At 37.1% G+C, this 72,089-nt stretch overlaps 3 protein-coding genes across 3 annotated transcripts in view; 1 reads left to right on the top strand and 2 right to left on the bottom strand.

The window, feature by feature from the left end:
- Window positions 1-3,881, bottom strand: part of LOC131158776 (uncharacterized) — a 5,761-nt gene extending 1,880 nt beyond the window's left edge. The window contains exon 1 of the mRNA XM_058113628.1: window positions 3,496-3,881. Within this exon, the coding sequence (XP_057969611.1) occupies window positions 3,496-3,619 (124 nt within the window). The 5' untranslated portion in view covers window positions 3,620-3,881. The remainder of the gene's footprint in view (window positions 1-3,495) is intronic.
- A 23,251-nt stretch (window positions 3,882-27,132) lies between these two features.
- LOC131158280 (uncharacterized) lies at window positions 27,133-53,332 on the bottom strand. The gene is made up of 7 exons (XM_058113029.1): window positions 53,095-53,332; window positions 31,047-31,440; window positions 30,309-30,416; window positions 28,403-28,564; window positions 28,147-28,318; window positions 27,611-27,684; window positions 27,133-27,480 (listed from the first exon to the last, which is right to left on the bottom strand). The coding sequence occupies exons 2-7, from the start codon at window positions 31,431-31,433 to the stop codon at window positions 27,400-27,402; spliced, it is 984 nt and encodes a 327-aa protein (XP_057969012.1). The 5' UTR covers window positions 31,434-31,440; window positions 53,095-53,332; the 3' UTR covers window positions 27,133-27,399.
- On the top strand, window positions 40,724-41,782 carry LOC131158650 (uncharacterized). Its single transcript, XM_058113518.1, has one exon. The coding sequence runs from the start codon at window positions 40,724-40,726 to the stop codon at window positions 41,780-41,782; it is 1,059 nt and encodes a 352-aa protein (XP_057969501.1).
- Window positions 53,333-72,089: the final 18,757 nt, after the last annotated feature.

Here is a 72,089-nt window from a genome sequence, read left to right as displayed (position 1 = left end):
TAATTTCTACAAGTTAATGAAAATATAGTGCCAAGTACATGATCACACACAACCATCTAGTTCGTGTAGAGATGCATATGTAAATGTAGTCTCTCTCACTTATAGATATTATTCTCTAACAAGGGAATAAGTTTCCTTCATAATTATTTTAGCACCTTCATAATAATTAGTGCTTTCTGTGTTTCATCATAAAATATTTGGTGGCTTTTATTCATAACTTCCACATGACAAAAGAAAGTGTAAAGACCCTTCAAATTTTTGATTAAGTGATGCGAGGATTCCTTTCATACTCTTCCATGGAAATTTTTATGTCAATGTCGCTTGTATATACATATAGTTGTATCCATTCTTTATCCTACTGGCTTACCAGCATCATTATACCATTATCAATGAACCCTCACATTGTTCAGTAACACACTCCAACAATTGATTGAAAAGAAACAGAAACCAACTATGGTTACCAGCCTAACAGAGGATGAAGAACAAGGGCAACACCTTTTTTATGTACCCTTCAGTAAATAAATATGCCAGCATACACACTCAGTTTCACCAAGCTTTCCAGCTTAATAAAAGCTCTAACTGATAGAGAAAGAGTGTATCTTCAGACAATGTTGGACACTGATCACTTTCCTTGAAAGACACGAGCATAAGTACATTGTTGATGACAATAATTAATGGACTAGAACAACCAACATCATTCAGCTCATGTTATGCAAATTCCTCAACAAGAAGCCGTAGTTCAGAAGTCAACTTTTGAAAGGTAACCATGCCTCAGAGGTATAGATGACACCAAAACCGGAACATACATCATTCTTTCAAGTAATTATTTTCTTTTTTTTTCTAAGAAAAAAAAAAAAAAGATATATCACACAGCCTTTTCATATAAAATTTCACAACTAGGCTGATGCACAATGCACCCATATTTAGTAAGAATCTACTACAGTAAAAGAACATCCAGTGCAGACCAACAAGGATAAAAAAAAAATGATCACAAGAAAAGAAGCTTGCAAGTTGCGCATGTACTTGCATATCTGCATCTTATTTCATGAAGATCCAAATTTTGATCATAAAGGGTCAAAAATTAAAACCAGAATAAATAAAAAGACCAATCCATGGCCCCTTTCAGCAAACAACGTGGTTTGCTCCATTTGTAGAAGGAGAAACTAAAAAAACAAAATCATCTTTAATCATTATTTAAGAATGTGTAATAAAAGACTTATGACATTTAAAATATATATATATATATAATATAATATAATATAATATAATAGCAGAAACCTTTTGTGAGTGTTTAGTGTGTTGACCAGTTTCAATTTTCAGGTGTTTATGTGCAGCTGTAATCAGGTCTCAATATTTAATGCTTAAATAATGAAATTTTATTTCTTGTTCTCCTCTTTATCTCTCTCTCTCTCTCTCACTTACTCTCTCTCTCTCTCCTCTCCAATTTTCATGTTGTTCAGCACATTGTCCGATGCAGCCCTTCAAGTTCAAGGAATCACAGAAGTTCCCCTTCTATTTGTCCTCACAATAACAACTTCACTCCTCACTAGTACAATATTTGGCCTATGCTGCAATGCCCAAACCATCTGAACTATCCATCCCTTATCTTATCTTATACAAGAGATACACTTAACTTATCATGAATATGTTCATTCCTTAATCAACTTTTTAACATTATACCACTCATCCACCTTAACATACTCATTTTGGCAACTTTTACTTTTTGAATATGTTGTTTTTAGTTACCCAACATTCTAATCCATATAGCATAACTGATCTTATAGTCATTCTATAAAATTTTTCTTTTAATTTTAAGGGGATTCTATGATCACATAGCACGCCCAAAGCACTTCTCAATTTCACACAACCTACTTTAAAGGACAATGTATTAAAAAAGAATATGACAAGGAATTGTACGACAGAGACTTACTTTATAGGTTATTCAGGTCATAATATACAAATATCGCAATGATATGTTCTCTACTTGTTTAATGTTTCTATTTAATTTCATTTTTTATTTCCACATGCAAACATCCTACTAGATTTCTACATATAGATATTCATTTTTATTTTTGACATATAATTGCATATCATTCATCTTTTGTAATACTTATATCTCCAACTAAATTATTGATAGTTCTATTCATTTGGCTTTATTATTACTCACACATGTAAAACTAATTATCATATTTTTCAGGTGAATTATATTAAAAAGTGTAATATTTTCTAATTCTTCTTTTGTTTCTCTTCTTATGTTCTCAAATCATTGTATTATTTTCCTCCTCCTCCTCCTCCTCTTCCTTATGTCTTTTGGGATTTTTGTTTTTATTTACCTTCTTCTTTAAATAAAATAAATTTATTTTGATTGTATAGTTTTAGATTAACAAGTATCAGGTCTCACTAGTTTTCATCTTTGCCATTTTTCTATGATTGGTAACAAACGTGGTCAACTTTGTCCAAATATTCTTCAATATTCGGAACTTTGGAGTGAAGATTTGAGGGTGTGTAATTGCAGTATTCTACAGTTTGTTTTGATTTTAAAAACATATAGTTCTATTTCTTGGCCATAGAAAATGTACGACTTAGTTATGACATTATGTATGCAGGCATATATGCACATTTAAATGCATAAATTGAACAAGGGTTACACCCAATGCCCCAAATAATATCGCAAAATAGTGATCATAACACTAACTTTTGGTGAAGGGTGGACTGAAAATATACATAAGATATGAAACTGAAGTTTCAGTCACATTGGATAATTAGAATTTTGTCCTATGTTTTGTGTTGTGTATTAACTTCTTTTTTTTTTTTACTGTAAATATTTTCATACTTATGTAATGTGTTAATATGAAGGGTAAGCTACACTAGCCTTTCTTAGGGTTTGAGGAAAAAATGTGAACCTCTAGTGAAGTTTCAAAAATCATCAAAAAGTTTGATAAAAAAGATGGAGGCCTCTTTTGAAATTTTAAAAATATTATAGACCTCTCTAGACGAACTTCTTTTAATATTTACAAAGACAAGCAAATAGGGAAGTTACTAAAGACAAGCAGAGAGAGAAGGTTTAAGTATATCAAAACTAAAATGTTAATGAAGTTTGAAGCTGCGTTTAGAAGCAAGATTTGCAGCCTTGTATAGATTTGAACAAAATTCAAGATAATTTTATATTACAGTTTGTCTAAATCCAGATCTAAGACCTCTTCCAAACGCAGGTTGAGTGATTTTTGAAATCTAGGGTCCGCATATCTTTGTCAAATATCAGGAACAGTCTACTCTGCCAAACCAGACCTCAGTTTCCTTTATCTTTGAATGTTTGGGGCTAGTAGATAAAATAGTCCATGCCCAGATCAGTGAGATCGATATTTGAACATTTGATGCTTCATTTGCAGAAGAGAAAAAAACGAAAAAAAAAAAAAGTAAAATCGTCTATATGCAGATAAATAAACACCAAAAATTCATTAAAGAAGAATAAGAAGAAGAGATCCAAATCCTTACATTGGGGAGGAAGCTGAGATTTAGAGAGAAGAACGGATGTATCTCTGAGGGTTTCCGCGTAAAACCCACCTTCCACGTGGGGCTTCAAATTCAACTTCGCCGCAATTTCTGCTGCAGTCGCCATGTCTGTTCTTCAAGAAAAAAATTCGTCCTCTCTTAAAAATGCTTCCCCTCAATTCAACAAATGCTGATGTATATCATTTTACAGAAGGCATAACTAGCGACCCGAGCTACCCCCCTCACCAACTACGACTCGCAGGAAAGTCACGATTTTTTCTTTTTTCCTTTTTCTTTCTTTTTTTGGGCAAACAATTGCGCGGTTAGTCCACCTGCACTGGGCATAGAAAACCCTATCGATCACAACAAAATTAACACAAGATATTTTCTCAAATAATGTAAAATATGTTATAAAAAAATGTAGAAAAATAAATAGAGACAAGCAGAAATTTTACGTAGTGCAATTATGCCTATTCCACGGGTGGATGGAATAAAAAATATCACTATATCGGGAGGAATTACAGGTTGATTTTAAACCGACCTTGTACAAAATATTTCTCTTCTTTCTATCTTTCCTCTTCTCTCATCCTTTCTATTCGTGTGTTTACTCCAAGCCTTATGTGTATATGTCAAAATAAGAGAAAGAGCGAGTCCTTTTATAAGGCAATAAGGATAACACATAATTTATGATGATGGAAAACAAAGGGACATAATTTATGAAGGTGAAAAATGAAGGGGTGACAACCATTAATTTGTATGGTTTTCATAACACTCCCTCTTGGATGTCACTCATATATTAACTCATTTTGTTAAGATCTTTAAGATGTCTTATTCCGATAAAATAAACCAATTTCTTAAGTATTGTAGTATGCAAAACTTTGGTGAACAAATCTATTAAATTATCACTTGATCGAATCCACTGAACATCTATATCACTATTCTTCTGGAATTCATGTGTATAGAAGAATTTTATAGAGATATGCTTCGTTCTGTCACCTTTTATGTATCCTCCTTTTAGTTGAGTTATACGTGCACCGTTGTCTTCATATAAAACTGTTGGAATGCCCTTGATTGATTGAATATCACAATTTGTTTGGATAGGAGAAATCATGTATCTGAGTCACACGCATTCTTTACTAGCTTCATTGTAATGCCCCAACCCGTCACATGAACCCGGGGTGCTACTTTAGTGATTTCTGTGTACCTGATATCATATTTTTCATACCAAATGCAGCAGAAGTAATGAAACAATTTCCAAATATACATTACCAGAGTTCTAAGTTCATTTCATATATAAAAACTTTCAAACATCCATATAAAAATTCGACCCAAAAAGGATAACTAGTTCAGCCCATACAACCATTATACAAGTTCAGAGTCTTACAACATAATTTACATACACCTAAGATCATATGGATCTTCCCAAAAAGAAACAATTCTAACTTTCACCCCCTGATCCCACTAAGCACGATATTTGTTATTTCCTAAAGAGAATTTGTATACTAGGGTAAGACACTTTTTAGTAAGGATGATCAAATTAATATCAATGTGTGGGCAGCATGCATTTAGTGCTTACAGAAAACATCAATTCTTCATTTAACCGAAAATAGTTATTTTACATTGTACGTACTAATACAGTTGAAAATACTTGTCTCATTTTCTTGATATAAACAATTCATTAATCACATAACATCATTTACATAAATCTACAGATATGCATAAAAGATAATCCATGGGACTAAACGTCATGTATAAACCCCCGTGATCAGGGTTGTGCAGCCCAAAGGCTGGACAACCTCAAGTGATCAACCCAGATGAAGTCAAACATACATCTACGTCTTACTCCGACTATGCAAGCATCCGAAAATTTCTTGCATGGTTCTAATTGCCTTACCACATCCTGAAAGTCCAAGCTTCCAGGGAAGGTACACCCTTTATCGAGACTAATCGGTTGAAACCACCCACACCACTCTTGCAGTATAGTGTGGGCGCACACAGCCATATAAAGAACCTCTAACAACGGTACCATGCTCATAACATAAGGGTCATCAGGGTTCCTAAAGTATATTATGCAATTTAAGTAATATAAAACCATATTTCAACCCATTTCATATAAAATTTGTCATAGTGCAAAACTCAGCCCTTGTGGCCATCATATAAAGCCCGGCCCTCACAACCATCATATATATAGTTTGGCCATCGTGGCCATAATACATATAAAACTCCCTGCATTTTCACAAACAATTCCAGTATCTCACAAAAATTCATCATTTCGGTTAATAAGTAGTACATACATATCATTCACCAGCCACAAAATTTCCTGAATTTTAAAACATAGCCTATAGGCAACTAAGAAAACATAACATTGTCAATTTAGAAGGTAAACCAAACTTCCTACCATTCATTTATACTTAAAATAGAATAACATATATCTTAGGTTTGAAAAAGGGTCTTTTGAGTAGTCAGTTTTTTAAACATCAATTGAAAACATAAATATACTTACTCCAAAAACATTTCGTACGGTTCAAATACATTAAAAAGTTGACTTAACGTAATCCACTTACCTGTTTCTGAAAAAGAAAACAAAACAGATGGAAAAATCGAAACCCTAGCTTTTTCAACTGATGAAACTACGAGATCCTATGAGCCGGGAAGGGAGAGAGTGATCCGAGAATAAGAGAGAGTCCATAAGAGCCTTTTAGTGAAAAATAATTGAAACCCTAGCAGAGCTCCAAATGAAGGAATTTTGAAATTCTTTAAAAAAAAAAAATGAGCTCACTTCCATTTATAGGTGAGTAGCCCAAGAGAAAACCAACGCCGGTTTCTCCTTTTCCCACAAAACCGACTCGTCTAGTTGACCCAAAATCGGCACCGGTTTTATTCTAGTTTGCAAAATTGTCGCAGTTTGGGCTTTGACTTACCAAATTCCTTCCTTTCTTTCATTTTCCTTTATTCCTCTCTTTTATATTTATTTTCATCTATTTTTTGGGTTCGGGTTTCTACAATCTCCCCTCCTTATAAAAATTTTGTCCTCAAAATTTGCTAATTGATACTAATTACTTCCTAGACTCACGATCTATCTCTACTGAAGAGTCAGTAGCCACCCATATAGCGGTCATGTCCCAAGTTTATTAGATACCCTCACTTATGGCGGAGAAATACCATGGTTACACATAATGTCTTAAGAGTTCACAATACCATACATAATTCTCCCAAAGACCATCCATACATAAACTCATAAAAAACTAACAAACTACACATACTTACCTTACCTTACCTGCACATAAGACTAACTCTTACCTATTCAACTGTACCAGTCTGTCTAATACTGTTCTTCACTGAAAAGTTGTGGGTGCTTCTGGTGTATTTCTATTTCTAGTTCCCAAGAAACCTCCTCGATCGCATGGTTACGCCACAGTACCTTCACTAACGGTATTTCCTTAGTACGCAGTTCTTATTTTTTGATCTAGAATCTGAATTGGTACCTCCTCATAAGTCGAAATATCCCCAATCTCTAAGGGTTTATAGATGATCACGTGCGTAGGATCTGACACATACTTTCTCAGCACTAATACGTGGAAGACGTTATGAACTCTAGACAATGTTGGGGGTAACACCACTCGATAAGCAACTAGACCAATCCTTTCCAAGATCTCAAATGGTCCAATGTATCGTGGGCTCAGCTTTCCTTTCTTCCCAAACCTCATCACTCCCTTCATCGGAGCAATCCTCAAGAATATCATATCCCTAATCTCGAACTCCAGTTCCCGTCGGCGAGTATCTGCATAACTCTTCTGCCGACTCTGTGCATCTTTTATCCTTTCCTTGATAAGTTCGACCTTTACATAGATTTATTGAACTAATTCTGGACCTAACACCTGTCGCTCGCCTACCTCATCCCAATACAACGGAGATCAACACCGACAACCATAGAAATCCTCATATGGTGCAATCTCAATACTGGCCTAATAACTATTGTTATATGCGAACTCGACTAACGGCAAGTATCTAATCCAACTACCGCCAAAATCCAGTACGCACGCCCACAGCATATAATCCAGAATCTGAATAGTACTCTCAGATTTTCCATCCGTCTATAGGTGAAAGGTGGTACTGAAGGTGAGCTAAGATCCCAATGCGTCCTATAAAATCTTCTAGAAATGAGAGGTGAACCATGGATCTTGATTTGAAACTATAGAAACAAGGACGCCATAAAGTCGCACTATCTCCTATACATAAAGCTCTGCCAGCTTATCCATGGAGTAATTGACTTTAATCAAAACGAAGTGTGCTGTCTTTTTCAGCCGATCCATAATAACCCAGATAGCATTCTGCCCATGCACCGCTGAAGGCAATCCCGACACAAAGTCCATCGATATATGCTCCCACTTCCACTTGGGAATGTCAAGTGGTTGTAGTGGTCCTACTGGTGCTCGACATTCACCTATTGACACGTTAGGCACTGCTCTACAAAATGGGCGATCTCTTTTTTCATGTTAGACCACCAAAAAGAACCTCATAAATCCCTGTACATCTTTGTGCTTCCTGGATGTACCGTATATAAGGAGCGATGTGCCTCTTTTAGGATGGTTTGTTTAATCTCGTCATCATTCGGTATGCAGATCCGGACGTGAATCTCAACACCTCGTCATCAGAGACATTAAAATTTGCATTCATCCCATCCTATATTCCACTCACAATCTCTACTAGCTCTACTTCTTTCATTTGAGTTGATCTAATCGTCTTCTATAAGGTTGGTTGTACTACCAGGCCAGCAATGAATGCCAGGTGATTTCCTTCTACTAACTCTACCCCCCAACCTTTCTAGGTCCATCCTGATCTCATGCTGAATCCAAATTGTTGAGACGGATGCAGGCACTGACTTCTGACTCAAAGCATTAGCTACCACATTAACTCTCCCAGGATGGTAACTAATAGTACAATCGTAGTCTTTAATCAATTCAAGCCACCTGCGTTGCCTCATATTCAACTCCTTCTAGGTGAATAAGTGTTTGATACTCTTATGATTGGTAAAGATCTCACACTTTTCACCATATAGATAGTGTCGCTAGATTTTTAGTGCAAATACCACTGCTGCCAACTTTAAGTCATGTGTAGGGTAGTTCTTCTCGTACTCCTTGAGTTGGAGAGAAGCATACGCAATAACTTTCCCCTGTTGCATCAAAACACACCCGAGCCCTTTCTAGGATGTGTCACTATAGATCACGTAACCACCATCCCCTGATGGAATGGTTAACACTGGGGTTGTGACTAAACGTTGATTCAACTCCTGGAAGCTCTATTCATACTCACTAGTCTAGTCAAACTTGCTTTTGTTTCTCGTAAGTTGTGTCAAAGGACCTAACAACCCAGAAAAACCCTTGATGAATGCCGATAGTACCCTACCATACCCAAGAAACTTCTTATCTCATGTATGTTCTTCGGTCTTGCCCAATTTACTATTGCCTTTACTTTGCTTGGGTCTGCCGATATTTCTTCCCTAGACACAATATGTCCCAAAAATGCAACATGTTCTAGCCAGAACTCGCATTTCTTGAATTTAGCAAACAATATCTTCTCTCTGAGTACCTGAAGTACCAGCCTCAAATGAGCTTCATGCTCTACAAGACTCCTTGAATAAATCAAGATGTCATCAATGAATACTACCATGAATTGATCTAAGTTCTCGTGGAATACCCTATTCATCATATCCATGATGTTGTAGGCGCATTCGTCAAACTAAATGACAAAACCAAAAATTCATAATGGTCATACCAAGTTTGAAAGGCTATCTTCGATACATCCTATGACTTCACCTTCAACTGGTGATACCAAGATCGTAGATCGATCTTAGAGAAAACCTAAGTACCCTTCAGCTGGTCAAATAGGTCATCAATACGTGGTAATGAGTATTTATTCTTCACTATTACCTTATTAATTTATCTGTAGTCGATGCACATCCTCATCGACATGTCCTTCTTTTTCATGAATAACATCAACGCTCCCCAGGGTGATATGCTCGGTCTGATGAAACCACTATCTGGAAGTTCCTGTAGTTGCTCCTTTAACTCCTTTAGTTCAGTCGGAGCCATTTGATACAAAGCCTTAGAGATTGGTGTTGTCCTTAGAGTCAACTCAATGATGAACTCCACCTCACAATCAGGAGGCAACCCCAGTAAATCCTCTGAAAATACATACGAGAACTCCCTTACCACTAGGATTTCCTCCAGCTTCAATCCCTCCTTTGGTGATTCTTTCACACATGCTAAGTACCCCTGGAAACCCTCCAGAAGTAATCTTCTTGCCTGAATCACCGAAAGGATCCATGGTGCGGAGCGCACACACGACCCTACAAATTTAAAGTCTCGCTCCCCTGGAGGTCTGAATACTACCTCCTTCCTGTAGCAGTCTATGCTTGCATAACTGGAGGCTAGCCAATCCATCCCTAGAACATGTTTAATCCATGCATGTCAAAGATGATTAGACTAGAAGGCAGCCTTCTCCCCTGAATTTTCATTGGGCAGTCTCTAATCACTTTATTGCATACAACAACCAACCCTATCGGCATGCCCACCCCTAGCTCAACTCTTAACGATTGAGTCTCTACTCCCCACACTTTAACAAACCCGTGAGATACAAATGAGTGGGTCATACCTGAATCAAAGAGCACAACATATTTATGGGAAAGCATATAAATAATACCTATAACTACATCCCCTTCTTGCTTGGTGTCATAGAATACACCCGCGCTTGGGCGGTGTTCCCTTGGTGACCACCTCGGGGTGCCTGACTCCCTCTCCTATATGGTTGTTGCTGAGGTGTGTAATTCACTATCACATGACAGTCTCGCACCTGATGCCCTGCTACACTACACCGGCAGCAGATAGTTGTTCCAGCCCTGCACTCACCCCAATGCTTCTTATGGCATCTAGGACAAGTGGCACTCTGAGAACTCCCCTGAGGGGCTCCTGATCCTATCTCCTGTTGCTGGCCCATAAAATTACTGGGTCACTTCCACATACTCTGTCTAGAGCTAGACTAAAACCCCTGAGGCAAGGGCCTCTTCTTCTACTTGCTGCTTTTTCCCCCTCCTAAATGCTGGTCTCGGCCGCCATGGCTCTATCCACCAACTCGATGAAACTTTGCGTTAGTAACGCTACCACCCGCGATCGAATACCGTGCCTTAAGCCCCTCTCAAACATCTTAGCCTTCTTCGGCTTATTAGGGATTACATGTGGAGCAAAGCGAGACAACTCCACGAACCTGGCCGCATACTATTGCATAGACATGGACCGCTGTGTCAAATATAGAAACTCCTCGGCCTTCGCCTCTCTGGTGGCAATGAGGAAGTATCTACTGAAGAAGACTTCCCTGAAACAGCTCCAAGTAACAGATGCATACCTTGGCCACTGTTCCTCCTCTAGCTTAGCTGATCTCCACCATCTCTTTGCCTCTCCCACTAGTTTAAAGATGGCAAACCTCACTTTCTGCTCCTCTATGCATTCCAACACACGCAACAGTTCCTCCATCTCTTGAATCCAGTCTTCTGCCGCAATTAGGTTCAATCCTCCCGAGAATGCCAGCGGACTCGTTCAAGAAAACTACTAAAATGTGCAACCTTTATCAGGTACTAGCTGACCCTACTCTTGAGACTCCCTCCGAGTTTCTTTCCTAGCCTGCTGTGTTATACTACAAAGCACGGCCAAGGCATCAACGTCCTCATCGCTAGAAGTATTCACATGATTGTCCCCTCCGGCCATGTCCTCCTTCCCCCTAGGATCCATCCTGAAAATATGATAGAAACCGACTTAGAAATTTCACATTTATCAAGGTTGATGCAAGTATGGAATGAGTTATAGTTAAAACATACAAATTTGTAGTTAAAAGAATCACTTATACATTTCTGTTACAAAATTGTCAAGGTATCGATCCTTAATCATGACGCTGACACTACATACATACTTTTCCAACCTATTGTTCCCAACCTAAATTTTCAAGCTCCAGTCCCTCAACCTAGAATCAAAACCATCGATGGATTTACCGTGGTTTTCCTAAAATCGTCATTTCAGGAAAAACACAAAATATCGTCAAAAGAAATCCGCCTCCAAGCCTTCATACTAAAATCCACCTAACTTACTAACTCTTATTGTAATGACCCAAAAATTACACCATTTTAAAATATAATTTAATCTGATACCCCTGTAATACCTGCTATAACATCTTAGGCCCCAGATGGGCACTAAGGTATTCTTATACACAAATTGACACACCTATGCAGCAGAAAACAGAAAGTCATACACCCATATTTACAATACCAAAATTTAGTGTTTCCAAACCATATATACATATCACACATCATCCCAGTATCATTTGCTCAAAAATATAATCCCCTGAATACACTTACCCTTTAAACAGGGCATAACAAAATATCTCTCTATCTGCTCGCTTGATCTGCTCACCTAGCTGGATCACCTAAAAAATATTAAACCACTGGGATGAGACAATGCTCAGTAAGAGGAAATATGTTATTACTAGTGTGTGACGACTAAGTTTCATAAATATTATAATGACAATATATGAAACTGTAAAAGCTAGTAAATCAATATACAGTATAGCTTGCATTTATCAGAGTTTAAAGTATAGCTGTAATATTTGAGTTTTCTACTTTTCATACTTCTAGTATCTTACTATATTTGCTAAAATTCTGTAAATCTGTATACATATACATAACTGAGATGTTTACCCTGGAAAATTGTATATCATGATTTAACCCCTCATAACAAGGTTGTGCGGCCTGTAGGCGGGACTTACTCCTGGTTGGCTTACCAGGTAAGTCAATTGTACTCTACCAATTCTCAATCTGGCCAAACTATAACCTCTCCTAAGCTCGGAACTGGTAACTCTCTCATCAAACCGACCTCCTCAACCCAGAATACTAGGGAGACTACAATCTCTCCATAGACAAGGTTTGACGGGAATCCACATACTATCTGAGATATGTGGTTGCATTCTGATATGAAAATAGCAACGGTACCATACTGTGCTAACTGAACATAACTTGATTCATCAGGGTCTGATACTGTATATACTATTACTATAATATCCTACTATTTTCATCATGATTCCAAAATAACCATAACATTATAAATCTGATCTGAAAATACTATAATATCTTACCAAAATAACTAACTTTCATATTTGACTGAATAATCTGTAATGTCTGAATGTTATGGTTTGGGAAAGCATGACATTCTATAATTATTGTAAAATACTGGTCTGTATAATAATATTTGTAAAATATCTATCTAGTAAATATCTGTCTATAAAATATATCTGTCCATATATACACTATAAATCACAATATTCTGAAAAACTATATAAAGTCTGTACTTAACAAATATCTACTCAGGCCACACAATTAATAAAACTCATGTTCTGAAATATGTAAAATTGTATAATTTATACCTTGTATCTTAATATACAAATACTATAATTTACTAATAATATTTTTGAATTTCCTAGCATAGCATATTTCCCTTACCTAACTGGCTGGGAGGCTCGCCTCCAACTTATCCTCACGCTCACAGCGTACTATCTCCAAAATCATGAAATAATACATAAATACATATTTCCATTAAATCAACTATATTTCCCCGAGCCTATATACTCATAAATTTCTGAATTATAATTTACCTGGGCTTTTGAAAATATTCACTAGGTCCTTAACCCATGCCTGCATGGTCCCAAAAACACCCTAGTCCTGAAATCATAACATCCTAATTTTATTCCATAAAATTCTAATATATTCCCAAGTAACTTAAAATCTAAACTCAAATAATCCTGATACAACTGAAAATACCCAATATTCAACTTACCCAGATTTTTGGATGGTGCCCAAGTTGGCTAAACCAACAATTTACTCCAGCAGACTTGTAGAGAATCTCCTTAGGATCAATGTGGCGACTTCGGATCATTGAAATGGGGAGAGACGGAGCAAGAAATGTAGAGAGAAGTGAATGGAACCGAGCATGAGAGAGAGAGAGAGAGAGAGAGAGAGAGAGAGAGAGAGAGAGAGAAATGAAGAAAATAATTTTCTCTCGCTGAATCCCGATTTTCTGCTATTTATAGATTTTTTGCCACGTGGCCTCGTCAACGAGCCACATCACCTCATTGACGAGTTCAAGAAGAAAGTTCTTCGACGAGCACCTAACCCTTGTCGATGAGTTTCAAGCATCCACGTCGACGAGCGCAAGAAGATTGTTCGTCGACGAACGCTCCACGTTCGTCAACAAGGCCCTGCTAGTGCCCCTTTAAAATTCTTTTTTCCTCTCTATTTTTATTATTTATTTCCATTAATTATTCGGGTTACTACATTATCCTCTCCTTATAAAATTTTGTCCTCGAAATTTGCTATCTATATTGAATACCATCCATTAAGGAAAATAGGCTACTTATTTTATTACTTACCCTCACTTATGGTGGAGGAATATTGTGATTACATTCATCTTTCTGGGAGATTACAAATATACTCATAAGAGAAAATTCTCCCAAAATCAAAACACTACTTACCCTATAATCTAAAATACAACTATACATTCATCATTCTCTACTAATTAAAATAAAACTGCTGTTATTTGAATAATATTGACTATTACTGTATCCTACTATATAGGTGTGGGTATTTATGTCTGATTTCCTCTTCAAGCTCCCATGAAGCTTCTTCTATGGCATGATTCCTCCACAATACTTTTACTAACTGAAATTTCTTATTACGCAATTCATGTTCCTTCCTATCTAAGATATGCACCGATGCTTCCTCATATACCAGTGAATCCCTGAGCTCTATCTCTACATAGCTGATCATGTGGGAAGGATCTGGGATGTATTTCCTCAACATGGAAATATGAAATACATTGTGTATTCTAGATAGAGCTGGTGGTAGAGTTAGCCTATAGGCAACGTACCCCACTCTTTCAAGTATCTCAAATGGGTCAATGTACCTAGGGCTTAGCTTACCCTTCTTTCCAAATCTCATAACTCCTCTCGGTGGAGATACCCTAAAAAATACCCGATCATCCACGTCAAACTCTAAACCCTGGCGGAAAGTATTTGGGTAGCTTTTCTACCGACTCTAAGCTGCACTAATTATGTCTTTAATTAGTCAGACTTTATCATATGCCTGTTGTACCAATTCTGGTCCCAGAACTTGCCTCTCACCCACTTCATCCCAGTACAGTGGAGAATGACATCTCCTACCATATAATGCCTCGTATGGTGCCATGCCAATGTTGACCTGATAGCATATCCTCAAGTATCTGAATTGTTCTCTCTGTCTGACCATCTGTCTAAGGATGAAAAACTGTGCTGAATGCTAATTGAGACCCCAAAGCCTCCTGCAAGCTCTTCCAAAACCGTGATGTAAAGCATGGATCACGGTCCAAGACTATAGACATTGGCACTCCATGGGGTCGAACAGTTTCCTAAATGTAAATCTCTACCAATTTGCTCATAGGATAGTTAACTTTAATAGGTAAAAAATGATGTTAACCCTATAGGTCATATCTATGTTTTGATTATGACAAATACTCAGGTATTTAATGTCTGCCGAGTTAATGTGCAGGTTTATCTTGGCGGTATCATATGATGGCACTTGGAGACCCTTGGAGGAAAATGAAGACCTTGAAGATCCTATACATGTTGTACTCTATTTCATTATCATCTAAAGAGTCTGTAATAGTAAATAGGACTGTGATTGTAATAATCGCATGCATCACTTGCATGGCTTAATATATAAGCTCAAAATGAAAATGACCTTAGATAGACCTTAGGGAACACCGACACCGAATTTTTTTAGTGTCTTCAAAAGGACTTATAAATGACCCTAGGACACTCACCATTGCACCTATGTATGTTAGGCACTTCATTAGGATTTGTGTGTATTAAAACGGGACTGTCGACCGAACCAGACAGTTTATTCTGCCCTGGTCGACCGAACAAGGCCTGGGTCAACAGTTAACCAAGGCCCTGGTCTACCGAACCAGGTAGTTCAAAAATTCCTAGTAGATCGAAACCTCCCTGGGTCAACATGACCATCTGGTCGACCGAGCCATTTTTGTACTCCAACTACCTACTCGACCGAGGGTCCTCAGGAGAAATCCCAACGTTCTAGTCGACTGAACCAGCCAATTCAAAAGGGCCCGATCGACCAAACCTTGGTAAAAATGGAAATCGCCTTTGGAAAGGCACTTTCGGTCAACCGACCATTCAGTTCAAAATTCTCCTGGTCGACCGAACCATTTGAGTCCTGGTCGACCGAACTTGCTCTGATCGACCATACCTCTTGGGTTGCCCTGATTTTTACCACAGTTAAATATTTTTTAAACAGGGTTAAAATATTTGAAACATCTTTAAACTTTCTTAACAATACCCAATAGGTCCTCAACGGTCATATTTCCTCCCATGTCTATATATATGAGATCATTTGTGAAAATCAACACAAGATCAGCTACTTTGATTAAGGGAGAATTCTCTGAAAATCTAAAAGCTTATACTACTCCTTTATGAGCCTCATTCACTCATGCTTACTATCTATTAGTGCCTACATCATTTGTAAGTGGATAGAGTGTTTGTTTCCATAGGTTTGTTCTCCTTGTCTTGCTTGGTTGATACGATTTTATTAAGAGCAAAACCTAAGTACTCTTAGGAGGTTTCATTAATAAGTCTCTCCTAAGAAGACTTTCATTTGATCTTCTGAGGTTGTACATTCATTGCAGTATCTTAAGAAGATCGTATAGTATTTTGGTTGCAAAATCCTTTCATAATCACTTTCAAATATCTATTGTGTTTTATACTAAAAAATATATTTGAAGTGATATTTGTTTGTGTGATAGTGATCTTTGTTGCAATATATACTCACTTATATAATTTTTGCTGAAAAACAAAGATTACACATTCTTTGCAAATCAAGCATATACATCATTTGATACTTGCATGCTTGAGACATCCTGCTGATTGAAATACTTGAGACTTGATATCTTTGTGTGAACTTATTGGTTGAATATATTGTGAAACAAAAATTGCTTGTTTGACACTCTCACGTACTCATTACACTGATAGAAAATATCTTTGAGAGTTGAACTATCTAGACCACACTGAGCTTACATATTGATTCATATTGTGGTGTATGTTATTGTGCGTATTTGGGTATATATCTGCTTTACATGAAAGCACAATCACTGTACCATTTGATTATATACACATTTTTTATATTTCTAGGCACGGGCGTAAAGAGGGAGACTAGCCCTGGAATAGTCCCAGATTGGCTTAGACCCGGTTAGGAAAGTTAGGTGCGTCGTCCTGTTAAGGTGTGTAGGTTGAAGTCAGCCCCGCTAATTGACCTGGTTAAGGTTGAGATCAACCCTGTGTTAATTTGACCTGGTTGTAAACGGTGCCGCTCCACCCTTAAGTGAACCTTTAGTGGAATCCTCGGGCTTTAGAACTAGAGGCGGGGACGTAAGCACAGTTGGCCGAACCCCGATAACATATCATGTGCCTTGTTTATATTTCTACACTTTATCTTCACTACATATGTATGTTTTGGAGTGAATGATGCGCTTGATTTAAATTTCCGCATATTACATTTTTGGAGCATTTGGAATTGCATAGAAGGACCCTAGGTTGTTGTATACGAGTATTTCATTTAAACCTAGGAAAAAGTTTTAAATTCCAATTCACCCCCACCCCCCTCTTGGGAATACACCAAAGCCAACAAATGAGTTGTTTTAGTTAGCCGATCAACAACTACCCAGATGGTATTCTGACCATGCGGTGCTAGTAGTAGCCCAGTGACGAAGTCCATAGATATGTGGTCCCACTTCCACTCATGGATGAAATGTGGTTGTAACTGCCCTGCCAGTCTCTGGTGCTCAACCTTTATCTGCTGGCATGTTAAGCACTACTTCACAAATTCAGCAATGTCCCTTTTCATGTCGCTCCACTAGAAGGATTCTCGTAGATCCCGGTACATTTTAGTACTACCTGGATGTACGGTGTATAGTCATCTGTGAGCCTCCTCTAAGATTGTCCTCTTCGTCTCGGCATCCGCAGGAACACGCAGTCTAGCACGGAACCTCAGAGTCCCGTCATCTGAAATATTGAATTCTTCCCCTTGTCCATCCTATACTTTCTTCATCAACTCTTCTAATTTTGGATCATTCCTTTTGGTGGCTTTAATTCTTTCTTGCAAAGTAGGTTGTACCACTAGGTTGGAAATGAATGCCCAATGATCATCCTCTATCAGTTCCACACCTAATCTCTACAAGTCCATCTAAATAGGGTGTTGAATCTCCACTGCTAACACCGTTGCTCCCACTGTTTTCCTGCTTAATGCATCGGCCACCACGTTTGCTTTCCCTAGGAGGTAACTAATAGTACAGTCATAATCTTTAATGAGTTTTAGCCACATTCTTTGCATCATATTCAGCTCTTTATAGGTAAATAAATACTTCAAACTTTTATGGTCCGTGAAGATTTCGCATTTCCCACCATATAAATAATGTCTCTATATTTTCAGTGCATACACCACTGCGGCTAACTCTAGGTCATGCATAGGGTAAGTCTTTTCATATTCTTTAAGCTGTCTAGATATGTAGGCAATGACTCTTCCATGTTACAGTAACACATATCTAATACCCTTCAAAGATGCATCATTGTATATCACAAATTCATCCTCCCCTGATGGGATAGCCAGTACCGGTGCTGAAACCAACCGCCGCTTTAACTCCTGGAAGCTCTGCTCACAATCATCAATCCAATCAAACTTCATATTTTTCTTGTGAGTCGTGTTAGTGGATCTGATAATCTGGAGAAACCATCTACAAAGCATCGGTAGTAGCCTACCAAACCCAGAAAACTCCTGACCTCCTGGACATTTCCTGGCCTTACCCAACTCACCACTACCTCTATCTTACTCGGGTCAACCGATATACCATCCTTGGAGATCACATACCCGAAGAAAGTAACCTGTCTTAACCAAAATTTATATTTCTTGAATTTTGTGTACAACTTTCTTTCTCTTAATATTTGCAACACCAGCCTCAATGATGCTCGTGCTCCTCAAAACTTCTCGATTAGACCAGTATATCATCAATGAAAATCACAACAAACTGGTCCAGGTAATGATGGAACACCCGATTCATTAAATCCATAAATATTGTTGGTGCATTAGTCAACCCAAACGGCATCACCAAAAATTTGTAATGCCCATATCTGGTTCGGAATGCTGTTTTCGAAATATCCTCTGCTCTAACTTTCACCTAATGGTAACCTGACCACAAGTCAATTTTAGAGTAGACGAGACTCCTGAAGCTGATCAAATAAGTCATCAATCCTAGGAAGAGGATATCTATTTTTGACCGTCAATTTGTTTATCACCCTATAATATATGCACAATCTCATGGTCCCATCTTTCTTTTTCACGAACAGGACTGGGGCCCCCCACAACGACACAATGGGCCTGATAAATCCTTTATCTAGCAGCTCCTGCAACTGATATTTCAATTCCTTCAATTCAACTGGAGCCTTACGATATGGTGCTTTAGATACCGGTGCTGACCTTGGTAGTAGATCCACAATAAATTCAATCTCTCGGTCTAGTGGTAAGTTAGGCAATTCTTTTGGAAAAATATCTAGAAATTCTCTAACTACTGAAATATCAGCCTGTTTTAGTTCTTTTGGAAATTCCTTTATATAGGCAACATACCCTTGGCAACCACCCTGTAGCATTCTCCTCACCTAAATAGATGACACTAGTTGTGGCGAGGCATGCACACGTGAACCCACAAATTTGTATTCTTGCTCACCTGGGGGTCTGAAAATCACTTCTTTTTTATGGCAATCTATAATGGCATGATTAGCTGCCAGTCAATCCATACCCAGTATTACATCTCCTACATATCTAATACCACGAGATCAATTGGTAGTACTTTCTCCGGAATGCTTACTGGAGAGTTTTGAAGTACCTTCCTACACCTCACCATAGATCCCATCGGCGTGACTACAGACAGATCTACATCTAATAATTGTGCCTCTACCCCAGTTACTTTGACATACCCCGCTGATATAAAGGAATGGGTGGGACCGGTGTCAAACAAAACAATAACCTTATATGATAATACAGTAAGTGTACTTGTGACAAAGTCTCCAGCAGCCTTAACGTCTCCCGACATCAATGCATAGACCCTCGCCGGTGTCGTATTCCTTTGCTGGCCTCTATGGGGCGCCTGATGACCACCCCGATTCGGTTTGGGAGCTGGTGCATAAATCGGTGGTCCCTGACATGTTCAGGCCATATGATCAGGCATCTCACAACAATAGTAAACATTCTCCCCCAACTGACACTCACCCGGATGTTTCCGTCCACATCTGTTGCAAGTGGGATAAGAATGCCCACCTGACTCACTCGAAAAATAAGCAGCTCGGAAGCTATCCCAAGTATAGGAGTTCTGTCGTATAATATTCAGCCCAAAGGCTAGATCGTCTCCTTAGGGAATGCGGTTTAATCTCAAATTTTACGTATTTCCAATTGAAAATAAAAAGTTAATGAACTTAGTTCAGATTTGGGGTTTTCAAGATTGTTTGAGATTTCCTTTGACAAATTAAACGAACACATGAATAAAACCCTAATCCTAGCATGCAATGAATTAAATAATAAGAATGACAACCCTGCATCTAATTAGACAGACATCGAAACATGCGTTAAACTTTGGAATAGAAACTAAAGACAGTAACTTTAATACATAACTAAAAAACGCAATAATGAAACTCACACAAACACAAATGCGAGCGATAAAAATTGAATTTTTAACAAAATTAAAAACTTAAACCAAAATCAAAATTAAAAGGCAACCAAGAACTCGAACAAAAATTAAACCTTTAACGACTTGAACAATAACTAGACATGATAAAAATACGAACTTTAATAAGACTTAACCCTAAACTAAATCAAGTTTCGACAAAAAATTAAATTTTGAAAAGAACAACTAATTTAATTTCTTAAAAACAAAAACACTTTCTTTTTGTATTTTATTTCTTTTATTTCTTTTTTTAGAACAAACACGGACCTTAATTAATTAATTAACACTAAGCATTAATTAAATCTATCTCTAAATTTAATTGAGAGAAAATAAATAAATAGATAAACTTCGTTAATAATAAAACCCCACAACAATATTCAAAGTTTAAACTTCCAAATAAACCTCAATACAAAAACATTAACAATATTCAACTAAAAAAAAAAAGAGTGACGAGAGAGAGAGAGAGAGAGTCATGGTTGTGTGAAACTGGTGTTGCAGTGGGAGCCTAGTCTCGGGTCTATTGTGTTGGGTGTAGCTTGCAGCAACTGCAGTAGAGGTGGTGGCTATGCTTCGGGTGGCAGCAGGAACTGGAATGGTGGCCGGAGCTCTCGGTTGTGCAGCAGGGGAGACTAGCTGGTTTTAGCAGGAGTTGCAACTAGTATGGAGGTCTTCGGTGTGGTTTACAAGCTGCAGCAGAACCAGCTACTCACGGGTGTGCCTTCTTGGGTCTGTGGGGCAGCACAGTGGTGGCTAGAAGGGCTGGCTGAGGGTTGATCAGCAGTCGAGAGGGTGGCGTCTTGGGTGTGCAAGCAGCGGCTGGGTTACAGGAAAGGGAGGAGAAAGGGAGAATGAGAAAGAGGCTGAGGGAGAGAGAGAGAGAGAGAGAGAGAGAGAGAGAGAGAGAGAGGGAAGGAGAGGGAGAGAGAGGAGAGTTCGGGAGACTGATAAGGGAAATGGAGAGAGCAGAAAAGAGACTGAGAGAGAGTTTTAGAGAAGGAGAGGGAGAGAACAAGGAGAGAGGTCGGAGGTGTAGGAGAGAAGAAGAGGATAAATAAGGGAGGGGGATGCGCTGCCCTATGCCCACAATAGAGGCTCATGAAAACAATCCGACCCGGCTACATGGCCAACTCACATCCATGTATACTATTTTTTTTTCTTTCTTCTTCCTTTTATTTCTCTATGAACGAGCCCTGTTTTGACTCTTCTAGAGTCCGTTTCTCTCAAAACTCAAAACATGGAAGTTGTAAATAATCTTCTCATCTTTATCTAGAATTTTGAATCGTCTCTATCGGATCTCAAACGAGAAATTTATACGCAAATTACAAACTGATGCCGGTTGTAGCTTTTGAAAATTTTCCCGCGATAAAAAAAATACCAAATATTTATAAATTGCTCAATAAAACCCAGAAAATATAAATAGGATGCCTTGTTAAAATATTGAGAGTAATTTGGCATTTAATAAAAAATATAAGCCCTAATGCACGAATTAAAACACCTAATTACGTAGTTTAAGTATTTGATCACATCCCCAACTAACGTTTTGCTAGTCTCTAGCAAATAACATGAATGAATTTCAGGGCGGTGTCCACAATTACTAATTCCAACAAACATGAATCTAATGCACATGCGACACAATCATATCGTTTCACATACAGGAATATAACTGAATTTCATGCAAGCTCGTTCATATTCAATGCACACAACTCCGAAGTACGTTAGTTATACAAGTTTCATGGTTTATATAGCAATTAAGGACATTATGCTCACATGAAGTTAACCAACAGTACAATTCAGAGTTAATATGGTCATATAAGTTCGAGTATAAATAGGTAAAATCTCAAGGTGTGTGTGATGTGTGTAAGTCATTACACCTAGGATACCAATAGACACCTACAAAACAGTCGTTTTGACTCGGCCTAACTGGTATACCTTCAAAAACACTCAAAAAGAATGGGTTCACTCGTCATATGTGAGGAGGAATGTCATGATCAAACATCCCACATATTGAAAGGAACATACGCGAAGTATATGGAGTGGGCTAGTCTGAGAAGGATTTAGCCTATTTGTGAGGTGTCCGGTCCTTCACCCTAGCATCTTCTCACCTACTCGCCATGTCCAACCGAGACCATCCTAGATTAACTTATTCACAAACTTGACGTGAATGCATCCGAGGCATTAAACAGTTGAAGAATCTTCATATGTGGAGAACATATGTCGTGTCCTTGACTTTTTTTTTTTGCAGTATTTCTATGGAGCAGAAACTAGCATTTCATTTCATGTGCATTTCTATTTCTTATTCTTTCTTCTATTCATTCTTCATTTTCTGTCTTTTCTTGGTCAATTAGGACAGTCATTACACTTCTTTTGTTGTCTTCATACCATCAATGGGAATTAAGCTCGAATAGTGGTACATGAACTAAGTCTATTTCTATTGGTGGATCAGCCTTCACATCTTGAGTAAGTTACAAGACCTAGGTTTCTATCTCCCCACTAGATGTCACCTCTAGGCTAACAAAAAATAGAGACTAGTGTACAAAGAATCATCTAAAAGAAAAGAGAATCGAGTTTTGTGAAGTCTGATTTGATTTTAACACTCAAAAGGACGATAAATAACTCAAGGATATCTCATAAGGTGTCATAGTCACCATGTGTGTTCTCTCAGTGCTCACAAGGAACCCTAAGTACAATGAATCACGTGAATGTGTCTATTCAGCCTCATTAGATGTCATGTAAATACAAGAAATTATATGACCAGATTAATACGAGTGTACTACCAATCAATTCTTCATGGAGTTACAAAGTCATATAAGAGAAACTACGCATAAATGACTCAAGTGTGTAATTCTTAGGTTATATACAAGTATGTGAAGGGTATAAGTCAGTGTTAATCATGGCATAATTCAGTATAATTCCTCACTACTCTTCCTTTCTTTTCTCCTTTTTATTTTTTTTTATTTTCTTTTTTCAGATTAATATATAAAACTCAACAAGTATACGTGCACAGTGTCACATGCAATGCTCACCCCCCCAACTAAAGTGGAATATTGTCCTCAATGTGAACGCATAGGGAAATAGAAAAATTGTGCATGGTGAACAACTAATAGAAAATCACTACCAAAAAATGCGATAGAAAAAAGAAAAGAAAGATGCGAATAAAAACAAATAAAATGAAAAGGAAAAGCAAAAAAAATGAAAAAGAAAGCAGTGACACAAACACCGTATGCTTATCAAGGTATTTCTTTCAGTTTGAATGCGCGCACAAGGTGAACCTGCATGCAAGACTTAGTAAAATTATCAATGCTAAAAGTATTTGTCATAATCAAAACTGGGTGTGACCAATCAGGTCAACAAAGAATTTGCATTTTCTTCTTCATATCTTATTTATTTTTGTGTATTTACATTAATTGTTTGTGTACATTCATTTCTTGCAACTAAAGATAATTTTTTAAGTAACCTAATTCATCCGCCCCCTCTTGGGTTACCTTTGGGATAACAGTGGCAACATGCTTGAATGAAAAGGCGAGGAAAGTATCATCAGTGAGAACCATGATGATCTCACTAAAAATTTGCGGTTGTTGGGATTTCCTCGCCAGAGATTATCATTTTCCATGCAAGGAAGGTCATCATGCATCAAGGACAAGGTGTGGATCATCTTTACAGGGTAGGCTACAAACATGGTTGTGGACTTGAGTTGCTAACAAGCTCATAGGCAACAATGCTAAGGACAAGGAGCATGTGTTTGCCATCAACAAGGATGGATTAGCACATGAATTTGTGGATTTTGGTAAGGGAAGGGATTACGAGGGCATTAGGTGATAGCTATAAGGGAGTTTTGCCCTAGATATTTGTAACCAAAATAGGGAAGTCTTGACTTTGTTTTGGAAAGGGAGGACAACAACCACTTGTTGACTTTTTGAGTCTAATCCCTATTTTGATGTTGATAAAGCACAAAGATCTTATGTGTGTCTTTAGTATGTGAACAAGTTTATAAATCAACACACACATAAGGAGACTAAATTGGGAAGCCAATGAAGTACTTAAAGCTCATACTCCTAGTGTATTCCATGAAGAATGAAGAGCAAAGAAGAAGACATGTTTATTTTATTTGTAATGTATTTAGAATTGGTCTGTAATAATGCATCTCATGCATGATATGGATGAAAAGCTCAGATGACCATAGACAGACCATAGGGACCCAACCTTTCATGAAAAACCATTTTCTAAAAATACTAAAATCATACAAAGGTTTTTCAAAATCAAATAAAGGCTAGAACTAAATATCTCAAGGTGCTCAGTCGACCAACCCATAGATGACCTATTTTGCTCAATCGACCGAATACTTTTGAACTACATCTTCCTCAGTTGATCGACGACCTATAAAATCTGAGTTTACATTTTGGCCAATCGACCGACACTTTGCTCGGTTGACCCAAGTTCATTATGTGGTCATTTATAAGGGCTCAACCGACTAATGAATGATGCTCAATTGACTGTCCAAAAGCGACAGTCGATCGAGTATCGAACGTTTGGAAATCGCCTTTGCTCAATTGATTGGCGCCTTGCTCAGTCGACCGAACCTCTTGGATTTGACTAAATTTCAACTCTAAAACATCATTAACGTTTTGATTAAACAATTTCAAAATACCCTCCGTGTCCTTTAACGATCAAATTTTGGAAATGTTGATAAATAGTTCATTCATAACTTCAATTAACAACTTTTGATTATTTTTAAAACTCTCTCAAATATTTTTGAGTATTCTTTTAATCAAAGTTCCCCTACATTGTTTTTCATTGCGAAATTTCTTTGGGGTAAATTGTTATACTCTCCCTTCTCTCTTTCTCATTCCTTTGAAAAACATTTTATTGAAAGAGAGCATTTATTTGTGGGCATTCATTATATTTGAAAGCATATACCCTCACTCAACCTTTTGTTTTTGAAAATCATTTTGAGAGTAAGCTTAGAGTTTTTCCCAAATATTTCCTTGATAAATATTTTTAGGGAAAACTAATTTTTAGCTTGGAAATCTTTGCACATCTATTGTAAGATTCCAAAAGCTCACTCTTTTTTATTGCATAAATATTTTTTAGCATAAACCCTAAATCTCCAGCACTTTGCTTTTCAAGAATATATTTTTGGAGATATCATTTGAGGGTTTTTGAGATCTTTGAAAAACACATATTTCATATTTTATTTTTATCAAAGATCATATTTATTTAATTTTTAGAAAAATCATTTGAAAGCTAAACCCTAGGTTCTCCTACACTTTACTTGAAAAATATTTTTGGAGAAAGTTTTATTTGGATTTAAATCTTTGAAGTGCTTAACATATATATCATTTTCATAGATTGAAAATTATCTTTAGAAAAATACTCTTACTCTACTAAGCATAACTTCATATCATACTAGAGTGCATAGAGCTTCATTGTGTACACATATGCTTTTGTAGAAGCTTTGTCTTTGTTCACAAATATTTTTATATCTACTATATTCTAGGCGTGGCTTGAAGAGGGAGACTCGCTTTGTAAGGAGTCCCCGATTGGCTTAGACCCGATTAGAAAAGTAAGGATTTGCACCATCCTGTAAAGTGTGTGCAGTTTGGCTCAACCTAGTAATTGAGTTGAGGTGGCTCCGCCTTGTAAGGAGAATTGGTTGTGGCTTAGCCCCATATTTTGAGCTGAGGAGTCTCTGCCCTGTAAGGAGAGTGTAAGTGGCATCGCTCCACCCGATTAAGTGAACAAATAATGGAATCCTCTTGTTGGTTAGCTTGAGGCGGGAATGTAGGCTGATTTGGCCGAACCTCATTAAAAATATTTTATCTATTTTCTCTTCCCTACACTCTTTAATTTTTGCATTACATTTTCCTGCACATGAATGTTTATAATTGATGTATAGTGAATGTTATGCATGCTTTAAATATTCTGAATGGTTAAGAGATACTAAGTTTGCTATATTGTTTTACATATCTGCTCAGTTAAATATTATTATGTTTTATAATACTTAGAAAGATCCAAGATTGTTCTATACTAATTGTAATTCACATTTAACTTCCCAATTCACCCCTCTCTCTCTCTCTCTCTCTCTCTCTCTCTCTCTCTCTCTCTCTCTCTCTCTCTCTCTCTCTCTCTCTCTCCTCTCTCTCTCTCTCTCTCTCTCTCGGGAGTACATCATTCCTCATAACACTATGGTTCAATCATGTATGTCCATTGCCCAAGTCTCCAAATGGCATGCTCGCCCTTCACACCCTAAATAGGAGTCGCAATAAAATAAAATAAAAAAGACACAATTCGCCCTAATATTTAGTTTTGAATATATATATATATATATATATATATATATATATATATATATATCTTATATTTGATAAAAAGACGAACATGAAGATGTATAAGCTTTTCAAAAGTCAATGCTGGGTAATGTTCAAGGGATTTTTTTGAGAAAAAATCAATACCATTTTACCAAATTAAAAAAAGGTTCATTGAAATTTTAAAACTTTAAGGAAGATTTATGTCCCTTTTATCAATTTTACTAACATTTTTTACTTAATAATATTCTGATGTTTTAAGTAGTTATCCACCTAGAGCATCTTTTCTACTCTTAAAAGTGTAGGATAGATTTCTAACTACAAAAATTATTGAAACTACTAAAATAATTCATTTTTCCCTTATTATTTTTCTTTTCTTTATTTCTTTTTTTGGCTCCATATGAAAGGATCCATCTCCCATTCCATAGTCCTCAATAATTTAATTCTCATCAGTAATATAAAAGTTCCAAATTCAAGCTACCCTCTTTGTTTCAGGTGAAAAACCCGAGCTCAGTTCAATAGGAAGTTAATAGAATAGAACCATTGGCGTGCATCTCTTAAGGCAGTTTGGGCAACACTAGAGAAACCACCAATATATACATTCGCTACAGTTCAAATCTTAAACGCCTTCTATAGAGTAATATAAGAAAAGAAAAATTAAAAGGGTCAGTAAGTCCAAATTTAGGGCTGCCTACAAATTGGCCAGGAGCTGATCCTTCTCTTAGAAGACTCTAAACATGTAAACATATACTTCATCCCTGGAAGACTTTCCTCATAAATCCTTGCAATGAACTCCCCATTCCTGCACCAACGGCTTCTGCCACATACTTCGCCTGCACAATTTCACCACGACAAGCGTGCATTAACATTACCACAATACCAAACCCCATCTTCCAAAATGGGCAGAGATGAAGAAAACAAAATGAAAATCCAGAACATTGCGAGGAAACAAAGTGGGGCTACCTCTTGAATGGTCTTCTTCAGATCAAAAGCATCTTTAACTCGGCTGTCCAGAAACACCCATGTATCATGAAAATCTGCAAGAATTTGGCACGCCCTTGAATGAAATTAAATGGATGGATTCATGACAGAAGGCAGGGCCATCTTGTCCTACCCAGAACTGGAGGCATCCCGGATTTGAATAAAATGGACCAGTTACGGAAGTGCACATTGCACTTCCTGTTTGGCTGCATTTTCTCCCCACGATGCCTTAACAAAGTCGATTCTTTCTCACATTGCAGCATATAAGCAACCCAAAGAGGAGCGCAAATAATACTACCCAAATAACGTTGGGTAAATGCATCAAAATCACATCAAATCATAGCTCTGAATTGGGGAAAAAGTGTACCCCAGTGACGTCAGAGATGGGCAGGTCAGCACAAATGTTACCAGCATCCAAGAGATGACCCAGTAACTTACGGCTCCAGTTGATGATTACAAACCAATATATAAAGATAAACACTAAGCAAAGATCAATAAAAATCCAAGTAAAGACAAACCTGGGGAGCTATCAGTCAGCATGTACACCTCAGTTGTTGAGTATATTCCTCCAAGGATGGTACGCTTCACATACCAATCAATATCAGACACCTCATCACCTGCAGCATGCCAGATCTCATCAACCAGCATTGCCCGCTGCTTAAAACTAGTGGGGATATTTACTGGCTGTGCCTGCATAGATAGTTGTATGAGAGAGGTCGAGTTTTTATTGCAGTTGATGCGGACCAAACTTAAAAGAAGGAACAAAAAATGTACTTGAATGCTAAGAGCTTGGGGCCACTTTGATATGTAGGGGGCCTGCATTTCCAAACGAATCCTGACAAGCTTTGAAATGCGTTCACTAGGTATCAAACTCCTTAACTCCTCTCCCGAGTCAATTCTATCAATAAGCCTTTGTAAGCACTCATCCATGAAAAACTGAACAAGAAAATTAGAAGCGGGAAAAACATCAACAAACTTGGATACATGAGTTCAAAATTTTTTTGGGTGGGGGGGGGGGGGGGGGGGGGAATGTGCTATTTCTCAGTCAAAAAAATAAATAAATAAAAGATATTGACTGGATAAACTATGAACCAATGTCACCTAAAATGTGAATCGTTTGTGAAACAAGAATAGCTTTTTGTGGTCCAACACATGTTCTAAAATACAGAATGCCAGTTGTAGACACCCCACGACACCAGTGATTGTTTATTTGTCAATAAGTGAAGAATGTGTAATGTAAATTACATTTTTAAGAGAGGGTGTTGAAGTGTTTCTAAATTAATTGGGGTAAAGTAAATTAATAATGCCCAAAAAAAATTATATTGAGATCATGCTTGATTTTTTACTAATAGAAATTGTACGTCATTTGGGTGATATTCAGTTGAAACTTTGGATCACTAAATTTGATGCTCACGAATGAAAATGTGCCACATTTCGGAATGTTAATACCAATTTGCAGCTTACTGGAGTAGGTTTTGGCAACTATGCATTGAACCCAAGAAGCCATCCAGTATTAATACAAGATAAGAAATACAGCATCTAAAATAATAAAGTGGACCCCCACCAGGGGGCAAGCACACTTCCCTACCCTATTCTCAATCAAATAAGTGAACCTGTAAATTGTAATGCTTAATTGGAAAATATGCAACATTGGTTTGAGAATATCCATCTGTGCTTCCACCTTCCCTCCTCTCCCAATAACCTTTTTTTTTTAACCTTTTTGCCTTCCCCCTTCTCCCAGTCCTCCCCCTCTCTCCCTCTAACTTAGACAGCCTTGTAACCCAGACATGAAACAAATCTAAAAATTATAACAACAAATACAATTGATTTGAATAAACTATATATAAGTCAGTACTACTCATTGTCAACTCTAGGCTACCTCATACGTTCAGAGCTAGCCTATACACAGATGCTTATGATAATTATCTTGTCTCTACTATGCATTAGGTGATTGTGGTTCCAGAGTCTTTCATTAAAACTCACAGTAGGTGATTGCACTTGCATCTTGGAGTTGCATTATTGCAATCCCAGCAAATTTTGACATGAGGCAACAAATCGCTTTGGAGCAATATAAGTTTTATAGATACAAAAAGTTGTAACATTTTTTTATCCAGAACCTCGAGATTTGAGAAAGTGTTGTACATATTATAAGTTTCTTTATTTTTGGTATCTTCTTTTACCAGAACAGGAAGCATGAACATATACAATATTTGAGGATAATCAATCGCACATCATAAGAAATACTGCCCTGGCAACATCAGATAAACGCTCAACCTCCATTACAAAAGCAGTTAATGCCTGCTATTGGGTTATCACTTGAATAGTGATGGCTAAGCAGATAGCATGACAAACTGATCTCTTAGGCACCCCTTCAGCCATTCTTAACATTCTTGTATGATATTTTTAAAAATATATATATAGACAAGAAAAATGAAAAAGGCAGGAAAGAAACAGCATTCCTTGAATATGATAAACCCAATAAATATCCCAAATAAATATCGGTTCCACCTTAAAAGCATGACAAATGGATACACAAGTACGCACCAGACTAGAGCTTGTAACTGCTGGTTGGGAAATCATTGACATAAGTTAAAATTTTACTCAAATCTAAATTTTTGAAATGAGAAGGGTTATTTGGGAAGACTGAATCAGCATTCTAAGAACAAATGGGAAATTATACCTCTACCAGTGCAGCTTCTTTCCTAGGGAAAGATCCAACGATAGAAGGAGACACACCAACCTCCCTCGCACCTGCAATCATAGCTGCTTCAGTCCATCCCAACCACATCTGCAAAAACACACAAGTCACCAACCCAGACCCCAACAATTATCACAACTAACAGTTTTTTCTGCTCTTTATTAATGGGGCATAGGAAACTCCAACATTCATCACATCAATCTGTTTCGAGAACAATTCTAAATGTCTCCCTTTTTGTTTTTGGTAGACTTTAGGGCATATTTTCGCAGTCAGTCTGAAAGTAAGTTTGTCGCTTCTGATAGCAGAGAGAAAAAAGTTGTCTTTAGGTTATATAAGTTACAGAAGTACTTCCAAATGGTCATTTAAGCAGTATATAAGAAGATCCAATGTTTCTTTTTTTATAGCAATATTTTGCTCTGAGGCCAATTAAAATGGCTCAGAAAATTTTTTTTCTTCAAGTGAAAATTGGCATTGTAAGGATCAATTTTTACTTTCTATTTTAAATATGAACACAAACAAACTCTCACAATTAAATAAGAATTTATATGTTCAAATGGGGAAGCAAAACTCAAATAAACTGGTGCCGTGTCCATGGAGCACACAAAAAAGTCCTAAGAAAATATTAGCTATCGCAGGCACAATGTCCATGGAGCAATCAAAAAAATCCCCAAGAAAATATTAAATATAACAAAAACATTAGAACAGGATGTATGTACAAACCACATGACGAAGGGAGGCATTAAGAACACGAGCTTGCTCATCTTCGTAATCAACTCTAGGTGGTCTTCTTTCTCCTCCTCCTCCTCCTACCCCTGATCTCTGGCTTTCATGGCGGCAAGCATCCTCATCTGTCGATGATGATGATGATGATGACGACAACGAAGACGACGACGATGATGATTGGAACTCAAAGGTAGATTTTTGTAGGGGTGCTTGCGGATGTTGATGGGGGTAAGGGCTTTGATCAGAGACAAATTGGGAATTTGAATGGGTGGAAAATTGCGAAGAGTTTGAAATGGAAGGAAGATGAGTGATTCGGAAACATGCTGCTTTACTACTACCCCACAACTCACCAAGAAGCAACCTTTGTGCCACTGACCTGTACATTTCCTTGCTGTCGGAAATTAAACAAACAAAAAAGAAAGATGTAAATGGATGCACAATAAAAATAAAAATAAAAATAAAAATAAAACAAACAGATTATTTCCAATAGCTTTACTGATGAAATAAAATTAATAATAAAATTAACTAATGAATGTTCCCTACCAAAACAAGGTAATATTTTTACTAGACAGTAGAGACACTGAGACAAGGAATGGATTTAAATAGTCCAAGGATGGAAGGAGCTTTATTATCCTCACCATGCACCTCTCTAAGGATAATTTGACAAAAATTATCTTACTGTAATATTATTTATTTTTAAAAAATAAAATAAAATGATCCTTTTAAGTTATAATCATGTGCAAAATTATCTCATTAAACTTCTATTGAATTCCATTTTCTTAATATATTTAACAATTTTTGGACAAGAAGAAACACATGTGTCAAAATTTAAGGGGACATATTATTTTTAAACATTCAAGTAGTTGTGAGAAAGCAAGAGTTACTGGTATAGGGAATGGAATGGCCATTCCAGTTCCACTCTTTGGTTACAAACATAGAATAGCATGCCTATTCCCATCCCCATGTTTGGTATGAACAATTTTAATGATGGGACAGAATGCTACTTTTCCTTCAAAAAAGTAGCCAAAAATATTTATCTCAAATATTAATATTATATATCTAGTCAAATATTTATTGTCGTACTTTAAGTCCAATACATAGCAAGATTAAAGTATCAAAATCTCCATGAGAAAGTCATGTCTAAAACCAAAGTAGACATCTTGACAATAAGTTAATAATAACAAAAGAAAAGGTGCCCTAATTGCCAAAAGTAAATAGCTTGGGATATACTGACACGTAAATAACATTCATGAAATCAATTAAGCATGGTGTTAGGAGGTGACAATGTAATGGGCTAACGAGGAGGAGATATTGACTCTATGTGTAACTCTCCAAGGATTTGTATTCATAAATAAATTGTTTCTGCTAATGTTTGTATTGTTGCCTTCTTGATTGAATAAAACAAGGACACACTATTATCATTGCATTTTACTAAGTATGATTGTTGCACTATACTAATTTATGGGTGCCTTCTGTATGGCTGACTCTTGCCTATATGACTTGTGGTCGCCATTATTTTGCTCCAGAGTTACCACTTCTGTTAAGAGACTTCATGTGATTCTTGTGTCTACAGGCTTGAATGTATGAATTTTGGCCGACTCAATTAGGGAAGGGTTCTCAATTAGTGCCGCACAACCCTCATTGGTGTCGACACTTGTAGGTCTATCATAGTTGGTATAAGAGCACAATAGTCAACATGAGTGGTAACCTAAGAATTTCTAAGTTTGCTAAGACAAAGTGCATTGAAGCGCTTGAGGCAAGAGTTACCAAATTGGAAACCTTGAAGACAAGATTCTTTGAACTCCAAGCACTTGTAGTTAAATTGTCAAAAATAGAAGGACGTGCCAACAAAGGTTGAGGACACCAGTGAAACCAGTAAAGTGATCCTTTATTGTGCACCCAAATTTGAGGAAAGGATTGTGAAACTAAAGAATCTTATTCCCTATGTAAAATCCTTGGAGAATGGGCCAAGAGAGCTTAAGGCCTTCTAGAGGAATATTGAGCAGTTGGAAGCTTATGAAAGTAGGCAAAAACAGATAGAGGGGGTGTTGCCATCTTTATCATCCCAAGGGGGAGGGCCAATAGAGTTTGAGGCCTCCTTTCGGGAGCTTAATGAGAATTTTTATGTACTTGCAGATCATGTTAAGGAGATCATTAGTTCCTGCAAGGGAGAACTGAAGGAAATGAGCAAGTTTCAAAGCACGACGGATCAATTCCAAAAACAACTGCAGGAGTTCAGTGCCAAGTCAAATGCGGTGGACTAAATGTTCAAGAGACCTGCAGTAGATGCTAGTGAAGGAACCTGGGTAAAATTATCGGACCCAAAATCTTATGACGGGACTCATGATGCCAACGAATTTGATAACTTCATCCTCAACTTGGAACATTATTTCAAGTGCTACTAAAGCAAATAGGAGGAGGATAAAGGGGCACTTGCCATGGTATTCCTTGTGGATGATGCAAAGTTATGGTGGAGGACCAAATGTGAAGATATCCAAAACAATAGTTGCACAATCAATACTTGGGATGAATAAAATAGGCTCAAAACACATAGTTCTATCCGGAAAATGTCGAGTACATTGCTCGCTACAAGGTTTATGATCTACAGCAGACTGATTCGATTAGGGAATATATAATTGAGTTTTACAAATTGTTTCAATTTAAGGGGACTCAAGGCATGGCCTAAAAATGAGCTACAGAGGCAAGGAGTTTGTAATCTTCCCTCTACTCTTGCTGCCGCAAAACGATTAAATGATTACTAAGAAAGCCATATGAAAAGGAAAAACCCCACTTACTCCAACAATGAGCAGATGCCCAACAAGATGAATAGGCCTAGTGGAGAAAGGGATAGAGGGCCTGCTAACTTTGAAAGAGACAGGAGATGCTTCTTGTGTAGAGACTCAAGGGGTGGATATACAATAACTGAGGAGAATCGACCGCCTATATTTTGTTTTCTTTGTAAAGGACCTCATCGGGTAGCTAAATGTCCATAATGGAAGGCCCTAAATGCTCTAAAGGCCCTAAGGGATGGAATAGAAACCACGACAGAGGACACAAAGGAGAAACAAGATATGGTGGGGGCTTTAAGATTTTCTGGAGGCCCTTGAACGTCAGGCAAATATTAGCAAATCATAAGACAAGGGTCTCATGTATGTTGATCGGGTACTGAATGAAAGGAATACCAAGGCAGTGACTGACACATACGCTACTCACAACTTCATTGTTGATACTGAAGCTCAGCAAATGAAATTGCAGGTTGACAAGGATTCAGGAAAATCAAGGGCGGTGAATTCTGAAGCTTTGTCCATGGTAAGGGTTGCTTCAAAGGTAGCTTGTCAGATGGGTCCTTGGTCAAGAAGGGTAGACTTCACAGTAGTACCCCTTGAAGATTTCAATGTGATATTGGGGATGGACTTCCTCAAGATAACTCAAGTAGTCCCGACGGCTATTGCAAACTAGCTCTTGATGACGGGGAATACACCCTATATGGTGTTAGTAGCCTGCAACACTATAAATGAAAAGAAATCGCTCTCATCCTTTCAATTTAAGAAAAGGGTTGAAGAGAAGATAACCCTCATTTTGGCGTTGTCAATAGACCCAAGGGGCAAAGTACCAATTTTGTGCCCAGCTGGAATCAAGGAAGTTCTTGAAGAATTCAAAGATGTGATACCATATCAACTACCCAAGATGTGATAAATGAAAAGAAATTGCTCTCAGCCCTTCAATTTAAGAAAAGGGTTGAAGAGAAGATAACCCTCATTTTTGGTGTTGTCAATAGACCCAAGGGACAAAGTACCAGTTTTGTGCCCAGTTGGAATCAAGGAAGTTCTTGAAGAATTCAAAGATGTGATACCAGATCAACTACCCAAGGTGTTACCACCCCAACAGCAAGTAGACCATGACATTGAACTTTTTGAGGTAAAATCAACTACCCAAGCTCCTTACTGTACAGCACTGCCCAAATTAGCAGAACTTTGAAGGCAATTATATGAGTTGCTGGAAGCTAGGTTTATTCAACCGTCAAAGGTGCCCTTTGGAGCCCCTATGCTGTTCCAGAAGAAACAATACGGAAGCTTATGCTTTTGTGGGAACTATCAAGCCTTGAATATGGTGACAGTTTAGAATAAGTACCCCATCCCTTTGATTACAAATCTCTTCAACCAATTGAGCACCGCGAAATATTTTACCAAGCTGGATTTGAGATTGACGTACCACTAAGTGTGCATTGCTAAGGGAGATGAACCAAAAACCACTTGTGTCACTCAGTACGAAGCATTTGAACTTACTTTTATGCCTTTTGGACTAACGAATGCACCTGCGACTTTTTATACTTTAATGAACAAAATTTTTCAGGACTATTTTGACATGGTCTACCTTGATGACATCATGGCGTTTAGCTCTACACTAGCTAAACACAAGGAACATCTATGTCAAGTCTTCTAGAAGCTCAGAGAAAATCAATTGTACCTAAAGGGGAGAAATATACCTTTGCTAAAAAAGAGTTCTTGGGACATATTTTAAGGAGAGGTAGATACGAATGGATCCAACCAAGGTTCAGACCATCTACAAGTGGAGACCATCGACATCCGTCAATGAGCTACATTCATTCCTTGGGCCAACCAACTACTACAAAAACTTCCTAGAGGGATACTCTAGAAGAATCATACCATTGATAGACTTGTTGATAAAGGGAGTAAAACGGGGGTGGTTAGAAGATTGTCAATCCGCATTTGATGAGCTGACGAAGAAAATTATATAAGACCCAATGCTAACCCTTCCAAATGTAGTGAAGCCATTTGAAGTCCAAGTAAATACACATTTGATTTTGCACTAGGAAAGGTCCTTCTCCAAGAAGGTCATCTAATTGCATTCGAAAGTAAAAAATTAATCAGTGTAGAACAAAACTATACAACCCAAGAGAAAGAACTCCTAGCTGTGGTACACTACCTACAAGTTTGGAGACACTAAGACACTACCTATTTAGGTCCCAATTTGTAGTCAAGACAGACAACGTGGCGGTCATTCACTTTTTATATCAACTAGGGTTTACTCCAAACCAAGCATGTTAGCAAGAGCAACTAGTGGAATTTGATTTCTACTTCAAATATAAGGCAAGGAGAACAAATTAGGTGGCAAATGCTTTGAGCAAAAAAATAGAACTAGCGGCGGTGAAATTGGTAAGCCATTTATCAGCCAGTAGGGCTACCCTATCCATAAAGAACCTTATCAAAAAACACTTGTGAGCAGATTTATAGGCCATAGCATTGATGAAACTAGTGGAAGAAGGAAAAACCCAACAATTTTGGATAGAAGACGGCCTATTGATGACAAAAGAGCGTTGACAGCTTGTGCCTTAATTCAGGAACCTATGGAAGACAATATTAAAAGTGTCATGACACTTTATGGGTAGGACATCGAAGATAGCGACCAACTCATGCCTTGATCAAACAGGGGCACTATTGGCCACAAATGGAAGATGATGTGATGGATTATACAAACACTTATTTGACTTATCTATAAGACAGAGTTGAGAGGAAGAAGACTCTGAGACTGTTAAGAGTTTTTGCTAGTACCGAAGAGGCCATGGGAGAGTGTCTCCCAAGATTTCATTACCTCCTTGCCAAAAGAGGAAAACCATGGTACAATTTATGTAGTGATTGATCGATCCTCAAAGTATATGACCTTTGTGCCCATGACAAAATTGTGTTCTGTAGAAAAGACAACTTAGTTATTTTTCAAGCATATAGCGAAATATTGGGGAGTACCCAAGAGCCTTATCAACAATCGAGATGTTAGATTTGCTAACGGATTTTGGGTGTGAAATATTTCGCTTATTAGGGTCGAGCCTCAATCTTTCCACAAGCTACCACCCGCAGAAAAAACAGTTAGACAAATCACTTTAATGGGATGTTGGAAGAATACTTAGAACACTTTGTGAATGCTAACAAAAAAAAAATTGGTTTCTCTATTGGATACAATATAATTTTACTTTAATTCTATGAAATCTGCAGCAACTAATAAAAGTCCTTTTGAGATTATGACAGGTCAACAACTGCCCCTCCCACACACCCTCAATGGCCCATACAACGGGAATTACCCTACCAATTTTCAAAGAACTAGATGCCAGATATTGAAGTAACTCGAACTCAATTGGAAAAAGCTTCAAAGTGTATGAAGAAATGGGCAAAAAAAGGGAGATGTCCACAAAAATTTGAAGTTGGGGACCTTGAGCAAGTGAAAGTGCCACTAGAAATATTGTGGTTCCTTCATGGAAAGGGAAAAATACTCTTACAAAGTTATGAAGGCCCAATCAAGGTCATAGAAAAAGTTGGACATGCATCTTATCGAGTTGACAGCCAGAGTAGATGAAGAGCCATATACGAGTATACGACCAATCCATCCTATATTCCACATCAGCAACTTAAAAGCATTCCATGCAGATGAAGAATATCATAGCCGACAAAATTCAAGAAGATCAACAATTTCTAGAAAGAAGACTACAACCAGAGATGTTGAAGAGATCCTTGTAGATAGAATCATCAATAAAGAAGGTCGTTAGCAATAGCAATACTTGGCCCAATGGACAGGTTTAGGAGAAGAAGAGAACAGTTCGGAGAAGACCAAAGACCTCCAGCATGCCACATAAAAGATTCAAGACTTCCTAAACTCAGCAGCAGTGCAACCAGAACATTGAAGACCTCTTACAACAAATCGACGAGGATGTCAATAAAATAAGCGGGGGAGGATGTTAGGAGGTGACAATGTAATGGGATGACGAGAGGGAGATATTGATTCTATGCGTAACTCCCCAGGAATTTGTATTGATAAATAATTTTTTCCTGTGAATGCTTGTACTGTTGCCTTCTTGATTGAATAAAACAAGTAGATACTATTATCATTGTGTTCCACTAAGTATGATTGTGATACACTTTACTAATCTATGGATGAATTCTGTATTGTTGACCCTTGCCTATATGTACTGTGGTTGCCTTGAATTTTACTCCAATGTTACCACTTCTGTTGAGAGACTTATGTGATTCTTGTGCCTACATGCTTGAATGTGTGCTTGAATGTGTTAACTTTGGCTGACTCAATTGGGGAAGGGTTCTCAACGAGTGTCACATGGCCCTCATTGGTGCTAACATTTTTGGGTCCATGACATATGGTCTCTACCCATTCTCCCTTCACTTTTTTTGCAACAGTAAAAAGATATCAGTCAATATGCAATTGGAGTGGATTTTATTAACATTAGTTTTCGGTGCAAATATTATGGACCACCACATTAGAATGTTTTCATGAAGTAGCAAAAGGTGCACATGCAGAAAAAACTCAACAAAAGTTCATTGAAAATTGTTACAAAAAAAATCCATTTGAAGGCATGTTAGAGAGAGAAACTCTCCCTTCTCTCTAGAAGGTGCATGTCCACGGTTTGAGTGCTTGGGGTAGATTCTTCGTGGTTCTCACGAATTTCCTATTATCAGATACGTCTGGTGTTGGATTTGAATACTGTGTGGATCGGCAGAAGGCTATTGATTGGATTATAGAAAGGTGTTTTATTGTTAATCTGTTGTTGGGATCTATCTTTTACGTTTCCCACCTATGGGAAAATTTGAATTTTGAAATTGCTGTGCAGCCATGCGACATTGGAACGAGTCTAAGGTGACAGGAATGATGGCTAGGGTGGATGAGATGAAGGAGGAAAGGGATCTTGCCGTTAAGTTCATTGAAATCAAAGGAGGAAAAAGGGTTGAGTGGAGCAAGAGGAAACATGGAGAAATAATGGCAGAGTTCAAGTGATTGTCAAAAAGGGCTTCTCAAAGGGCAAATGGCTCTTCAAGTGGCTTAAAATCATCTGGGGGGCTCTTGGATGGCCTTCAATCTCAAGGGGGCATGCAAGTGGAATGCTTGGAAGGGGGTGCTATGATTAAGCAGGCGTCCATGTCCAAGTATCGAATGAAATGGAGATATGCTGTAATCAACAAAGTGATAAGATGGAAGGGAGCATGTCAGCTTTGAAAGGAGTTCCAGCGGAAGGAACGAGACTCCCAAGGGCCACTTACTCTAAAAGTGAGGATGAGGAGAGGTGCGGGATACCCTGAGGTCAAGAAGCAAAGGTGAGAAGATGTAGCTCTTTCAGAATCTGAAGGAATTGACATAGATGACTCTCACAACATAGCTGATATGGCTCGGGCCAGTGCACATGGTCTAGAAGATGATCTGTGTGAAGATGGACATATTGCTGCTCCTGGGGAAGATATTCAGAAGGTGCAAGGCACTCAACAGGGTGATACGATTATTAGAAACAATAAGAAGGTAACATGGGCTGAGCTTTTTGCGAAAAACAGGGACCCTGTCAATTGCGGTCCTTTACCGGTGTTTGAACCGAGTGGTGACAAAGCTCGAATATCTACCTCTGAGATGTATTCTTCTGAGGGGATAATGAACAAACACTTGCTGGGATATTTTATGGGCAAATTCCCTAGGAAGGTTGCTTTCAACAACTTGGTAAGATCTTCGAAGGTAGAGGTGCTGTCAACTCAGCATGACAAAGGCTGGATTGTGTTCAAATTTCTTAACGAAGAAGACCTTAATGATGTCCTAATGAATGGTCCTTATACTGTGTATGGGAGACAACTGATTTTGAAGAGAATGCCAAAATATTTTCAGTATGGGATTCAGCATAGGACGGTGGTTCCCGTTTGGGTACAACTGAAAGATCTCCCCTTTGAGCTATGACACCCATATGCAATAGGAAGGATTTGTTCGGAGATTGGAAGACCCATATGTATGGATAAACTGACCACAAACAAAGCCAGAATTTCATATGCAAGAGCAATGGTAGAAGTTGACATTGCCAAGGATATTAAGTACAGTGTCAAGGTTGAGCTTCCAGATGAGGTGGAAATAATACAGGAGATTGTATATGAGGGATTGCCGAGATTTTGTACTAAATGTAAAGCTATTGGGCATTCGGCTGCCTTCTGTTCAGTCAGGGATGAACCTAGAAGGCCTATGAATCTCCAGTACAGACCCAAGAAGACTGATCAGAGACTGGATGCTATGAAAGATACAGCTGATACCAAAGATGTAGTGATAAATAAAAAGAATGAGGATACAAATGATAACAGGGTTAATCACTATGAAGGCAAAGCTAATGAGGATACTGCTACTGCAGGTATCGAGGATGAAGATCCCTCTGAGGAGTTGGACTCAAAAGGAGCTAGGAGGGGGTCAGAGGATGGAACCACAAGCTGTAATGCAACTGCTGATCCTTGTAGAACTGAGCCTGTTAGGGAAGATTCTTCCAATGCAGCTAAACTCAACAATGGAAATCGGAATGGGAAAGGGGAAGTGGAAAGCCCAGTGGGGAAGAATGATTCTGATAGAGGCCAGAGTGGTGACACAACCATGGAGAAAGGGAAAGGAAATAAGGAGGTTTTAAAGAATAACACTAAAGAGGCTCAGTTAATGCAGTCAGGTAAAGGGAAGGAGAAAATGGAGGAATTCACTGTAGTCTCAAAGAAGAAGAAAGGGAAGGGCACACATTATAACCCTCTGGTGTTTGGAAAGGGGTTAAAGCCCCCTTCTAAATTAAAATGAAGATTACTACTTGGAATATTAGGGGCTTTAACAAGCCCCTAAAGCATAATTGGGTAACTGGCCTCATTAGGAAGATGAAACTTGATGTATTGGGCATTTTGGAAACGAAACTGGCACTCAGTAAATTGGAGGAACTGATGGTGAAAAAATTTTCCAATTGGAATCAAATAAATAATTTTGAAGACCACACTCCTGGAAGGATTATAGTTCTGTGGAATCCTCAGAGGGTCAAACTTGAGTTGATAAGCAAAAATCCACAAGCCATTCACTGCTCTCTCAGCTGTATCGTGTCTTCAAAATCTTTCTATGTAAGTTTTGTGTATGGTTTACACACCATAGTTGCACGAAGGCCCCTATGGCAATCTATTCGTGACTTCTCAATGACTAATACTGGCCCATGGATGTTACTTGGGAAATTTAACAATGTATTATACTCGAATGAGAGGAGAAATGGGAGTGAAGTTACTGCCTATGACACGAAAGACATTAAAGAATGTTTTAATGAATGTGGGCTCAGTGACCTTAGCTCTTCTGGTAGCTTCTTTACCTGGTCTAATGGCAGATCCTGGAGTAAGCTGGACAGGGCTATAGCAAACAGAGATTGGTTTATGGCTGGTTTGGGTGCCCATGCATTCTTTCAGTTACCTGGCATTTACTCAGACCATGCTTCCTGTACCATTACTCTGCTGGAGGATGATGATTTGGGAAGAAGAACTTTCAAATATTTCAATATGTGGGGTCAGCACTGTAATTTTCAGGATGTTGTTAGGAAGGTGTGGAGTAGGGATGTGGCTGGGTGTCGATTGTTTAGGCTTGCTACGAAATTGAAAGCTCTTAAGGGCCCTCTGAAAGAGCTTAACCAACTCCACTTCTCTCATATTTCGAGTAGGGCTGAAAAAGCTGCTTGTGATCTTTTGTCTGCCCAACAAGGTCTCCACGATGACCCTGGAAACTCTGATTTGCAAATGGAAGTAATAAAATTGAAGGAAATTGCTGGTAGGCTTGATCAAGCTAACAGAAGTTTTATTTCTCAGCAAGTTAAAACCAGATTCTTGAATAACAGTGATAGGAATTCCAAGTTCTTTTACGCCCTTCTGAAAAGGAATACAACAAGGAATCACATTCTAAATTGAGAAAAGATAATGGTGATTTTACTGTTTCTTTATCACAGGTGGCTGATGAGTTCCTCTCATACTATAAGGATCTGTTAGGGTCTGAACCTGAGTGCGTTTCAGTTGATCCTGGAGTGTGTGCCCATGGACCTTCCTTGAGCAATGCCCAAGCTTTGCATATGGTTAGGGACATCTAATGAGGAAGTTAAGCAGGCCTTGTTTGACATTGGAGATGATAAATCTCCAGGGCCTGATGGATACTCATCCAATTTCTTCGAGGTTGCATGGGGTATCGTTGGTAGGGATTTCACTGCAGCAGTTAAAGAATTTTTTGAGAAAGGAAAGATACTCAAACAATTAAATCATACGACTATTGTGGTTATTCCATGGTTTTAAATCGCAGTAGCGGGTAGCGTAACGTAACGGTAACAAGTGTAACGGGAAGCAGGAGTAGTGGATGTTACATAACGGGAAGCGGGTGTAACAGCCGTGAATTTTTTTGAAGCACGCACAACCTTGTGCATATTAGCGTACTTGCATGTTTTAAGCTTTTGGCCATTCTTAGAAAGGGTTTTAGTGTATTTTGGACCCTTTAGTTCGAGTAACTAAGTTATTTGGTAAGGGCAACAAGTTTACATTTGTTTTAAACCATCATTGATAGAAAATTACGTGTGTGCACGTATTTATACTTCTCATTGTTCTTATCTGTGATAAGTTCTTATGTGTGCTAAATGAATTAATAAAATAAAATACACTATACACTCCATTAATCTATTAGACACATAAGACATACGAATAATATAAATATAAAATAGCTAGAAAAGAAAGAAGGTTGAAGTTGAAAAATAAAGAACATAACTATCACATTACTAATATTATTAAAAAAAAATTCCTAACAAGTTAGTATTTTGAAATTGTTAATTAATGCATCTATTGTGAGTATTTAAAGAAAAAGTAAATTTTGTATCATTGTCATCCTCATTATAATCTTTTCCCCCTCTTGCCACTCGGTATATTGAGAATGATATATGAAAGAGAGAGAAAAAGTGAGAAGAAAAAGTAAAAAATAAAATATTTTTTTGGTGTAACAGTCCTATAGCGGTTACATAACGGCCGTAGCGGCCTTTACGTAACGGTCGCGGTCCGTAACGGCCGCTACGGCCGTGATTTTTCTTCCCACCGATTTCGCGGTGTGTAACGGTATCGGTAACCCAAAAAACCTTTACGTAACGGCGTTACATAACGGTCACGGCCTTTATTTAAAACCATGGGTTATTCCCAAGTTCCAGCATGCTAACACTGTACATGACTATAGACCTATATCCTGCTGCAATGTGGCTTATAAAATCATCTCCAAAATCATTGCTAGTTATTCCCAAGTCCCAGCATGCTAACACCGTACATGACTATAGACCTATATCCTGCTGCAATGTGGCTTATAAAGTCATCTCCAAAATCATTGCTAGCAGGATATGTCCTGAACTGGAAAAGATAGTGAATCATGCACAATCAGCTTTTGTGAGGCAAAGATGCATGATTGAAAATATATACTTAGTCCAGGAGCTTGTAAGGAAGTATGCTAGAAAGAGGATATCACCAAGATGCATGCTAAAGATTGACTTGAAGAAAGCGTATGATTCCATCTCATGGAAATTCATAAAGGAGGTGCTGATCAATTTGAAGTTTCCTGGTAAAATGGTGAATTGGATTATGGAGTGTGTAACTACCCCCAATTATTCATTGTCCCTGAATGGCAGTTTGGTGGGTTTTTTTCAAGGGAAACAGGGCCTAAGACAAGCAGATCCTTTATCCCCTCTTCTGTTTGTATTATGCTTGGACTATTTATCGAGGCTTTTGAAATCCTAAGAGGAGGATCTGGACTTCAACTTTCACCCCAGATGTAAAGAGTTGAAAATAACCCATTTGGCCTTTGCAGATGACTTAGTCTTGTTTTCCAAAGGCGACTACAGTTCAGTTAAAAAGTTGATGGATGCTTTAGGATCTTTCTCCAAGTGCTCACGCCTAAAATTAAATCCCTTGAAGTCTAATATTTTCTCTGCAGGTCTGAGTGATTATGAAGCTGAGAGCATTAGAAATCTGACTGGCTTTCAGCAAGGGACTTTTCCATTCAGATACTTGGGCATTCCTCTTGCTTCCACAAGGCTGAATGCATCCCATTAAGCACCTTTGATAACTAGAATTGAGAAGTCCATTAGCTCATGGCCAGGTAAAGCGTCGTCCTATGCAGGTAGAATGGAGCTAATAAACACCATTGTTCAAGGGATTGAATGCTTTTGGCTATCAATTCTTCCCATTCCAGTGGCTGTACTAAAACATATAATTAAACTCTGTAGAGTTTTCTTATGGGGAGGCAGAGTTAAACCCTTAGTGGCATGGAAGGATGTATGTCTTCCTAAAAATGAGGGAGGTATAAAAATGAGGGAGGTCTGGGTGGTTTTGATTTGAAACTCTGGAATAGGGCACTGCTTACCAAGACACTGTGGAACATTTGCACAAAAAGAAAGACTCATTGTGGTCGAAATGAATATATCAGATTTATCTTAAACAGGGTAGCATCTGGGAGATCTCAGCCAGACACGATGATTCTCCCTTGTTCAAAAAAATTGCAGAGATTAGAAATATACTGATTCTTCAATGTGGTGACAGACTGAATGCAGTAAAACAGTTGGAGCTATGGTGTTCTGGAAATGAGATAATCTGTTCTAAAGCTTATAATTTTTGGAGAAACAAAGGTGCTAACTGCCATGGTATCCACTGATCTGGAGAAGTGGATGCACTCCAAAATACTCCTTCATACTATGGCTACGTGCTAAAAATAAATCATTAACTAATGACAAACTCTCGAGTGAGGATAAGGAGTTGCCTTGTCCCCTGTGCATGTCTGAAATTGAGACGGTGAATCACTTATTCTTCAAATGCAGAGTGGTTAAGGAGGTCTGGAATTATCTTAGAGGTTGGCTCGGATGGCATAGGAGAATGACAACTTTAAATGCTGCCTTAAAATGGATGAAAAAAGAAGCTAAGGGGACTGGAATAACATCAGTAGCTAGGCGTGCCTGTGTGGCTACAACACTATATTGGATCTGGCACTTCAGAAACAAAAGGAAGCATGAGAAAATAGAGACTCCGGTTGATGTCATCATCAAATGCATCCAGGGGCACGTATACAGAGTTATGTATGAGAAATTCCCATTTCTTACTCAGATTGGGGACGGGAATCCAGGTTAGATTATGTCACTTATTTTTTTTATGTCCTGGTAGTTGGATAGAATGAGTCTTGTCTGTTAGAGGGGCTTTTTGACTTGTGTATTGATTGTATTGTAATGCAATGTGATGAGGGCTTGTTTGCCCTTTGAGCCTGGGGATGCCCAGAGTATGTTGTATATACACACTTGATTAATATATTTACCTTTACTGATCAAAAAAAAAAACTGTTACAATAGCAAGTACATAGTTTTATCTCAACCAATTATCTGAAATACAGTGATACACACATGCCACAGCCAGCAAACTCATTGAAATGCTAAAAAATACTCTCAAGTTGCTTCAGAGTTAAGCCAGAAAACTCCAGTTACAGGAAGCATAGAGATCTAGAACATTTTCTTGCATAGAAACTAAGTCAGTATAAAAACTATATATTCTTTTCATTAAAAAAATAATAATAACACAACAACAAAAAAATGGGGCTATGGAAAAATGAACAAAATAGGTTTCCATCAAATCCTCCCACATTTAGTGATTTATATGGAACTCAGCTCACAAAGCTGAGTTCCAAAGAAACATCCACATTGGCTTATGCCAAGGCCAGGTTAAAATCCAATGACTTATGGTAAGGTCAGTTTCAATATATTGCAACTTGGAAAACTAACAAAAAATGCACCAAGGCCATGCTTTAAACATGCCTGCATCCTTCCTCATAGAGACAAAATCTAAAAGCAAAAACTAGACTTGAGCTTGATGCACAACACAGCTATCCAAAGCCCAACTCAAAAAACAATTATAGGAATCAATAACTGAAAACACCGAAGTGGGAAATTGCAGGGCAAATGATTAAGAATTTTCAGGTCACAGCTGGGACCAATTAAGTGTTTTCACTGAAACAACAGCTACTATTTGCCACTAAGCTTCTCCTACCACAGGCTAAGAAGATGAAAACATTATTGACAATTCTGGGAATAAGAATTTGAAAATTGTATGAATTTGAATACTGCTTCATACAACTTTGCATTGAAATTTATTCAAATTTACAGTCCAAAATTCGTATTTACAAATGCTACATATAACAAGATAATTTTCTGAAACAGAACCAACCAAGATCCAAGCACATTATTCTCTAGCTCTAAAAAAATAAAAATAAAAATAAAATCAAGTGTAGCAAAGCATTGCCAATTTAAGTGGATCAGCATTCAATTAACTGCTAATAACACAGTATCGCATTATTCTATTACTCTGCATTCCTTCACAGTGACACAATCCAACACCAAATTAGAAACAAAATCACATGGAAAACTAAAAAAAAAAAAAACACACATGCACACACTAAGGCCATGCTTTTAAGCACCCATGCATCCTTCTTTACAAATTAGAAGATAAATGTAAGAGAAAAACAAGACATAAGCTTTATGCACAATACAACTATCCAATGCCCAACTCAAATCAACTAAAGGAATCAGCAACTGAAATCACCAAAGTGGGAAATTAATGCAGCACAAAATGATTAAAAATTTTCAGTCCACAGCTCAGACCAGTCAAGCGTTTTCACTAAGAAAAGCTACTGTTTGCCACTGAACTTCTCCCATCTCAGGCGAAGAAGATGAAAACCTTATTTTCATTTCAACTTTTGGGAAGGAATGTTTGGAATGAGAATGTTGAGAGGGGATGGGGAGGGTTAAATTTATTGATAAAAAAAAATTAAAATGAAGAGGAACTCAAAAAGTGGGATTTTAAAGTCTCTGGGGAAGTTAGGGCTAAAAAAAATAGCATTTTATGGGAGCTGATTTGTTGGATATGAAAGAAGAAGGGGGCTTTTTGGAGTATGATAAGGCTAAGAGGGTTTTGTTGAGTAATGAGCTAGAGGAGGTGATTTACAGGGAAATGAGGAGTTGGAGACAAAAGACAGAATTTAAGTAGGTTAGGGAAAGTGATTGTAAATTGTAATTCAAATTTTTTCCATAGGTTGGCTAGTGGTAAGAGGAGAAGGAACATGATTAGGGAATTGGAAGGTGAGGTGAGGTTACTACTGATTCTTGTTTGATTTCTGAGGAGATTACAGATTTTTTTACTAATTTGTTTACTAAGGATGATGCGTGTCGGCCAATGTGTAAGGGGTTGGAGTGGAGACCCATTCCTAGTTAATTAAATGATGTGGTTGGAAAGGCCTTTTGAGGAAAGTGAGGCTAAGGCGGTTGCATTTAGGACAGATAGATATAACGCTCCAGGTCCAAGTGGGTTCTGTATGACTGTATGACTTTCTTTCAAGGTTGTTGGCATGTGTTCAAGGGGGGTTTTGGAAAAAGTATTAACTCAACTTTCATTGCTTCAGTGCATAAGAAGAATAGGTCTATTAAACTGACTTTTGGCTCATTAGTCTAGTGACGACTGAGTCTAAAATCATAGCAAGGGTTCTAGCCAATAGGCCTAGTTCTGCAATAGGAGATACTATTTCGGAGTCTCAAAGTACTTTCGTGGAGCTATTGGCAGATTGTGGATGCTATTTTAACAGCTAATGAAATTTTTAAGGATGTTCATAGGAGGAGAGAAAAGGAAGTTGTTTTTAATATAGGCTTTGAAAAGGCTTATGACCGAGTTAATTGGAACTTTCGGGTTTGGTGATAGGTGCTACACTAGGATAAGGGGGTGTTTACCAAATGCCTCTTGGCCATTACTAATGGACAGCCTAAATCATGGATTAGGTCCATTAGGACTTCGAGGGGGGTTTACGCAAGGAGATCTTCTTTCTCCTTTTCTATTTGTTCTTGTGGTAGATGTGTTAGAGTAGATTGGTTGTTAGGCTGTAGATAGAGGTTTTATGAGAGGGATTGGGAAGGGGAATGAGGGGATTGTAGTTTCTTATCTTTAGTTTATCGAAGATACTATTATCTTCTTTGAGTATCATAGGGAGTCTCTTTTAAATGTGCTTACTATCTTGCAATGTTTAGAGGACTCTTGGTTTAAAAATAAGTTTATGGAAGAGTAGGATTGCTTGTATTAATTTGTTTCAAGATCTTTGGAGTTGTCCTCTTTAGTTGATGTGGTATTGTTGATTGGCATCTAAGTTATTTAGAAGTGCCGCTAGGTGGTAATCCTAAGACAGTGGGGTTTTGGGATCCTATGATGGAGAAGGTATCCAAAAGGTTGGATGGGCGGAAAGGTACTTCATTTACTTTAGGTGGGCATATTATAGTTATTCAAGCTTGTCTTGCTAGTATGGCTCCCTATTTCTTATCAAGTTTTAGAATTCCTCCATGGTAGCTAGAGATATTGAGAAAATCACAAGAGATTTCCTTTAGGGGTGGGGGAGAATAAGAATAATTTGGTTAGTTGGGAGGTTGTTTGTAGGTATAGAAAGGAGGAGGGCTTGGGCCTTGGAAAGTTGGTATCTAGAACATTGCTTTATTGCATATATGCTTGCAATGTTATCCCTTTAAGGAGTCTTCCCTTTGGCACAAAGTAACTAAAAGTACATTTGGCTGGCAAGGTAATGGGTGGGATGCTAATTTGGGTTGAGATGTTCTTGAGGCAGTCCTTGGAAGGTTATTTCACAGTTATATCCTCTTTTTATTCCTTATACTAAATTTTTTGGGGAGTAATGCTTTCACATTCGATTTTGAGAAGACATTTGGGTGGGGAGTTCTTCATTTCAAACTCCATTTCCTTTCTTCTTCTTTTTTTTCTTTTTTTTTTATTTCTAACAGGGAGGATATCTCTTGGGACCTCCATTTACGCAGGTTCTCAATGATAGGAAGGTGATGGAGCTCACCTCCTTATTATGTTGGTTCGAGGGTAGCATTCCTTATCATTCATGGATTCTTGATTCTTCGGGAGAGTACTCTAGGAAGTCTCTTTTTTGAGCATTTAACCAATTAAAATTTGTACTTCCCACTCCATAGTTCTTTTTGGAATTTTGGAAGGCCAAAGTCCCTCAAAGATGGCTTTTATTTGGTCAATTGTTCTTAGTAAAGATAACAATAATAATCGGTTGCAGAGTGGCATTTTAAGGCTTTGTTTACAAATATTTGTTTTCTTGTTTGACAGCTAGCATAGAACTTGTCAAATCAATATGATATGAATCCTTACTGATTATTTGCTAGGGCATCCCCTACAAGCGACACATGGCACTTATACCACCCCGGGTGTAGAGAAAAGTGGACAAGGATGGACTAGGTCGTTGCCCCAAAGTGACATGCTGCTTTGGCGCCCAGATACGGTGTCAAATATGAGAGGGCTCCCGCATCATTTTGGATGTGATCGGGTAAAGAAGTCAGTTCAGGAGACTAAGATTAGATTAGCAACTTGGAATATAGGAACACTTATGGGTAAAAGCATGGAAATTGTGGACACGATGACTAGAAAAAAAAAATAATCTAATCTTCCTTCAAGAAACTAAGTGGGTGGGGGAGAAAGAAATTGAAAAATCAGGATTCAAACTTTGGTACACTGCAAAATAAAAACATAAGAATGGAGTACGAATTATTGTAAATAAAAACTTAAAAGATAGCATTGTAGATGTCAAAAGAGTAGGGGATACAATTACAAAAATCAAGATGGTCTTAGGCCAAGAGTAATAAACGTCATTAGTGCTTATGCTCCTCAAGTAGGCTTAGAAGAAAACCTTAAGGAACAATTTTGGGAAGATATAGATAGGGACTGAGAAAATATTTATAGTAGCAAATATAAATGGACACATTAAAAGAGATAATAAAGGTTATGAGAGGATACATGGAGGATATGGATATAGAGACAAAAATGAGCACAAGGAGATGACATTCGACTTCTCCATGGAATAGGATTTTATTACAATGAATACTTACTTTAAGAAGAGAGAAGAACACATAATAACCTTCAAAAGTTGGAAAAAAAAAAAAAGTCAAATAGATTTTTTCTTAACAAGGAGGACTGATCGTTTATCGTGTAACAATTGTAAAGTTATCATAGTAAAAGCTTAACTACATGACATAGAGTTCTAGAGTTAGATATATGTATTAAAAAATGGAAGAGAAAGGATAAAATAAATCAATGCAAGAGAACTAGGTGGTGGAACCTAAAGGAAGAAAATATAATAAAATTTAAAGATAAAATGGTGAAAGATGATGATTAAAATATAGAGGATGGTGTAGACACAAACACTCTTTGGAATAGGATAGCTAGCTCTATTAAAAAAAATAGTAAAAGAGAGTTTAGGTGAATCAAAAGGAAATATCTCAAATAGCAAAGAAAGTTGGTGGGATGAAGATGTTCAAAAAGCTATAAAGACAAAAAGAATTTGGTACAAAACATGGAGAAAAATGAAGAAATGTAAAAAAATTTGAAAAATATAAAGAGGTGAGAAAAGATGCAAAAAAGGTTGTTAGTGAAGCTAAACATAGATCATTTAATAATTTGTATGCTAGATTAAATACAAAAAAAAGGGGGAAAAGAGACATTTAAACTTGCTAAAGCTAGAGAAAGAAAGAGTAAGAACTTAGGTAATATAAAATGTATAAAAACTGAGGATGATATTGTCTTGGTTAAGGAAGAAGATATAAAAGAAAGATGATGAAATTACTTTTGTAAGCTATTGAATGAAAACCAAGTGGAAAGTTTAAACGATGAAGAACAGAAAAAATATAGGACTGAATAACATCCCAATTGAAGTTTGGAAATGCCTGATAATGGAATTATATGGTCAACTAAGTTATTTAACACAATTATAAAAACCAAGAAAATGTCAGACGAATGAAGGAAAAACACTTTAATACCTACATGCAAAAATAAAGGATATATTCAAATTTGTAATAACTATCGTGGAATTAAACTTATGAATCATAAATGAAGTTGTGGAAAAGTGTAGTTGAACAAAGAATGAGGTTAAAAATGAAGGTCTCAGAAAATCAATTTAGTTTTATGTCTGAGACATCTACTCCAGAAGATATATGTCTTTTAAGAAAGATTAATTGAAAAGTTTAGGAAAAAGAAGAGGTATGACATTTATTGACTTAAAGAAAGCGTATGATAGGATTTCTAGGAAAGTTCTATGGTGCGTTTAGTGAAAACAAAAAACAAAAAGTGCATTTAGTAGGTATGCATAGGTCATTAAGGATATGTACAATGGAGTAATGACTAATGTTAGGACTATAAGTGGATAGACTAGAGAATTTTCAATCACAATAAGTGTATATCAAGCATCTGCTTTGAGCTCTTGTTTTTTGCTTTAGTGATGGATGAACTATCTAGGAGTATCCAAAATAGGGTTCCATGGTGTATGTTGTTTGCAGATGATATTATCTTGATTGATAAAACTAGGGGTGGAGTAGAGTCTAAATTAGAATTATGGAGAGAAGCTTTAGAATCTAGAGGCTTTAGGATAAGTAGAAATAAGATCGAATATATGAAATGTAATTTCAGTCATAGTAAGAGGAATATTGAAGATAAAGTTAAATTTGATGATAATGAAATCAATAGCACTGGTAGATTTCAATACCTTGGATATATTATGCAAGCAAAAGGAGAAATTGAAGAAGATGTAATGCATAGAGTTAAAACAGGTAAAAATATAACAAATAAGTGCTTCGAGTGTGCTTTGTGATGGTAGAATAACCTTAAAATTAAAAGGGAAGTTCTATAGGACAATTGTAAGACCAGATATGTTATATGGATCTAAATTTTCGGCAACTAAGGAACAACATATCCAAAAAGTAAAAGCTGCCAAGATAAGAATGCTAAGATGGATGAATGGTATAATTTTAAAAGATAAATTAAGAAATGAACAGATACATGGTAAGTTAGGCATAATTTCTATAGAAGATAAGATAAGAGGGGAACAACTTAAATGATTTGGGCACTTGCAACGTAGGCCACATAGTGCGCTAGTGAGAAAGAGTGAGTTAGTTACTATAAGGGGTAGTATAAGGGATAAGAATAGACCTAAAATAACTTGGAATGAGATAACGAGTAAGAATTTAATAGCGCTGAATTTATTGAAAGAACTTGTCCATGATCACATAAATTGGCGAAAAAAGATTCATGTAACTGACCTCACCTAGTGGGACTTAAGGTTTGGTTTGTTATTGTTGTTGTTTATAGTTCAGAATCTATCTCATGTGTTTCTACATGGTTCCTTTTCTTGGAGAGTGGAATAATCTTTTTGGCATATTTGATGCGTTGAGAGTGTCTAGAGTTGGTAGAGGATTTTTTTGGCTATCTCATTTTCAGGTTTTGGAAGGGATAAAGATGGGTTAGCTTTGTGGACAAGCGCAATTTTTGCTGTTTGTGGAGGTTATGGTTGGAGACGAATGCTCATATTTTCACAGAAAAGAGGATCTCTTCATCTTCGCTTTTTTAGAATGAGATTTAGTATTTGGCATCATTGTAGGCTTTGGAGGCAGGCTGTTTTACAGAAGTCTCTTTTACAGATTTACAACATGATTGGTGGGCAGTGTTATTTTGATGTTCCTTTCTTTTTTCTGTTTGTTTATCTTGTAAGGAGGATTTATTATGCTCCTTTTGTAATTCTTGTTCTGTTTAATAATATGCCTTCTTTTTTGGATCCAAAAAAAAAAAAATTGATGTCATGAATTTGGATAACACTTCGTACAGTTTTGTATTGAAATTTGTTCAAATTTATGTCCCAGATTTGTATTCATAAATGTTGCCTATAATAAGATAATTTTTAGAAACAAAACCAATGAAGACCCTAACACATTATTCTCCAACTTAAAAAAAAAAACAAAAAAAAAATCTGAGTATAAAAATACAATGCCAATTTAAGTGGACTGGCCTTCAATTAATTGTTCATGGTACAGTATATCATTACTCAATTACATTGCGTTCATTAACGGCCTCTTTGAGCTTTCCAGCATTAATTTTTTTTGCTAAACAAAAACGCAATAACAATTACAACAAAAACCAATTATTCACATGGGAACCCTACGAAAGCAAGATTCTCATAACTAAATCAATGAACCAAAATGGGCTGCGATATCCGAGAAAAATCAATCATCCAGGCCCGAACACATTGACCATCGTCCACCATAACCAGAATAAAATCAGTGTAGCTACACACAGATGAATCCCTAAAGAAAAAAAAGAATTCGAAGCGATTGGCACAAACTTACTTGCAATTGAGAGGGTTAAGAGCAGAGAAAAGGTGAGGCGTAGCAACTATGGAGTTCAGAGAAACAGAGGTATACCGCCGTCGATTCTCTGGTGCACTGGCAACCTCTGAGCCTGGAAATGAAGGAATAGTCAGAGAGAGAGAGAGAGAGAGAGAGAGTCAAGTTCCTTCCTATCCAACTTCCCAGTTCGAGTGTGCCACCAATCGCGCTCTAACCTTCTCAACGGCATGATTCCGTCAATTTTTCTTTTTTATTTTATTTTTATTTATAAACAAAACATTTAATACTATTATGGAGGTCCAAATATTTAGAAATCTATGAAATCATAGAATTAGTCTAGTAGTTTCAATTTGATTGAAGATTAAGAGTTAGATTTTGTTCAAGTTAATAATACTCAGCCTCAGTCAAATCATGGTAGATAACACAAATATTATCATCATTCATAATCAAGTTATCTCTAAGCAAGAATAATTGAACATCACCTAAACACCTGGAAGAAGTATCTTTGAGTATAGATTCTATCATGTTAGGGGTCTCTTGGGGCAGTTTATTGGCTTATAAGCGTAGTGTAAATGGTTGTCTATAAAGGGCATCATCCCTTCTGTATGGTTAAGAATCGTTGTAACTAACACAACCTCTATCGAGTCTATTTGATGGTGCCTCACTAGTCATTGTTTGTACATCAAGAGAGGATTGACCAATCCTTTTAAAACTTATGCATATCTCTTCAAAGTAAGATCACATCTTCGTTTTGAGATTATCAAGGATAGGCTTCATAACCATTATGACCTCCTAAATGCATGTGTGGTTGAGTTCTAATTTTCTTAAGCTAATTGTTGCCAAAGTTGGAGTTGATTATAGGCACCAAGTTAGGATTAGTCAATTTGATGGGCATCAATAGTTAAAGAGTCGGAGTTGGTGTTTGGTCACATTCTATTTATTCAAATGGGGTACTTAGAACTATGTTCACGTTATTTCTATTATCACTTGAATTCTAACTAACTAGCATTTTTAAAAAAAAAGTGGCATCACTATTGACACATTTTCCTTTTTTCCTTTGCTAACTGACAACAAGGTTCATCTTACCCGGTGTACTAAAAAGATGTTTAACAAAAATTAAAAACACAAAATAGTAAGCTTCTTGGAGATTTTATCTTGAAAATCTCTTAGGAACACTCGGAAGGTGGACCTTAGAAGTGATTCCAACCTCTTGTGTTTTCCCAAGAGATTCTTAGAATACAATTAATGAGAAGCGTAGTCTTGCCAATTAAACACCATCTAAAAACTGGTGATAGTTTAGAGTCAATAAGTGTGAGAAAAGGATTGTATGCCTGCCTCCTTGTAAGATAAGGGTAATATGAAATATGAAATCGTCGAAACGGAAGAAAAAGGGAGGTGATTAGAAATAGATTAGAAGGGATTGAGAAAACAGTGAAGTTTTAAAATAAAATAAAAAATTACGACTGTCGTAATGTCCCATAAAAGGGTTTGGAATAGCGAGGAATAATAATTATATAAGTTCAATGGAGTTGCCACTAACCTATTATTTTCCTAGGTACGATTAGTTCACCTAATTGTTAATCGTTAATTGGTCTCTAGACTAATCCTAGGCTAAGGAACCAATAGTCTCGGTCTACATTTACAAGAGTTGGGATCGAGAGTTCAGTTATGCGAGGGAAATGTACTAACAACCACTACACAACCGTTCTACAAAACGGTACCTAATTAATTATGAGTTATCCCTAAATTGAATCCAATGATCTTTAATTGACTCCTTTAAAAAAATCAATATTAAAATTTTAAAAGAAAATGTGAAATAAGGTGCGATTTAGGAATGTCTAATAAGACCACTAAAAAAGGGGATCTTATTAGATAAAACCCCTCATAACTAATATAGGTCAAAGTCTGAAATACCCCTTTACCCTTCATTTAATCAATGAGATGAACACACACAAAAATAAAATATATACAGATAATAATCAAACAAATTCATCAAATTTGATTAAAAAGAGTCTTTGAATCATTTTCAGATCTTTTTCAAAATTTTTTAGAATTTTCTAAAAAAATAAATATTTTTCTACAATTTTTTGAGATTTTAAAGATTTTTTCTTTCATTTTTGGTATTTTTATTTTTTTCATTTTTTTTATCTAAGTAAAAATAACTCAAATAATTATTCATTTGTTTTTATGATTTTTTTAAAATATATATTTTTTATTTTTCTAGTTTTTCTATTTTTCCAATTTTTAAAAATTTAAAATCAATTTTAAAATTAAATAAATGAACCGACAATTAAAGGCTTGTCAAACCAGTTCAATCGGTCTGAAACAAGTCAACGGGTCATCTCAAGTTGACCCGAGTCAACTGGTTTAACTTGGTTAGGACAAAGGTGGTTGGCCACGTGTCAGCCAACAATAGTCACGTGTGACACTATTTTTTTATTTTCATTTTTATTTTATTCTTTAAATTTTTTGCAGCAGAGTGATGTCAACATGACGTCACTAGCCACGCGACAAGATTTGGTTGATTATGGGAATTTTTCATGGATCACTAATGTAGTAGCAATCCAACCATCCAAATAAAACAAAGATTGGACAGTTAGGATCGCACCACGTCGCTTCCCAAATAAGTTGTCCCAAGAGTGCCACGTGTCACCATTCGTACAATGACACATGTCCCACTAATACATATTAAACCTTTTTTTTTCTCTCTTTTCTTTTCTCTGCTTTTGTTCGTCCTCCTTCTCTCTTCTCTTCCTTTCTCTTGCTTTCTCTCTTTCTCGCACGAATCCCTCCCTCTATCTCTGTTAGCCCTAGTGGCTAAGGTATCAATCAATCCAGTTAGTTTTGATGATATCAACCCATTAAGGTCCCTCAGGTGATGTAATCTATATTCTTAAGTTCAGTTCAGGTATACAACACAATGCCCAAGCAAATCATAAGGATCATAAATACATTGAAGGAGCAATGAGCAAGGCAAAAGTCATGGCCAAAGCATGCTCATTGAACACCCAAAGCACAACCAACCAGAGTATATATGAAGACTTGTGTTTATGTTTACATGTATGTTGGGTTGCCCGTGAGGTAGGATCATCTTGTAACTCTTGTGCATGTGATGATGGTAAGAATACATTGCAAGAGCTGAACAAGTACATGTGCATGTAGTTTATGTAGTATAGAACATCATAATTGAATTTACACATGCATATTGAGTCATAGTAAGTGCATAAGATGTCAAATGAGCTTTCAAACTTGGTTTTCCAAACAAGACATTTTAAAACCTCATTTGGACAAGCCTAAAGTATCATTAGATAAAATATTATTTATGTGCACTTGTCCTAGCATGAGTTAGTACATTTAGAGGCTTACTAGTGTGGAAAACTAGGAACTCATCAACGAATAGCTTTCGTTGACTAGTGGGCCTAACTCTTTGACAAATGGGCTTGGCTCATTGACAAGAAAATCTAGTAGCTAAATCATGTCTCGCAGCCCAGGTGACTCGTCGATGACTCGATGGCACTCATCGACAACTAATGGTTGCAGACCCGTAATAAATAAGCTTCAAACTGATATTTTTTGCTTTATCTTGTCTCCATTAATGCCCAACGGCTAGCCAGCGACTTGCTCATCTCCTTGGCCATAAATATAACCCATTGGCATTCATTAAGCACATTGATTGAGTGTTGGTTGTTGATTAAGTTAGTTGAAGCATTCATTCTAGGTTTACACTTGGTCAAAGCTCTCTTGTACCTTATTCTTGTTATACATCACTTGCTGAAAGAGAGTAGTGTGAGGCTTTTCTTGTATTACCAACTCAAGAAGGAGCATCATTTGAAATCTCTACACTTGCTATTATTTGTGAAGCTTGAAGGTTCTTAGTGAGCTATTGTTAAGGAGGTTCTTGGTGAACTCCTTGGTTTAGCTCTTGGTGAGTAGTTGGGATTGGTTCCCTTTGTGTAAAGGCTTCTCCTTCTTGAAAGGAGATCATTTAGTGGATTTGACAATCCTTGAGTTGGTCTCAAGGCGTGGACGTAGGCGGGGTGCCGAACTACATTAAAATCATTGTGTTGAGCTTCTCTCTCCCTTATCTCTTTACTTGCTCGTGGTATTTACTTTGTCATTTATTTTGATATCAATCACTTGTATCTTTCCAAAGTTTTTGTTTTGTAGAAAAAATCATTATCCGCAAAAAATGTATATTCACCCCCTCTCTAGAAACACACTTGGGCTGACAGTTTCTTACTCTCTCTTTTCTTTGCTTTCACTCTCTTTCTCTCGCACAAATCTCACTCTCTGTCTCTTTCTCTTTTGATTTATCTTTTGATCCCTTTAACTCTTACACGAATCTATATGTCTATCTCTATTTTTCTCTGCTTTCTCTCTCTTTTTCTCTTTTCTCACGTTCCCTTTTTCTCTACTTTCTCTCTTTTGATTTCTTTAACTCTCTTCCTAATTTTCTTCCTTTGCAAGCCTTGATTCAAAAACAGGAGCAAAGAATAACATATCCAAACCCATAAGATGAATACCCACTCCTATTTTTATTTTTTTCTTATTATGTGATTATTATGAATTTTCTTAAATTTTCTTGTGTTTTCCTATGATTTAAACGGGAAAATAGGGCTTTAGTCAACTCATGTTAGGATTAACTTTAGGCTTGGGTTAAGGCTAGGTTGGGGTTTAGGCTGACTCTCATTGGGCTAGATTTATTTGGGCCTAAAACTAAATTGAAATTTTGGGCTTTCGGTTGGATTAATTAGGCTACAGGTAGATGGGCTTAATGGCAAGTTTATATTTTAGCTGAATTACCTCAAGCCTAATTGGGCTTAGGATTAGGCAGGTTCGGGTCAAGGTCAAAGGTCAATGGACCCAGGTCAAACTTGTACCTAAGTTTTAGGTCTTCGAGTAAGATGATTAGGATCCAAGTCTGACTCGAATCTGGGTCAGATCTAGGGCATTTAAATTTGGGTTATTGGATCTAGATATGATCATGGGTATGGGTTAAATATTTGATTTTTATTCTGGAATATTTCAAGAAAATTTATGGATTTGTTGATTCTTATTCTATTCAAACTTAAACTTAAGTTACTGAATTTTAAGTTCAACCTTCAACATGCTAGAAATTTAAACAAAGGCTAATATAGAATTTAAAAATACCAACCTCTGTTCTAAATTTTCCAATCTGTAACCTTTCCTTCCTTTGACCGAGCCTTCTTGAACTCTTTCACTGCTACTCCTTCACTGCTTCCGCAATCCAAACCTCTGAATCCTTTATCTTTCTACTCTCTCAATTCCAAATCTTCAGACTTCTCTTCCTAATCCTTAAAATTCCTTCTTAAAAACTTCTCAATGAACAATTTTCTCTTTATATTTCTTTGTCACTATGTCATTGTCCTTATGAAGTTCTCTATTTATAGGCCTGAGGAGCAATTGGATTTAAATTTAATTGATCAATCATTTTTAAATTGATTAATCAAACTTAAAACTAATTGGCTAATTAAATTGATTAATCAATTTAAATTGTTCAATGGCATTTAAAAAACAATTAACCTTTATTTTGATTTCTTAAGTGAAGTTCTTTTGTGTGTGCGTGTGTGTGCAGGTGCAAGCATGGAGAATCTGGGCCAACTTTTTATTTCATTTTTCCTTTTCTATTTTTTTTTATATTTTCGATGTAAAAATTCAATTTCCCTAGTATTTTTATTTTTCCTATATTTTCTCACTTTTATTGCATTAATGTGTTATATAAGCCCCAAACAAAATATGGTGTCTACAAAAACAAAAAGGGAGAGAGAGAGGCACTAAGGCTAAATTACAATATCTTTCACCTCGAAGTTGCATGTACGTATGAGTTCATTTTCAATACATGTTGATAGTAATTTTTTGACCGAATCGTCAAAATCGAGTGACTAGATCTCTCATCGAAGATTAACCCTAATCCCCTCACCTATTTCGGGCATTTCTACTCATTTTTTTTACCAATTTTGATCATCCCGGGTTGTTTGAAATAGTCTAAAAAGGTTAAGGGAGACCAAAACGGATTTTGAGTTTCTAACATAAAAATCAAGAAAATTATCCAACCCGTTTTCAGGCACCTTCACTCTTTTTTGGACCAAATTTGAACGTTCAATGTGATTTGGAATAGTCTAAAAGGATTAAGAGCAATCCAATCAGATTTTAGGTTTTTGACAAAAAAATTGAGAAAATTTCTTGGGTCATTTTGGGCATTTCCACTCCTTTTTCACCAATTTCGATTGTTCTAGGTGATTCTCAACAATTTGAAAAGGTTAGGAGCATCTCGAGTGGATTTTAAGTTTTTGACATGAAAATTGAGAAAATTGCCCATCTTGTTTTGGGAGTTTTTGCTTGCTTTTAACTAATTTTGATTGTCCTGAATGGTTTGGAATAGTCTGAAAGGGTTAAAAGTGTCCACTTTTGAGTTTTTGGCATGAAAATCAAGTAAATGGTCCGACTCGTTTCGAGTGTTTTGCTCCTCTTTTATAAATTTTGACTATCCTGGGTGATTCAAAATAGTCTAAAAAGGCTAGGAGCATCACGGACGGATTTTGAGTTTTGACACAAAAATCGAGAAAAATGTCCAGTTTGTCTAAGATGTTTTTGCTCTCTTTTGATCGATTTTGACCATCCTAGGTGATTCGGAGCAATCTAAAAAGGTTAGGAGCAATTTAAACAAATTTTGGATTTTTGGCACGAAAACTAGGAAAATCGCCATTTTTGTTTTCCATATTTTTAGTTTTTATTTTATTTTATTTATTTCATTATTATTTTTTGGGGGCTTTATTAGTATTTTTCCTTCCCACTTTTGATTTTTAATATTTTATTTTATTTTTGTTCATTTTTTATATAATTAAAAAATTATAATAATATTAAAATAATTTTTAAAAAAGACGCCATTTTCTTTGTGCAATTATTTAAAAAAAAAAAGGGAGGGGGAGGGGGGGGATAGAGGCATGCACAGTGTACGCAAGTGCCCGTGCGAAAAGTTATTTGCTTTTTCAATTGAGATGGAATGATCCTTTGAATAAATAAAAAAAATGATCAATATATCAAGGTACATTGTTTCCAGCTTAGATTGATAAACTCAAGACAAATTACTCTATCCTCTATTCAAGGAGGAGAAATGAGTCTAACTATAATGTTAATTTAGAAGAATTTAACTCTTACAAGAATTGATGGAAAGGGGGATATTGATTATTGAACCAGTTCGTTTGTCTATCATAAGTGATGGACAATTTATTATCAAATCATAGGTATTTCATTAGTTCATAAGAGCAATCACCAAACTATCAAAATACCAAGAAAAAAGATATGTTGATAAGAAAATTTTGGATAAATCCATAGCAAGACATCAAAGGATGATTGAAAATAGAAATGAAAATTATTATGATTTGTTTGTTTATGAAAATATATTATTGCCTAGACGTTGTAGATAATTGAGAATTCTAATTTGTTTCAATTTAAGGAATAATGTGGATAAAAATCCAATAAATTGCATTAGGAATAACATAAAAAAGAAAAAAAGTTGTAGTCACTTTTTGGATGAAAACAAACATTTTGATAAAGATATAGAGAAATTAATTCAATTTAATTCTTTCTTTGGCCCAATTATTGATTAGAAGATTTAGCTTGTATGAATCGCTATTGGTTTGATGCCAATAACGATAGTTGTTTCGATATGTTAAGGATACATATGCATCCACAATTGAAAATTCGTTGATAGTACATTTTTCCTATGTATCCTTATTATATTTAGTATAATAGAAAGGTAAACAAATACACGCAAGTGTTTTGGGGTCTATTCTTTAGCACAAGATCCCTTTTACTAACTGGAATCAAAGAATTAGTAGATCTGTCTTGCCCAAAATAGGAATGAGCTAGGGTTATGAACTTAGAATCTAGAATTAGATGATCGAGTCGATTCCATAATTTAAAGTTCATTTCATACCAAACCAGATTGGAATATGATTATATACATTCTTATTATAAGAAGGGGTCATTCGAGCATATCCAAATAGATACTATGTTTACATATGGACTGCATTCCATTTAGGATTAGGAATAGACGTAATCGGATCTGTTTTTTACATCTCTTGTTACTTGGGACCCTATTGGCCTCTTTGGGCTTCTATTGAAACAAGAAATAGGTTTGATTGTCCATCTTTTTTATATAGATAAGGCATCCTTTGGATAATTCAAATTGAGGCAATTGGATGTCTAACTCAAGCCTACATGGCATGACCGATCAATAGAAATACTCCTACACTCCACCTTTGTCATATATTCCATACATAGTACTAGATAGATATCAAATTCATGGAATATGATTCACTTTCAAGATGCCTTGGTGGTGAAATGGTAGATATGCAAAGCTTAAAATCTCACTTTTAATTAAAAAGACATCATTTTTAATTGGAAAAAAATTAAAAATATATATAAAAAATTGGGAAAAATCCCAAAACAACTTCTTTTTGCCTAGAAGCCGTCTTTAACCTCCCAAACCCGTCTTTGTTTGAATTTTGGCCCAAATTTTGCCATTCTTTCTAGTGAAAAATTTGAAAAAAAAATATTTTCTGGACTTCCCAACCCCCACTTCCTATTTTGACTCTCCCACTAACCTCTCACTTTCCTAAAATTCCTAAAAATCTTCTAAAAAATATCAAAAATTATTTTAAGTTCCCACTCCCCCCCTCAATTTTCCTCCCTCCTTTCTCCCTCACTCCCCCTTATCTTCCTTGCTCTATAAAAATCCCCTAGGGGCTATGGGATTGGAGGCTCCTCTCCTAAAATTTCCCTTTAAACTCACCTCTCTCTCTCTCTCTCTCTCTCTCTCTCTCCTCGCACCTATGTTCGAGTTCCCTCCTCTCCTCCTCTAGGCTCTCTCGGCGGACCGACACATCCTGGTAAGTGCGTCTTCCTTCGCTTTCGTGTACTTTCCATTACCATGAAGATTTAATTTTTTTTATTTAAAAAATGCCTCCGTTTTTGCTATGTGTATATATTGCACATAATATAGTTTTAAAAAATCATTCTTTTCATGTCATCTTGTATGTGAGGGTGCGTTTTGAAAAAAAAAAAAAAAAACGAGGCATATTTTGTACGAAATTTTGCATCATTTTTATTTTTAAAAAGCTCATGCTCACAACTAACACCTTTTTTTTTTTTTTTTTTAAGAAAATGACTTTTTCTTAGGGTTTCACAAGGATGTTAATGTGTGGTTTTGCATGCTCTCCCTTTTCATGAAATTCATACATAGTTGTAACTCTCATATTTAGTTTTACATTCTTTTTTAAAATAAACCATTTTTAAGAAAATGAACTATTTTGCCTTGACGAAATTTACAACCTCCTTGAAATTAGGGATTTTCCTTGTAAGTAAAATCAAGTCATATCTTCTCATCAACATGGGTATTTCAAAGTTGGGGAGGAAGTAATGAGACCCTCGTGGGATTAATTTCCCTACATGAGTCCTACGAAATCCTTCAAACTGGTTCCTCCTAGTTTTGAAAGGAAAAAAATGGGTATCATTTTTCTTTTAAAAAAATTCTTGCCTTTAAGGAAGTAATGCATGAAATTCTCCGAACGCGTTCCTCCCGACTTTGAAAAGAAAAGAAATTCTCGGTTTGAGGAAGTAATGAGACATTGGTTGGATTAATTTTCCCATATAATCCCATGAAATCCTCCAAGCTCGTTCCCTCTCAGATTTGAAATAGGAAAATGGGTGCTGTTTTATATATATATAAATTCTTGTCCTTGAGGAAGTAATGGGACCCCTGTGAAAATAATTTCCTTGCATAGGTCCCATGAAATCCTCCAAACTCGTTCCCTCTCAGTTTTGAAATTGGAAAATGAGTATCATTTTTTTTATAAAAAAAAAAAATTGTCCTTGAGGAAGTAATGGGGCCCTTGTGGGAATAATTTCCTCGCATGGGTTCTATGAAATCTTCTTTCAAAAAAATCATTGCCAATTTGGCCTCATTTGTAAAAATAAATCCTAATTTTGTTTCCTAAGATCGGATTTCGTCCCAAAAATGCTTTTCTAACCTTGAAAGTCTTTTGGATTCTCCCGAAATAGGTTTTCTTGAATTGTTTCTCAAAATGAGATCATTCCCTTTTCTAAAAAAAAATTTGGCAACGTTATTCTGATGTTCAAAGACCCATTTTCGGGGTGGCCACCCTGATGTAAAAAAGCTGAATTCCTTTAACTTTTGGAAAAAAAATTTGAATCTCTTGTTTCTTTTTTCTCAAAATACTAACCCTTTTGGGGGAATTCCTTTCAGAATATGCAAACCTAATTTTTTCCCAAACACATTGGCTTGATCCCAAACCTTATGTACATAGGCAAGTTACCCTAAAAGGGGTAGGTCCAACCAAAAAATTTTTTTTTTTCTCTTCTTTCTCTCCTTTCAGTCCCCTATATAGGTTTCACGAAATGTCATTTTTTTGGGGGAGACACGCATACACAAGTGCGGTAACCATTCCTTAAATGGGTGCTGATAAGGTTGTTGAAATGCTAATCATCACTGTTATGATTGGTTAATCACCTTTCCTACGCACAAATGTACTCTCAAACTCAAATTTTGATTTTTGCATACATTTTTTTAGGGGTTTTCTTTATTTTTCTATAATTGAAAAAAAAATAAGGTGGAGACTCTGTGTCATGTGGCTATGTTTTTCTCAAACTCTTCTCATTTAGGACCATCTTTTCCATTTTGTTGGCACCTTAGAACAAATCCAATGTCAACAACTTTGGTGACTCCATTGAGGGCTTTGAGAGTCAAGTCGCCTATGTTCTTATAAGTGTTTCCTTTGTTATTTTTATGCTTTTTTTAATCTCTCTTCGTGTGTTTGGATGTTAATATGTGCATTGTTTACTTTTCAATACCTATTTTGTGATGTCACGCTCTTATCACCCACTGAGCACTGACGCTGCATAGGTCTTATACATGAACTCCCGCCTTTTTGGTATTAAGAGAAGGGAGAAGTAGTGGGGTCTTTGTGGGGCTTAGTCCTTAGTATAGGCCTCTTGAAAATCCCCTCACCCGATATATTCTCTTTGAAGATACCACAGGGACCTTTATAACTATGAGTTAGAGCTTGAAACACACACTAGCAAACCACAAGTCTCTAGCCCATATTTTGGAGATAGGTACTGTTAGACCAAGTGGTTAAGGGTCTTTCATTCCAACTATATTTTGATGACAACAACTCATTAGCAGTTCTTTAAGGTTACTAACCTTTTTCTCTAGTCCAGCTCAAATGAACAGAACAGATCCAAAGCAAGCAAGTTTCAAACTAGCCAAAAGTAACATGTGACATGACCAGAACTCGACCACTCAAACCAAAACACTCATGGACTCTACATAGCAAGCACATGTTCTAAGATTGAGTGTGAGAGTTAGAGAGAATTGTTTCTATAATCCTTTGTGAATGGAGTGACTCAAAAGAACAAGCAAGAAATGGGCATATCTCATACACATCACTTGAACACAGGCACAAGTCCCACACACACACACAATAGACAAGTAAAACTACGTAAGATGTCTAAAAAACCCTCAAACATGTTTTATTAAGCCTGAGACATCTTATAGTAGATCAGGGATCACTTCTCAAAAATTATAAGGACCTTTTTAATTCAATGAACATGGGGCTTTGTCGATGAGAACAACACAGACCCTCGTCGACGTACACAGGGTACTTGTCGACGAGAAGATACCGAGAACACCAAAAGTTTAGAGGCACCTTCATCAACGAATACAGGGGATTCAGCGACAAAGCTTGTGCACATATCGTCGACGAACACAAGGTTCTCGTCGAAAAAAAGAAATAGAGACCTACCTAAATTCAGAACCAATATCTCGTTGATGAACACAGGGCTTTGTCGACGAAATTACTGAAGGGCTCGTCGGCGAAGATATGACCTTGTCGATGAATGTTAGGCTGCAGGCTTCATTAAATGTAGCAGAATGACTAGTTTTGCTCTTGTCTTACATCAATAAATGCCCAATGGCTCTCCAGCACCTACCTCACCCATTTTGTGTTTAAATAGGTGTTTTGCATTAACTTCAAAGCAAGGAAGCTTATTTAGTTATCGAAATCAATATTTGCATTGTAATACTTCTTAGGGTTTTTAATTTGTGCACATTTTAAGCACTTGCTTCCTTTTTTTCCTCTTGGCTCTTGCTCTTGTTTTTACTCCCTTGAAAAAGAGGAAATAGTGTGAGGATTTTTTTGTGATGATACTCAACTCAAGAGGAGCATTAAGATTGTATCTACCTTCGTCAAACTACTTGTATAGAGAAAGGCTCTTTGTGAGCCATTGTAAGGATCTCTCGGTGGAGTACCATTGTAAAAGCTCTTGTGAGCAGCTTGTGGATAGGGCTCTCCGCCAGTAGGCAGCCTCCGTTATAGTGGATTTTGGGACTCCTTGAGTGTCTCAAGGCGTGGACGTAGGCGGGGTGCCAAACCATGTTAATATCGCCGTGTTAAGCTTCTCTTCTCTCTTCTCTCTTTTGTATTGCTTATTCATTGCCATTTGCTTTACTTTTATATTGTGATATAATACACTTGTTCTTAGCAAGATTTTTGTGTTTATAGAAAATCTGCATATCCGCGAAAAACATCTATTCACCCCCCTCTAGACGCTCAACCGGGCCAACAAGTGGTATCAGAGCGCCAGTCGCTAAATATTCGAAGTAACTCCCAAGCGGAAAGATCAATATGACCGATATGTTTGCCCAAGGTCAATGCGTGGACCGTCCCCCCAAATTTTGTGGAGCTAACTACCCGGCATGGAAAGATCGAATCTCAATCTTCATCCAAGCCTATGACTACTGAATGTGGAACTTCATCACTGAAGGAGACTACACCTTCAAGAATGAGGAAGACGATGACATACCTATTAGAAAACTTCCGCATGCGATGCAAAAGTAGCACAAACTAACTTCAAGACCAAGAACTTCATCTATTGTGCTGTGAAATGTGAGAGTACAACCGAAATCTGTGGATGCCAACAAAGCTAAGGAGAGGTGGGAAAAGCTTCAGGTAACGTATGAATGGTACAACCTAGGTAAAAAAGAGAAAATTTATATGTTGGTAAAAGAATAGGAAATTTTAAAAGGAAGACGGTGATGACAATCACTTACCATGTTTACTCATTTTACACCACATCACAAAGGACTAAAAGCTGCTTGGTAGAGACTACTCTATGGAAGACAAGTGTAGAACGCTTCGCTCACTACCGGCATCTTGGCACGCCAGTCCATACGCCAATTATGGCAGCAAAGGACCATCAAAGGTCACTCTTGACGAGCTGATCGAAGTCTTAATGACGTATGAGATCAAGAAGAGAAAAAATGCTACCGTAGGGCTGACACACCCAAGAAGGATACTGGATTGACTTTAAAAGCTGGAAAGAAAAAGAGCTGGTAGTAGAGAAAGAAACGACGATGATGTGAAGTCGCTCTCTTTGCAAGAAGATTTATAGATATTTTGTTTTTTTGATGAACAAATAGTTTTGGTGGCAAGCAAAAGGAGGAAGGAGTGTTGGCTTCCATAGGAGAATCGAGCCGTATATAAGATTGATATTAATTGCAAAAAAGCTTGGGCACCCACCCTGTGCCTTGACTGTCCTTCTTTAAAAAACAAAGGAAACAATCAATAGGGAGGGAGACAAAAAAGAAGTTCAAAGAAATGAACACAACCGAATGGGTATGAAAATAGATGGAACCTTAAACGACGAAGAAAATCGAGGAAGAAGTTGCTAACTTCTGTTATGGTGGACAACAAATGAGGTAAACTCTGATGACGAATATATCCCTTCTATGAAGACTAGAAGAAAAAAATCGTAGGAAACCTCTATATTGGAGATTAATAACATATAGAAAGAAAACACAAACTTTTAGAAGAAAATTATGTAAGATTGCAAACAAAAACAAATCTATCATGATGATACTTGGGGGAAAAAAAGAAGAAAAGAAAATGCATCTGTAGTCTAGAAAACGAAAAGCTCACTAAGGAATGTAAAAATTGCAAGGAGTCTTTTCAAAAAGAAGTTGGAAGCTTAAAAAGGCAAATAAATCGAATCCTTCAAGAAAAAATCAAATTGAAAAAGAAGGTGGAAGATCAAAATAATACAATTTATAAATTTAAAAATGGTAAAGAAAATTTTGATAGACTACTTGGAGTTCAAAGATTTGGAATTTTCAAAGAAGGACTAGGATATGACCTATCGTCATCCAAATCAATAGTCTTTGCAAATTTTTGTGCTAAAAGAAGCTCTATATCAAAGAAAGACCCTGCACCTAAACCAAACTCCTTGCATGCTAATAAAGTTTGCCTAGCGAAAGAAGAGATCATGTACGCTTTACTTGCCCCTTCAGGGGAAATAGAGGAAAAAGTATGAAATACAAATGGGTGATTAAGAACACTAACCCCATAGGACCCAAGACAATGTGGGTACCAAAACAAATCACTTAATGTTGTGTGCATGTATGATAAATACCAACTCCACAAGAAATAAATGGTTTCTTGATAGTGGATGCTCAAGACACATGACGTGAGATGCAAGCAAATTCCTCTCTCTCACCTACAAGAAGGAAGGATTAGTCACTTTTGGAGACAATGCCAAAGGAAGAATCATCGGTAAAGGTAAAATAGGTAATTCATCATTGGCTATTGAAAATGTAGCTATTGTAGATACACTCAAGCATAACCTATTAAGTGTCAATAAGTTATGTGATAAAGGGTTAAACATTATGTTTCAATCCACCCAATGCCTAATAAATGATTTACATGGAAAAACCATACTTGTAGGAAAACGTGAGTCCAACACTTACACAATTGAGTTTGATGACATTAAAACTTGTGACGTTAGATATTTAGTAGCTACTAATGAAAATTGTTGGTTATGGCATAGAAGACTAGGTCATGCTAGTATGGACTTACTACATAAGCTATCATCTAAGGAACTAGTAAATGACCTACCAAAGGATAATTATGTAAAGGACAGAGTTTGTGATGCATGTCAATATGGAAAACAAGTTAGATCTTACTTCAAAACCAAGAAAATGATATCCACCTCAAGACCTTTAGAGTTAATCCATCTTGATCTGTTCGGTCCAAATGACATTGCTAGTATTAGTGGAAAACTATATGCCTTCGTTATAGTTGATGACTTCTCTAGATTCTCATGAGTAATTTTTCTTGCAAACAAAAGTGACACTTGTAATGCCTTCATCCATTTTTGTGGAAAAATTCAAAATGAAAAGGGAATGTCAATTGTACACATTAGGAGTGACAGAGGAAGGGAATTTAGAAACAAAGAACTAGATGACTTTTGCAACGAAAATAGCTATTCACTTAACTTCTCTGCACTGAAAACTCCACAAAAAAATGGAGTAGTTGAAAGGAAAAATCGAACACTCCAAGAAATGGCTAGGACAATGCTCAACGAACGCAACTTGCCAAAATATTTATGGGCAGAAGTCGTCAGCATAACTTGTTATGTTAGTAATCATGTCATCATTAGATCCAAGTTAGGAAAAACCCCATATGAGATATGGAAGGGTAGGAAACCTAATATTTCACACTTTGAGGTTTTTGGATGCAAATGTTTCATATTAAATGATAGGGATCATTTGGCAAAATTTGATTCAAAATCTGATGAGGGAATCTTTATAGGATATGCCATGAATAGCAAAGCATATAAGGTATTCAACAAAAGAACTCAAGTTGTTCAAGAATCAACCCACGTTGTGTTTGATGAAATAGACCCTCACACATCCAAAACAACTGTTGAGGTGGAGGAAGATAATCAAGTCACTACCTTTAGAATTGAAAAAAAACTAGAGCAACTTAAGATAAATAATGATCAAGATAGAAACTGTCAAGACACAAACACTGATCATCAAGAATCATCTCCTCAAAAGCCTAATGAACTAGAAGAAGAAAATCATGAACTATTAGGGCTTAGAAATTTGTAAAGAATCACCCAACTGATCTTATCATAGGTAGTCCATCCCAAAGAGTTAGCACTAGATCTCACCTAAGAAGTGGATGTAATCATATTGCTTTCGTATCCCATCTAGAACCAAAAAACTTTAAGGAAGCTGAAAATGATGAAAACTGGATAAATGCCATGCAAGAAGAACTAGACCAATTTGAAAGAAACAAAGTATGACCCTTAGTTCCTAAAGCCAAAAATACTACAATAATAGGCACAAAATGGTTGTTTAGGAATAAGAAAGATGAAGATGGGAATATTGTTAGAAACAAAGCTAGATTAGTGGCCCAAGGGTATAAACAACAGGAGAGTATTGACCACGATGAAACTTATGCTCCTGTGGCAAGACTAGAAGCTATTACAATGTTATTTGCTTTGGTTGCTACAAAAACTTTCAGTTATTTCAAATGGATGTAAAAAGTGCATTTTTAAATGGATACATAAATGAAGAAGTCTATGTCAAGCAACCTCCAGGTTTGAGAGCCACACACATCCAGAATATGTATACAAACTCTCAAAAGCTCTTTACGGACTTAAGCAAGCACCAAGGGCATGGTATGAATATTTAAGTAAATTCCTCATTGATAATGGGTTCACAAGAGGTAAATTTGACACTACATTATTCTTAAAACATAAGGAAAATGATATGCTAGTTATATTGATTTACGTATATAATATCATTTTTGGTGCTACAAATTAAACTTTGTGTCAAGATTTTGCTCAAACCATGCAGGAAACATTTGAAATGAGTATGATGGGTGAACTAACCTTCTTCCTTGGGTTACAAATTAAACAAATAAATAAGGACATGCTAAAGAAGTTCGGTCTTGAAATGGGCAAGTCTAAAGTAACCCTTATGAGCATCACAACAAAACTTGACGCTGATGAAGAAGGGAAGAATGTAGACCAAAAACTTTACCGCGGAATGATTGGTAGCTTGTTATATCTCACTTTTAGCAGGCTTGATATAATGTTTAGTGTTTGTCTATATGCTAGATTCCAATCATGTCCCAAAGAATCTCATCTTCAATGAGTCAAAAGAATCTTTAGGTACTTAGCAGATACACATGACTTAGGACTCTTTTACCCTAAGAATGCTTCCTTTGATCTCACCTGCTACTCAGATTCCAACTACTGTGGTTCCAAAACCAATAGAAAAAACACTAGTGGAACATGCCATTTCCTAGGACACTCACCTGTGTCTTGGTTTTGCGAGAAGCAAACTTCCGTAGCTCTCTTAACCACCGAGGCTGAATACATTGCAGTTGGTAGTTGCTATGCCCAAGCCTTATACATGAAGCAACAACTTGAGGACTTCTGAATCTTAGTTAAGGGTACTCCAATTCATTGTGACAACACTAGTACCATCAACATCTCAAATAATTCGTGCCTACACTCTAGAACTAAACACATCGAAATTAGGCACCATTTTATTCGAGACCATGTCCAAAAGGGAGATGTTGAGTTGGTTTATGTTCCTACAGAAAATCAATTAGCAGTCATCTTGACTAAGCCTCTCAATGAAGAAAGATTCAGTAAAATCTGGCATGCCCTAGGCATGTGTACTCCCTCAGATCTATCTTAGGATCTTATGGTTGTCTCCTCCTTCATTCTTAAGCTTAACCCAAGTGCAACCTAGTTTAATTTTCTACTCTCGTCGACAAACACAGGGGTCTCATCGCCGAGGAAACCATCATATTCATCGACGAACACAGGGGTATCATCGCTGAATTCTCCTCAATTTCATCGACGAACACAAGGCCTCATCGACGAAATCTATCAGGCCATCTTATATTCCCGCTCACACATCTCACCCATTCTCAAACCCTAGCCCTCACACCTCGACCCTTCTCCTTCCTCTCGATCCGCTGACGCTCTCACACCTCCTTTCCTCGACCTACATTACCTTGTGCAGCCCAAAAACCTTCCCTTCTCCAAGTTTCCTTACCTATCCGAACACTCTCCAAGCTCTCTCACCCTCACGGCTGCACGCCCTCTCCAAGTTCCTTGCCACTCCTCTGGTAGCTGCGGCTGCCACCATTCCCATCTCCAAGCCTCCTTCCCACTCACACGCTTGCCTCCATCTTCAATGGCTCCTCGACCTAAGCACCACATCCTTCAAACCGAGGTTGGCGAGGGCTCTTCTCATCATCCTCCCACCGCTCCTCCTCAGTCGACCCCCGCCAACTCTAATGCCCACTTCGTCTCTACAGAGGCCGCCTATCGTTATCAAAACGACATTGTAAAATGGCACATCGTTCACGGTAAGATCATGCCATCCGACTTTCTCCACCTCCACTTTCCCACCTTGCTTTCCAAAATCAAGGTCGTTGGGTGGGATGCTCTCTTTGACCTAGGAGAGCTTGTCTACGAGGACCTTGTTCTCGAATTCTATGCCAACTTTGTCCCATCGCATCGCGGCATTGCAGCCTATTCCACGGTCTATGACACCCTCATTCGGATCTCCAAAGATACATTCTCTGCCGTGCTTGGCTATAGCCTTTATCTGATTCGAGGCCTCTCCAAGGCCTCCTGGCCCATGCACTTTGAATGGTTTGACTCGCACACGACGCTCAAGCTCATTACTGGTAACCCTCATATTCCTTCCATTTCCTATCCCAAATCCAAGGACCTCATGGTTGAATTTAGGGTCCTCCACCATATGATTACATATAATCTTTACCCTCGGACCGATGGTCGGGATTAGGTGACTTTGGGCGACATTTTCAGCATGTACTGCCTTTGGGTTGGGCGTTGTATCTACTTGCTCTCTATAATCATTCTGAATATGGAAGAGAGCCTCAAATAGTAGCACGATTGCCTTCCCTATGGTCGTCTCCTCACACCCTTTTTTGATCATTTCGAGCTTATCCACACCGAGATACCCTGCATTCGTCCTGCGCCCAAAGATACATACACCGAGGCGACCCTTCGTCGCATGTATTTCAAAAAGGACGATGCTACCAACATGTGGGTCAAAG

Source organism: Malania oleifera, chromosome 6 (assembly GCF_029873635.1).
Source record: "Malania oleifera isolate guangnan ecotype guangnan chromosome 6, ASM2987363v1, whole genome shotgun sequence".
In the NCBI taxonomy this organism is placed as follows: Eukaryota; Viridiplantae; Streptophyta; class Magnoliopsida; order Santalales; family Ximeniaceae; genus Malania; species Malania oleifera.
This window is presented reverse-complemented; position numbering and strand designations above follow the sequence as displayed.

What these genes read in the sequence shown, in the direction of transcription:
- LOC131158280 (XM_058113029.1), bottom strand. Translation starts at nt 31,433, where the DNA reads ATGTACAGGTCAGTGGCACAAAGGTTGCTTCTTGGTGAGTTGTGGGGT. An exon ending in AAGAAGCTGCACTGGTAGAG is followed by an intron (nt 28,565 to 30,308) that starts GTATAATTTCCC and finishes TTTCTTGTTCAG; the next exon opens with TTTTTCATGGATGAGTGCTT. An exon ending in GCTGACTGATAGCTCCCCAG is followed by an intron (nt 27,685 to 28,146) that starts GTTTGTCTTTAC and finishes AAATTCTTGCAG; the next exon opens with ATTTTCATGATACATGGGTG.
- LOC131158650 (XM_058113518.1), top strand. Translation starts at nt 40,724, where the DNA reads ATGAAACTTGATGTATTGGGCATTTTGGAAACGAAACTGGCACTCAGT.